This window comes from Eptatretus burgeri, chromosome 7, assembly GCF_056783735.1.
Source record: "Eptatretus burgeri isolate ZD-2024b chromosome 7, Ebu_testis_v1, whole genome shotgun sequence".
In the NCBI taxonomy this organism is placed as follows: domain Eukaryota; kingdom Metazoa; phylum Chordata; class Myxini; order Myxiniformes; family Myxinidae; genus Eptatretus; species Eptatretus burgeri.
Genome location: NC_140967.1, coordinates 36,025,362 through 36,097,450, shown reverse-complemented (window position 1 = coordinate 36,097,450; position 72,089 = coordinate 36,025,362). Strand labels below are relative to the sequence as shown.

Genomic DNA, 72,089 nt, shown 5'->3' with positions numbered 1-72,089 from the left:
AACACCTTGGAGTAGAAAGCCAGCAAATTTGTCACGGCCAAATGTGCAAAGAATACCTAATGAGGCTGATCCTGAAAATATACATCTCCCAGAGAAACAAAATCAAAGCCAGAAACCAACTTGCAGTCCAAGTATTCCAAAACAGCTGTGGAATAGTAAATTGGCCACAATCATAAATCGATAAACTAGATATCAAAAGAAGGAAACTCCTCACTATCCATAAAATGTTCTACAAAAAATCAAAACATCCTGAGAATGTACCTGCCAAGACAGGAAGGAGGGAGTGGCCTGATGGAACTCAACCAAGTGCACAGATAGAGTAACAAGTGCAGGATTAGCAGAGAAGTTATGAAAAAGACAACAAGCCAGAAAAGTTATCGCTAACCCACCCAGCAATTTTTTTTTTCCAAGGACAGGTGCAAATAGAAGCCATGAATACAATCGCACATAAAGCCGAAACAGCAATGAATACAGCCCCAATATTGCAACAACAACAAAAAAAGTAAAATATACAGCCAAATTTCAACAAATGTGCACTGAAAACGAGAATGCCAAAAGAGCAGGGAGATTTTTTTAAAAAAGAAGAAGAAGGAGTTGGACAGACTGGGCAAAGACAAGGAAGGCTCATTGGATGGCTAATTAGAAGGTAGCTCAACTTGGATGGAGAACAAATCATAATAAATGCCCATGATGGGGGATACGACATCAACGGCTTTAAGAAAACGGTGGGACAGTCAGACAGACAGATGTCGGTTTGCATTATCGAAATAGAAAGATGAGTCACCTTTCAGGATGGAAAAGAAACTCATGTTTTAACAACTGTACACACAAAGGCACAACAAAGTATGTGGAGTAATCCACTGGCACATCTGCAGAAATTTCAATATCCTAGTACCATAAAATTCATGGAAATGAACCAAAAGCGATCGTTGAAAACGAGGAAGTAATGCTCACGTACGACCTGACGATCCCATCGAGCATGAACATAGAAAACAAAGAATTTTAATCTCCCGCCGCAATGAGCTCAACGTTAATTGGGCCGTTGATGCTTGCAAACGTATGTTCTATCTCTTTATGTAGCTGCTATCAATGATGTATTACAATCGGCCCATTGCAGCGTTTCTTGGAAGGTTATGAAAGGGGAGTCAAAGTATGACTGCACCATTGATTGTTGCCTTGGGTAGCCTTTTTATGCCGAGAAAATATTTTCATGGGCATGAAGAGGACCTGTGTCAATGTCAACAGATTGGGAAATAACTTACAAAATTTCTTTGTAAACCATTTGTTTTGCTTTGTTCATGCATTAATCCATGACCCTTCTGTATTTTCACATGATTCAGCCTTTACAACTCAGGCTAAAACTGAAATACATACAAAAACATTCATATATTATCCAACTAGCAGAGTACCCTCCCTACGTGCAATCTTGTTCCAAGCATGCAACATGTGTCGCATACCTTTATTTGGGCAGTGTGTAGGCAACTGACAGCTCTGCATTGGCAAAAAATTCCCTGGGTTATGTGTATGAAGTGAAAACATACCTACTGCTGACAATTCAAAATGCCTCACTGCACTGGAAAATGTGGGGACAGGAATACTGTACTGTTAATGGTGGAGACTTGTAATACCTTCCCCCACCTGGAGGCAGCGCTACAAGATACACATTTACAAAGACAATTTTAATAGACACGAGACGACCCGTGAACCCGTTGTGACAGCGGTTGATAAAAAAAATCATTTCAAAACAAAAAAGATAGCTCCAGCGAACTATACCGCTGAGGTTGTTTGCATTGATCAAATACTCCCGAAGAATACTTGACTGAATCGGGAATTGATTTTTAAATTATTTTTTTGTTGCCCGATTTGAACGAAACTTGATACTGCACACCGCAGGAGAATGGTGAGTACGGTGGGCCGAAAATTTTTGCACTATCGTGTATCATTTTGGCTGTATTTCGGGAACATACATGCACACATACATACATACAAGATGAGAGTTTCAGTAATTACCATAAAAGTACATTACCATAAAACAGACTAAAAATAAAACCACAAAGCTTTTCGGTGTGCTCTCACGTGAAATTCGCACAAAGTGAATGAGGTAAGGAAGAAGAACAGTCTAATCGACGCCTCTCAACAATGTCAATTCCGATTGGACTTTCTCTCCTGATGCCTCATCACCTCCCAACAGTCTAGGTGGGAGGAGTGTGTTCAGTGTTCAGCTCTCCAATTGAAGGTTGTAAAGTCTGAGGCTGTTGCATTCATCCTGCCCTCAAGTTCACGATGGAATTGGAACGTTCTGGTTTGCTTAATCTTTCTGGACGATTACTCATCTCTTTATTTTGGCAGTTTATTGGTAACAGAGCATGGCTTCGATATATTATACTGTCCTGACTCATTAATTCATAATTTATTTGTCTTTATTATGTGAATATTCGTAATAGAGCAAACATGTGAACTCCAGTAGCCCATCACTTGCGTCCTTCCAGAAAGAGCCAATCGACGCAGGGGGATGTTGGAAGGTCAATACGAACGAGAGCTCGTCATCATGACACATTAGAAACTCGTGTGCTTTGATTTACAAGCCCTTTCTCATCCTTATTCACGAGTCACTCAATACGTCAATATTTAATTGTACCTTTCGTTCGACATTTCCAAGACTATTGAGCAAAGTGGATTTCGTTTGTTTGGCTAAACAACCATGACAACAACAAACGAGTCTCCTTAGCTGCTTGCCATCTTCGATGCCATTTTAAAGCCGCATTGACTCAACGCTGTTACATACTGAACGATCGCCTTCACGTTCGTATTTCAGTAAAGGAGTAGGCCCGAGTGAAGGACACAGACACGTGGGACACCACCTTAGCAGGACGCATTTATTATGCACATGCGCAGCCTCCCCCGCTACATCATGACGTCATTCAACACAATACTGCACTCCATCCTAGATAGGTAATTACAATTCTGATATAGCACTTGTATTACACCATGAACTATAAACCCACTACAATTCGAGTTGAAGAACGACAGATCTAACCTTGGTGGAGGTTGAGACACTCTTGTGGACCTTCTGACAGGTGTTGGTGTTACAGTTACCTCCTTACTGCCTACTGGTGAGGGTGAAACTGCTTTTTTTTTCATTTATAACAGTTTTTTTTTTAAATATCCTGGTTCTGGAATTGGATTTACCAACTCCTCTGGAGGTTCGAAACTAACAGGAAGACTAATCAAGGGGGTTTCTCATCTTAGTTCCACCTCAGGTAAGTAATCTCTCTCGCTAGTCGCAACATCGTCCACCATGACTACAGTATGTCTTTAAGCGAGTTATGCAATGGGCCACAAGTTATAACCTGCAGCAAAACTGCAGGAAATGCTAAATCCAGCAATCTTCGGCCTCTCACATAGGACATGTGTTCACAGCAGAAGGGGTTGCAGCCAGATCCACTCAAGACGAAAGGAGTTGAGAAAAGGCCATGTCCAAAAGAAAAACAAAGCATTAAGCATTTCCTTGGATTTGTGCAGTACTGTATTTAGGGAATTTTATCCCCAACATAAGTGAAATAAGCAAGCCTCTCCATAATCTCTGCAAGACTAATGCAGAGCTCACCTGGCAATTAGTTCAGGAGTTGTCCTTTGAAAAGCTGAAGCATGCTTGTATTTATGCCCAGTTATTCCAGCACTATGATGGACAGTAAGTTGGCCAGTCGGAATATAAGCCGATGCCAGCTAAAACACTGTGGATGCCTGATTGCTCCAGATGGCAACCCTATAGCATTCACATCACACAGCCAAACTGATACGATCGCATGACAATGCCATGATTGAGAAGGAAATGCTCCCAATAGTCCATACAACAGAGACATTTCACTACTACATCTTTGAGAAATTATCAGTGCTATACAATGGCCATAAGCCTCTTGAGGAAATCTTCAAGAAGCTTCTCCTTTCTTCTTCCATGCATTTGCAGTGCATTTTGCTCAAACTTCAGTGGTATGATTTGGCGGTCAAGTACCACCGTGGTTTTGAGCTGATGGGATCCTGCGCCTGATGAACTGCTCACGATAGTTCACTGTAAAATGTTCCCGGAGTCATTGTGAATTGAAGCGTTGCTCCTGCCGAGTAAACAATGCAGTTTGTACTCATCTTTACGAGTGCAGTGATTGTTCTAATCGTGAAAGTTCATCGAATACTCCAGTTGACGATGAGGAAAGAGATTCTGGCCCAGAGTAGATTTTGCTGTCACTGTATCATCATCATCATCATCACTGAGAACTCCAATCCACGCATAGCCCATCGTGCCTCATTTACCCTGCACTTGTCACCTCACTAATAGCTGTGTGTTCATTCGTTATTTCTGGTGCTGTTGGACCCCCCTATTTGCGGGGGATACGTTCCTGAAAAATGCCACGAATGTTTAATCCGCGAATATCGGGGCATTGTTACAATAAGAAAAGGGGGGATAGGTTCCCAGCTGTTTGTGATTCATCAGGGAAAATCAAAAATCCTGAAAAACTGCAAAAAAACCCTCGTGAAAACTTTTTTTTTAAACCCATGAATATGCAAAGCATGAGGCTGTGAATATCGAAGCAGGTCACATTTTATAGACCGTGAATACGTAGGGTCTGCGAATAGCGAATCCGCGAATAGCCGGGTCCGACACTACAGGATATAAATTTTATCATTAATAAGGAATAACTTTCCCATGCTGTAAGAATCTTCAAACCCAGCAAGTGTTCTCATCCAATTATGCCAAATTCTATGCACTAGGTCAGCAGCCCTATTCTCAGTTCGACTATGAGCACCGCGTCCATTTTTATCATTTTGGCAATCCTGCATCATAAACCAATGCAAAGTCATCCTATTCGATGATAAGCAACATATCTTGAATAAATCTGGAGTTTCTCGGTTTGTTACTCGTACATTTATCACAGACAAGAGTTTTGGATACCTATTTCGAGATTGAAGGGCTAATTACATTTTCCATATCCAGGTGTTTTTGTACCACTGAACAGGAAACTCTCTCTTCCTTCCAATGATACCACACATGTGGATTCTGGGTCAAAAACATGCAAACCCTCCACTTAGAATTTGGCTCGGACTGTTTTGAACTTTAGTCTGAAATTTGAGGGCCCTTTTAACCACTTTTCAATGGAATATCGAGCGTGAGACTGTACCATCATATTCAGTGTATCTTAGACATTAGGAAATGATCACTTCCACATATTCTCCGAGTGGGTGCTACTGAAGTCTGTTTTTAGCCATTTCTGAGATTGTAGCTCACGGCCTAAATCGGTTGGGCATCAATAAAACTCCCCATTACTTGCTGCAAAAGAACTCATAGTAATGTCCTCAAAGGAAGTTGGAAGCCCAGGATGTCTTGTGTGAGCCGCTGATGCATACAGCTGGCCAAGGTCAAAAGTAGACCGTCAAACAAAAGGAAATTCTTTCAAAGCGGGAGAAAATAAGGAGTTGATTCAAGGGTGAATGTAATGAAATGAGTGAACCAAGTATTTCTATAACAAGCATGTGATTACAAAAAAAATATTGATGTTAAACTGAAATGGTGGATCATCCTATTGAAATACATGACACCACAACTTACCAACCACAATGATTGAGATTTCTAATAATGATCTAATCATCTGAGTTTCCATTTGAGTCGAGGCATTATTCCCTCTTTCACACCGTAATTGGAACCATTCTCACGAACTGCCTTTGCACCTCAACTGCGCATCTTTCCCATAAATCATAGCGTTTTTTAAATAAAAAAATGCTTTTTTTTTCAATATAAAGTCATGGCTCATGGAAGAACACATTAAACCAAGACCAGCTGCACAAAATGCTCATCCACCCATACACGATAGCACGTCATCACGTTTTCTACTAAATCGCCAACCTCATTACATTACTCACCCACTAAAGAACTGATAAAAAGCCCTACAAATATGGAGACGCTCGATATGTTTGGAATCTTGAGAGAATCTTTAATGTTGATGAGTGGTCTTTTTTAATGAAGTTTTGTTTTTGTCATGTGTAAAATTTTTTTTTTTTTAAGGGATTACATAATCATATATACCATGGCCTATGCTGTGTGATGGAGGTGGGGATAGAAGAGTAAATCTGGCTGCTCAGCTCAGGCTGATACAGTTATACCCCTCATCGGATATGGCACTGCAGTGACGTGTGACCATTGAAGAATTTATTTAACAAAATTGTTCTTTAAAATCTGTTTCAAAAGTTTCTGTTTTTTATCTGCCATGCTTGCGAGTTTGCACTCCGTGTGATGTCACCCAAATTTTAAAGCCCTACTTTCTTTCATGCCTTTAATAAGCCATATTTTTGTCCAGGTCGCAGTTTCTGTCTTCATCTGACAGAACTGGTAATCCACAAGAGAAATCTGGCCTTGAGAGAATGCCAGCTTACAGGTGTTAGCTCCAGCTTGCCTGTACCACACAGGTGTCCTGCCAGCCCATCAAGATGCACAGCTGCACCCGCTGTCCCCGCCACCATGGCTGTGCAATCCACCACCTCAACCGTACATCCTGTCGCCTCAACCATGCGTTCCATATACCGTGTTGATTTTTCAGGGGTTTTTTTCCCCATAATACTCATCCCATTGTCACGTATTGAAGAATGAAAAACAATGGGAAACCATAGCAAGTTTATTCACATGACACAGAATAGAACTAGCCGACATGGCAGATCTGAGTTCTAGACTGCTGCTTATCTAGTGGCAGTAGAACTACAGATAAATTTTGGTAAACATGTCAATTCTCCTCTCACAGATCGAGATGTACCGGGGGATTACGAACTCTATTAGATCTCCTTTCAGGAACATTTGGTTAAGGAGCACCGTTGACAATGACAGTACCATCAGGTTGTGTTGGAACATTTTATTATTCTCCAGCAACCATCATGCTGGTAGGATGACCTAGGGGTACACGCACTTGCCTCGAAGCTGTCTAGCCTGGATTTGAATCTCGACCGAGCTATAAACTGTCATCCCGGGGTTTCACAGGCAGGGTGATTCTTCAATGTGTGCGCCGTCTCTCAGATGGACATTAAACTGAACGTCCTGTCTGCTGGCACTAGATGCTGGATGTTAAAGATGCAGGCGTATCTCAAACTTAGGCTGAGGTTCCCACAGATCCACCTTTTATTCCTTGGGGATTAGAGAGATTTTATTAGGAATTTGGCACCAACTGATGGGAATCCAAGAGACAGACATTCTAGTTCAGAGACATAAGGAAAATTCAAAGAGGGGTGCTAGAGTAGAGCAGGCACAGATAAGGACTGGGGGGCACGGACCATGACAAGGATAAGCCCATGAAATGAACGGGGGGGAATGGTTAGGTTCGGGTCGAGCCCATTTTCAGATCAGCCAGCACCGCCACCACCTCCCTCAGGTATGTGTGCACTGAGAGGCTGGCCAACGACACCTGTCGAACCTGGTTTGTCATTTGTGTTTGCCTATGCCTTTGCCATCCATGCCTGTGCCTGTCACCCTGCCTGTTGCCGATCACCCTTATTAGACCTCCCCAAGTTAATCTCCAAGGACCACTTGGTGTGTTACCTTGTTCTTCAACATTGACACCAAGGACCACTTGTTGTGGCACAGTTCATCAGCATTGTAGCAAGTGGGGCAGAATAATCTCCAGTGGCTGGAGGGTAGTCTACCCATATGATGGCCCCATTATTCAACTAATGCCCAAGAACCACTTTTGTGTGACTCCGTTCTTCAATGTTGGTGCCAAGGACCACTTGTTGTTGTGGCCCAGTTCTTCAGCATTGCGGAAAGTGGGGCAGAATAATCCCCAGGGGCTGGAGGGTACTCTACCCCTATGATGGCTCCGTGATAATGTCCTCCAGGCCAAAGAACATCTTTCAATATGCGCCACATGGGTCATGAAGACTGCCACCAACAAACGGCCACGTGGTCCCACCTGCGTCCCCCCCTCCCCATAACTTCCCCCTAAGCACTGTCTCCAACAGTGAAAGACCATTTAATGGCCACCTGTTTCCCAGGGCAAAGTGTGCAAATAATTGTAAAAATGGTTAAGCCCACCTGGCATGCATTTAGGTATAGAATTGCATTTAGAACTGTCTCGTGTGAATGTATTAGAGTTAAAAAAAAAAGAACCCAATGCATTCGTTTTCATTATTTTCAAAGGTGAGACATCTATGCACTGTCATACTCAGGGGATAGGTGAGGGAAACTGTATTGGAGGGAATTACACCCACTGTGTGCAGAAGAGTTTGCAGACTCAGGACGAGTCCAGTAAGAGGAGGGGGGTAATGTTACGGTTTTGGAAACTTACTCCAGGGGGAGAACATTCATGGACACGAAGGTGACCTGAGGATTAGTTATTTCATTAGTCTTTGTGCAGATAGTTCTTGGCCCCTTGTCTAAAGGTCGCTCAGGTGACATGCATTGGTTAGTTTGTGTTTCTCCGGTGTGATGTCTTCATTGCCCACCTTTGCATTTCTTCCTTGCAATCTTCCCTCTTTACCCCATCGGTCTGTTGTCCCCTCTGCTTTCTCAATCCACCAATAATCCCAAATATACAATGGTTTGTTTTTAATGATGCAATTTCTCCAACTCTCACAATTCCCAAGAAATAGCTACAGGCTTCCATGATTCCATGATCCTTCTGTACGATTACTGGTCAGAAATGAGGCTAAATGAATCATTAAACTTGCATTGACAGCAAGCACTGTACGAAGGGCAGTTTTGCTCTCAACGTCTCTCAACCATCACATTTTGATTGTTATTTCTAACAATATTCCTTCATTTCCCAGCCAATTTACCCAATTGGAAAATATGGAAAAACAAAAAACGCCAATAAAATGTATGACAGCCATGAAACACACGCAACACACAAGTTATTAAAATGTCAAAATGAAATTATCTGCCGTTCCTGAAAAAGGTAATAAAAAAATAACGATGCGAGTTCTGCTGTGCAGTACACGTGCCCCATCCTGCAACTTTGCTGCAAAATTCACATGCCATTGCTATATGAATCCCACACACCAGTGTTTGGCTTGATTCATGATCCCATGATCTGAGTCTACCATGTATTATCTCACGAGCTAAATCGTCCCCACCTCTGATACTACATGCTTAATTCCTCCCAGCAAGAGGAGTCTTGTGTCTACATCTGGTTATTCTTACTTGCAAACAATTTGGATTTGGTGGTGACCTAGTAGTGAGAACACTACCCTGACATCCCAGACATTGCAGGTTTAATTGAGTATCGGTATAAAAAAAACTCACTAAGCTGGCTCTATAATTACTTTCAGGGAATTAGGAGGGCCTGGTCTGCCTTAAATATGATACCACTTCACCCATTGTGGTTTACTCTTAATGTCCTGGCAAATTTCCACCAATCCATGATCGTGAGTGTCAGTCCACCCCCCCCCCCCCCACCCCTGTGGATTGATCAAATTTACTTGCGTTTTTGTGGGGTGGGGTTTATTGGAATAGATTAAGAAATTGAAAGTAAAATGTAAGAAGACATCAACTATATTACATTTACAAAAATTAGAGACCCCTCCTTCTTCCTCTCTCCTCCCACCATATGCCCCATACATGCCATTCTCTCCCTGTCCTTAACTCCTGTATCCTCCAAACTCATTTTCTTTCTCTTTCTACACCTCCTGCAACCTCACACCCAACCCCCTATCCTCACTTCTCATTCTCATCCACCCCTTCTCTTTTCCTCAATTTTTATTTCCCCATTTGAGAACTCCTCCCTGTGCACAGGTAAGAAATAGGCAGCAAGCAAGGACAACCTGAGCAGGGGAATTGGAGATGTACATACAAGGAATACAACAGGAAACCCAGAGACAGCAGGAGGCCACTCAGCCCATCGAACCCATTTCAACTCCATGTTCCCGACAAAGTACGAAACTAAATATATTAGGTGTGTCATTTGCTGCGTCATGAAAAGGGATGAAGGACAAGGGGAGAAAATGCAAAAATGGTGGAGGGTAGGTGTAAAGAGAGTGGGAAAAGGAAAGCAGAAGTGATGGGGTATGAAGAGTAATGTCAAAAATTCATCCAATTATCGAATGTAATATGTATATTTTTGCATATATTTGTATACTGTATATGTAAATGCCATTGCATGTGGGTGTGTGCGTCTGTCTCTGTCTCTGTCGCTGTTTTGTCGTTCCTTATGTACGGCCACTTATTTAAAGTTACAAATTCCAAACTCGGGGTACAAATACAACTTTGTGTGGGAGGCAACATCGGCGATGTGGCCACGGCCTCACACCGAGTGGGGACGTAAATTGTCGATGTAAATGTGTACCATGTAGCACCGCCGGATGGTGGTGGCAGAGGGTATTACGATTTCCTTTTTTTACCTGGGCAACGCAGAAGTTAAAGCGCTCCACGCACTGGGAAATTTGTCCCCCTTCTCTTCTCCACCAAAAAAATAAACCGAGGGGCCTGTCACAGCCTGTCATCGTGTGTGAGACATTTCTGTCGCGCGGAGGGACATGAGAATGAATGGGGGGAATAAGGAGGGTGGAGAAGGATGTGAGGACGAGGAAAGGGTTAAAGCACTGAATGCACTGGTAAGTTTGTTTTCCTTTCTTTTGGCAAACAGGACGACTAATTTAACCATCATCGAAGTGACAGGTAGCTACTGCTGGTGATATATAGACTTAGATTGAGTTCACTTTAAAGTGCATTACAATTCATGCAAAGTTACATGTTTGCGGCATCAACACACCCAACACGTTGCACTGCCAGGACATGGCCTGAGAATTCTTGTGCTGCGCAATACAATAGAACCTTGGATGGAACTACAAGTTTTTAATCAAAGCAACGACCCTGCAGTAATTGTTCGATGTCAGCCACCCAATCTGCCACCCAATCAGCCACCCAATCAGCCACCCAATCTGCCACCCAATCAGCCACCCAATCTGCCACCCAATCTGCCACCCAATCAGCCACCCAATCAGCCACCCAATCAGCCACCCAATCAGCTACCCAATCAGCCACCCAATCTGCCACACAATCAGCCACCCAATCTGCAGTGTTGTCAGTGCTGGTCAATGAGCATCACTGGCTGACCTACATCATAGCAAGTCGTTGTGACTGGACTCGAGAAACCTTTTCATAATTCCTCATCCACCATTCGTGCTCTGTGATGGCACTGAGATTCCCTTTTCTTCCCTTGACCTTCTTTCTCTTGTTATTTTTCGATTTCTCATTTCTTTATTTCTGATGGCTCGTTTCGCCTGCTTCCGATATTCCTTTCCTTTAATCTCAGTGGGACCAAGAAGATGACGACTGCTCATGTTATGAATTTATGAGCTTGTTCTGTTAATTATTTCTAAATGTCTGTTCCCCATGAACATTGCTTCAAAAGGAAAAAGTAATTCAAATACAGTGTGTGTGTGTGTGTTTTACGATATATACATATATATATATATATATATATATATATATATATATATATATATATATATATATATATATATATATATATTTCTTCTTCTTTCGGCTGCTCCCGTTAGGGGTCGCCACAGCGGATCATCCGTTATGATCCGCATACTGATTTGGCATCGGTTTTACGCCGGATGTCCTTCCTGACGCAACCCTAGTCGCCTCTTATGACACAGGGATAAGGATTGGGTTTCGCCATAATTCTAGGCTGCCCTACACTCTCTCATAGCACGGCCCTGTGCAAAGCACCCATCCTCAAGCGATCCTCCAACCCAAGCCCCAAAGTAGCCGAATTACAGGCGCACGCCACTACGCCCGGATTTTTATATATATATATATATATTGTTGCGGTTTTCGCGCCCGCCGGCGTGCGACGGCCACGTAACTCGAATCGCGGCACGTCGCCCACCGGACGGACAATCCAGTCGTGACCCTCTCGGACTAACGCCGGGAACCAGTCACGGGTGGACCTTTCGGTCTCACCGCGATCGAGCCAATCAGCCCCCGCGTGGGATAGGGTTGCTCGCCAAATTCGAACTACCTAAGTACCCACGCGGAGGGTAGACCGGGCGATCGCACCTCGCCGCAGGTCGACTTCGGACACGGGCCACTTAAGCGACCCGTTCCGTACTATCAGAATAACCGAGCGGTGTTATCGTCGACCTCGACGGTTCGATTAATTATCGGGCGTATTCAGCCCACTACCAACCCTTTACGTGAAGCAAGATGGGGATTCAATGGAGGAAAAGACGAAGCGAAGCGGGAAACAGTTCAACAATAAAGCACATTTATTCGCGGCACACGGGAAGCACACAAATACAATTCCACCAAATGCACACAAAAAAAGAAAACACAATTCCATTTACACAAAAAGCAAACATAAAAGTGAAAACACAGTGCAGAGCTAATACCGACTACCGAGCACACGGCAACACTTATACAATTCTACTTCACAGACGGCGCCGACAACACATATCCAAAACCAAGGAAAAGAAATACCCTCAAGAATGAGGCAGGCCTGAGGCCGAGACCGGGTCGGGCCTACCCGTCTGGTGATGAGACGCGGAGCGGCGATGGCCCCGCAACCCGCGGGCCTCGCGGACAGTGCCTGGCAGGGGGTGGGAACGGGGCCCCCTTGGTCGCACTATCTCAGCGCGGGGGGAAACAGGAGGGGGTTGCTGATGCTCGGGGTATAGAGGATCTTTATTATCCCTGGTGTGCGTCTCCACCTCGGCCAGGTCGCGCTGCCGGCCTCCCTCGGGCGTGCAGCTCCTGGCACCGACGCGAGCACCCCCTCGTCCGACTCTCTTCAGCTTCTCCAGCCACTGCAGGCTTCGGGCTCCAGACTTCCACACTCTTCTCTCTCTTCTCCGACTCCTTCTCGTTCTCGTTCTCCTTCTCCTTTTTCGTTCTCGTTCTCTTTTGCGACTCTCCTCCTTGGACTGACGAACACCGTCCTTTTATCCCCCCATAGCTTCGCCTTTGACCCCCTCCCTTTGACCTTTCACCTCGCTCCCCATTGGCCCGAGAAAAAGTGGGCGTGAAGGCTTTTTGATCCACAAATTTGCATATATCGATCGCCCTGGGGGCGGGCCAGTCGCCCCTCGCTCACCGATTGGACGGCAAAAAGTGGGCGTGTGTCGTTTTTGATCCGTTTTTGAAGCACAAAATCCGTGATTTTGTACACGCTGTTCGACGCGCGTTCTGCATGAGTCCAACACCGGTACCCACAGCGGGGCAAGAACGGTGGCGATGCTACGGTTGCGAGGTGTGACGTGAAGGTCGTGGCGGTTGTGGTGAAGCGGTGGTTGTTGTTGTGGTTGTGATGGTAATCATGGCGGTTGGTCCAAAATAAAGATAGTAAAAGAAAAACGGCTATCCTGAAGAGTCGCAGCACGTATAAATGACATGTATTCCCACTAGACAACGGGTTTGGGCCTAACTACACATGCACTTACCGAGATACCTCACCTAAGGGACCTGAATGGTGGTTTGCGAATCTGGTAACCACAACACTACCCCCTTCCCTTTTTACAGACTCGTCCCGAGTCGTCAAATTTTCGTGTGCCATCATGTGTAGTTTTCCCCAAGTACACTTTACCTACGGATCCCTGAGTGCGACATTCATGGTATTCATGTCCCCAAAATAAATAACCTGAGGGCTGCGTAACTATCTAAACAAACTCACTCATACGGACGACTTAAATAAAATTGCCGGCGCTAAGACATACATGCCGGGGGCGCACTCATATTTACAGTACATCTTACCTTAACTTACAAATTTTACACTAAACCATGGCCCAGGATCATTGACTCTGCAAAAAGAAAGCAGTTAGCAGGGAGCCAGGCTGCCCGCATGCAGTCTCTGGCTCAAACAATGCAGGTGACAGGGAACGTGGCTGGCTGCTCACACGCAGTCCAAGGCCTTCCCTTTTGAACTGAACTCAGTGAACCACAACGGTGCTTGGGCTGCACAAACGCAGTCTCCGTGCCAGCTCAAGTGGCACACGCAATGAGCACAACGAATGGATGGATGAACACAAACACGGTGCACGGGCCGCCACTGCAGGCCCGTGTTGTAGCTGCCAACAGGGCAGTTCTCGCAGCTTGCAAACTGTTGCCTTGATCCTGGCGCACATGGCAATGAACAGGGGGGGGGGGCAAAGCAAAAATTGAACGGGGCTGGTGAACATGGGCAGTGGGCATGGCATGGCAAAGGTAGCAGGCAAACACAGCCCGCAGAAGAAGGCCGCTGCAGGCAAACACAGCCGGCAGATGAACTTGCCGGCACAGGCCTCAAAGAAAAACAGCCAGCAGATGAACTGGCCGGCACAGGCCTTGCAGCACACAGCTGCCGATGAAGTTGGCCGGCCTCCGCCTTGCAGTAACACAGCCAGCAGATGAAGCTGGCCAGCTTTTGCCGTCAGTGGAGGTTGGTGGAGGGAGTGCGGTGGTGCTGGCCACTTGGAAGGCGGGCTCGGACCTACCTACCTGTCTCCCTCCCAACCTATCGCCTTTGCCTGTCACTGTACATACCCACTCCCTTAATTTGTCAAACCCCAATTTAGCCCCAACTTATTTTTTTGTTGTTTTTTATTTTTACTCCCCCACTATAAATCGTCCCCTAACCCCCTTTATCGTCCTTGTTCGGCTAACCTATCCTGTCACCTAGCCTACTCCCAACCCCTACGTTCCCTTCCCGGAGGGGAATAAGGGAGAGCTAACGTCCTGTGCCGAGGCCCAACGAAGCCTCAGAATGGCCTCCCCATAGTTCGGCGATCTTAACACCAAGTGGGTCCAGCGGCCCACAACGACAGCGAGGGGATGGATGGTGCGGAGGAGTACATCTCCTAATCTACCCTAACCATTTAACTGTTAAACTACCCCGGGGCTTTCAACAAGCGCCTCTCGCTTAAACTATTGGTTCTAACAACCCAGATTCCCGTCGCCTGTGTTGGTGTCCTTACAATTTCGGGCCTCGCCCCCCAATTTTCTCTCCGTGCCCTCACACGGTCTCCTGGCTGGGACACGTGGCTCCCTTTGGCAGGCACGACCCTCTGCCGAATCTCCCGCTATGGCACCCCCGGGCACTACACTGCCTCCGAGCCTACCAGCTCCCTAACACCGGGGAGTGCCCCCTATGGCACCTCCCCTGAAACGCACACGTGGCAGGCCGGCCTCCCGGGCCCCTTTCCGAGGGTCACCTGTGCCCACAACACTGCCCACGCGGCTAATGGCGCCCCGGGCCCCCGCACCAAGCAGGCGCACCCGTGCCCACTACGCTATCCCGGCCCCCCATGGGCCCTTGGCCTACCACGGCCGACTAGCCTGGTGCCCGGGGTACCCACTCAGCGATACTCACCTTTCGCAGCCACGCTCCCAAGCCGTCAACAGGGCTCCTGCACCCCTCCAAATGGGTTTCGAGCCTACATTCCCACCAACAACAAAACGACCTCCATTTTGTAAATTTGACTAACCCCCTAACTCACTTTATACTGACCCCGGGGTCCCTTGGGCAGGAGTCACTCCTCCCCCCAATCACTCATCGCACCATGCATTCCCCATTCGCTCCACTCACACAGACCCGCTGGCCTCACTCACTCATCATGGACTCACCTCACAACTCTTCAACACACACACCGCTGAACTCTGCCATCCTCCTAACTACATCCCCTAACTAACTCGTGCTCCCACGTCGTCCCTTACACTACAGCACGTTCCTTTTAACACTACGTAGCTAAGCTACGTCAACTCTACACATTCACAAGTCTGTCCATGTCCTCAAAATCAAAAAAATAATTTCCCATCCTAAATCTGGCTACAATCCCTCTAACTAATCCATTCCACGGACTCCATGAGGACTTACCCCTGCCCCATGAAGTCGGTCTAGCTAAGCTAACCCTTCCCCCTAACTAGTTTTCCTTCCTGTGCCCAGGGTAAGGGGGTCTTTCACCCCTTGCCCAGGAATCCTGTGCACCCGAAAGTGAGGCTTGCTTTTTTTTTTTTTTCCCCCATGCGCATCACCAGCGCGGCAACTCAGAGCTCGCGCACTTTGCACCTGTCCGTGACGTCATGCAGCTGCACGTGTTCCTCGTCCCTCCTTGGACGGTGCCATCCGGCAGAGATACCCCTCCTGCCGGATTCCAACCACACGTGCAGCCATGACGTCACCGTGCGCAAAAAAAAAAAAAAAACACAAGCCCCACGTCTCGAGGGGTTCCCCACGCGAACACATGTGCTTTGCCCGTTGGAGCTCAACACACACGATCGCGTGGAGAACCCGTCCGGTCCAAATCCGTTTACCTGCCTAAACTTTGTCCGTCCGCGGGATCGGCAAATCCACCGCGTGCGTTTCCGGACCGGGGTTTCACTCTCGCAAGCGAGCACGTGGTGGTCTCGTGCGTTGCACAGCACGAACCGCGTGCTCACTGCTGGGTGAACCCGGCACGGTCCTCGAAACAACTACAGCCGCTACTCGGCTTTCTTTCCTCTGTCGCCGTCTCCGTCTCCATTCCACACACGCACACCTGCGTGTCACGACGCACACAGTCCACTCCATCACATTCACACCGGGAGACGCGGCTGCGTGCTCCCGCATGCCAACCGACATCTCCCTCACATACCGCTCTCTCACACACACGGTCTCCCTTGCACACAGCGACCTTGCACACGGCCGTTCACTCACGCGTGCGGGGGCACTCACCCGCGGTGCTCACTCGCACTCCGTGCCTCATCCACACACGCGGGGGCACTCACCCGCGGTACCTCACTCATACTCACGGCGACACTCACACACGCGGTCTCTTCCACACACGGTGCCTCACCCACACACGCGGGGGCACTAACCCGCGGTTCCTCACTCACACTCCGTGCCTCACTCACACACGGCGTGCTGGGAAGCACGTACTCTGGCACCATCGCCACCACACCACTCACACACGGGGTCGCTTCCACACACGGGGACGCACTCACACCTTGCACCACACACACAGGGACAACCACACTGGGGATTCGTGTCCCCACAAGGGTCTCCGGGGCCTCTATACCCCCCAAGCTCTCCGTGCACCCGTCCACAGCACTCCTCCCCTCAACCTCGCGAAGCACGACCGAACTCACCTGGTCGTGATCCGCCTCAAGGGGGCAGACTCCCTCCCCTCGTTCCTGGAGGAGGCCATCCAGCTGCTCGCACTGGTCCTCCACCCAGTCCGCCAGCTCACCCCCATTATCCTCCACTACCTCCGTGTGTGTGTTTGTGCGTCACTTACCCCGTCTTCCTCGTGTAGTCTTTCCTCTATTTTTTCTATCTCCCGTGTCTCTCCCAACTCTTCACCCTTTACCTCCCTTGTCTCAACTATTATTTCCTTTGTCACGGCCTTCATGCCCGCCTGCAGGCATCGGCCCATGTTCTGCGTCTCACCCCGGAACTTTTTCATTTCTTCTTTCATGTTTGTTTCCATTCCGTTCATTTTTGTATCCATCTTTTCGTTTATTTGTTGTGTATTCGCATCCATCGTCGTTTTCACTTCATTCATTTGCTTGTTCATGTCTTTCATTTCGTTTTTTATTTCATTTGTCATTGCCGCCAGCATGGCGCATAGCTGGGCCACGTCGGGTGCGCTTGAGTGAACCGTTTCGGCAGGGGTTGGGGAAGGGTCTTGGTGGAGAGGGGGGGGGGGAGGTGTCATACACCGCGGCCGCTGCCGCACCCACCTCGGGCCCTGGGTTCAGTTGGGCGAGTCCGTCTTCCTGCACAATCAACATTTCCTGCACGGGGATTCCATCCTGGACCATGGACTCTACATTATTACACATATACATTTCTAATACCCCCGGCTCCCGCTCGCCTTGAGACGCCATCTTGCTTCTCGTGAAGGGTTAATTTAACTCGCTCGTAATTTGGAGGGAATCGGGGGTCGCTTCTCTCACCCCTGGACCGATTCCCGTGAATTTAGCCGGAGACAGGAGAGCCCGTTTTCCTGTTCTCCGATACCAGTGCCGCGAGGAGGGCGATGAATTTGTATCGCACGACCTGACACCAGTGTTGCGGTTTTCGCGCCCGCCGGCGTGCTGACGACCACGTAACTCGAATCGCGGCACGTCGCCCACCGGACGGACAATCCAGTCGTGACCCTCTCGGACTAACGCCGGGAACCAGTCACGGGTGGACCTTTCGGTCTCACCGCGATCGAGCCAATCAGCCCCCGCGTGGGATAGGGTTGCTCGCCAAATTCGAACTACCTAAGTACCCACGCGGAGGGTAGACCGGGCGATCGCACCTCGCCGCAGGTCGACTTCGGATACGGGCCACTTAAGCGACCCGTTCCGTACTATCAGAATAACCGAGCGGTGTTATCGTCGACCTCGACGGTTCGATTAATTATCGGGCGTATTCAGCCCACTACCAACCCTTTACGTGAAGCAAGATGGGGATTCAATGGAGGAAAAGACGAAGCGAAGCGGGAAACAGTTCAACAATAAAGCACATTTATTCGCAGCACACGGGAAGCACACAAATACAATTCCACCAAATGCACACAAAAAAAAGAAAACACAATTCCATTTACACAAAAAGCAAACATAAAAGTGAAAACACAGTGCAGAGCTAATACCGACTACCGAGCACACGGCAACACTTATACAATTCTACTTCACAGAGGGCGCCGACAACACATACCCAAAACCAAGGAAAAGAAATACCCTCAAGAATGAGGCAGGCCTGAGGCCGAGACCGGGTCGGGCCTACCCGTCTGGTGATGAGACGCGGAGCGGCGATGGCCCCGCAACCCGCGGGCCTCGCGGACAGTGCCTGGCAGGGGGTGGGAACGGGGCCCCCTTGGTCGCACTATCTCAGCGCGGGGGAAACAGGAGGGGGTTGCTGATGATCGGGGTATAGAGGATCTTTATTATCCCTGGTGTGCGTCTCCACCTCGGCCAGGTCGCGCTGCCGGCCTCCCTCGGGCGTGCAGCTCCTGGCACCGACGCGAGCACCCCCTCGTCCGACTCTCTTCAGCTTTTCCAGCCACTGCAGGCTTCGGGCTCCAGACTTCCACACTGTTCTCGTTCTCGTTCTCGTTCTCGTTCTCGTTCTCGTTCTCGTTCTCGTTCTCGTTCTCGTTCTCGTTCTCGTTCTCGTTCTCGTTCTCGTTCTCTTTCTCTTTCTCTTTCTCGTTCTCGTTCTCTTTCTCTTTCTCGTTCTCGTTCTCGTTCTCGTTCTCGTTCTCGTTCTCGTTCTCGTTCTCGTTCTCGTTCTCGTTCTCGTTCTCGTTCTCTTTCTCTTTCTCTTTCTCTTTCTCTTTTGCGACTCTCCTCCTTTGACTGACGAACACCGTCCTTTTATCCCCCCCATAGCTTCGCCTTTGACCCCCTCCCTTTGACCTTTCACCTCGCTCCCCATTGGCCCGAGAAAAAGTGGGCGTGAAGGCTTTTTGATCCACAAATTTGCATATATCGATCGCCCTGGGGGCGGGGCCAATTCGCCCCTCGCTCACCGATTGGACGGCAAAAAGTGGGCGTGTGTCGTTTTTGATCCGTTTTTGAAGCACAAAATCCGTGATTTTGTACACGCTGTTCGACGCGCGTTCTGCATGAGTCCAACACCGGTACCCACAGCGGGGCAAGAACGGTGGCGATGCTACGGTTGCGAGGTGTGACGTGAAGGTCGTGGCGGTTGTGGTGAAGCGGTGGTTGTTGTTGTGGTTGTGATGGTAATCATGGCGGTTGGTCCAAAATAAAGATAGTAAAAGAAAAACGGCTATCCTGAAGAGTCGCAGCACGTATAAATGACATGTATTCCCACTAGACAACGGGTTTGGGCCTAACTACACATGCACTTACCGAGATACCTCACCTAAGGGACCTGAATGGTGGTTTGCGAATCTGGTAACCACAACAATATATATATATATATATATATATATATATATATATATATATATATATATATATATATATATATATATATATACATCCTATATATTATTTATGTTAACGTCTGCACATAATTTGATGTATCTCTTCCGATTGTCGCCACTTTCAGCATGCGGGTGCTCTGTGGTCGAATGTACAGCATGGGCTATGTGAGATCGTGCCAGACGGACAGGTGTGGGAATTTTTGGCGATTTTCTAATTTTTACATTCGTTTGCATGGCGACGTGTGACGTCACTGCTGAGGCGTAATGACGTCATGACATCATCGGTCATTCGCTGACGTCATTACATCTGTCGTCGACAGACCGACACCGCTGAGAGGTGTAATGCAACTCCGAGAAAACAGCGTCTGCAATGCGAAACCCTCTTCTGCACATGCTGACTACCTCAGAAGGTGAATTTGACACAAAAAATGGAACGAGAAACATTGTATAGAAAGAAATTCGATAAATCACATTGTGAACACTGGATATATTGACTTCAGAATGAACCCTCACTTTGGAAAACCGCGCGCAGCGCGGGTTTGGCTAGTATATATATATATATATATATATATATATATATATATATATATATATATATATATATATATATATATATAATTTTTACGTTTATGAAAATGTATATATGTCGTTATATATGTATATACATACATATATATATATATATATATATATATATATATATGTATATATATGTACATGTATATGTATGTACAGTATATATGTATATGAGGTTTGTTCAAAAAGTATCCAACCTTAATTTTTGTGCGTCAACAAATGAAGCTAGGGAGGCGTGGTTTGGTGCACGTATGCAAGGCGATCCTCATCCGTATGCGTGAATATTTTCCCGCCTGCAGAAGCTGTCAGTCGCCGACAGACCGCCGATGAGTGAGGAAGTGTAAGTGAGCGCCGTTGGATTTTCGTTTTTGACAAAATGACGGATCACTGTGGTCTCATCGCCAGTGATCACTGTGTTGAAGAAGTTGGGATCGCTGTTCACAGTCTCCAGCATGTCCTGTGTGATCTCCAAACGGAGTTGCTTCTGCTCGGTCGTTAGCAGCTTTGGCACGAACTTCGCTGAGATTCTCCTTAAGCCCAAATCCTCATTCACAATGGAATGAACGGATCCAATGCTGACGCCCACCTCGTTTGCAAGTTCTCTGATCGTGATTTGACGATCCTGCATCAGCAGGGTCCTCACTTGGTCAATGACGATCTCATTTCGGGATGTTGAGGGCCTACCAGAACGTGCTTCACTTTCCACTGATGTGCGATCATCTTTGAAGCGGTTGTACCACTCTTTTATCTGTGTGGTGCCCATTGCTTCGTTCCCAAAGGCCTGTTGAATCTTGCGGATCGTTTCCACTTGGGAATCGCCAAGCTTTACACAAAATTTGATGCAGTAGCGTTGTTCAAGTTTTTCCGTCATTTTGTCAAAAACGAAAATCCAACGTGCTCACTTACACTTCCTCACTCATCGGCGGTCTGTCGGCGACTGACAGCTTCTGCAGGCGGGAAAATATTCACGCATACGGATTAGGATCGCCTACATATGTGCACCAAACCACGCCTCCCTAGCTTCATTGGTTTACGCACGAAAAATTAAGGTTGGATACTTTTTGAACACACCTTGCATGTATGTATGTATATATATATATATATATATATATATATATATATATATATATATATATATATATATATATATATATATATATTTATTTATGTATATATTTTTGGTTATGTATGTAAAAATATGTGTGTATGTATATATATATATATATATATATATATATATATATATATATATATATATATATATATATATATATATATATATATATATATATATATATGAATATATGTGTATATATACTGTATACATACATATGTGTGTAATTATGGCTCAATTTACTTCCATTGCTGCAGAACTGCTGCAGTTGCTAACCCTTTACTTGTTCCCTGAAAATGGCCTTTTTAACATCTCTGAAATATACATAATTTTTCAGTTTTTGGTAACTTAAACTTTTTTTCACCTCTGGCAGTTTACCACTTAGCTTTATACCATTTCAGGTTATTCACTGGACTTAAACTGCTTAAATTTCAGTAAAAACTGGAAAAATGGGGCTGTTCTAAAACTTCTGACCGGTAGTGTATATGTGTGTGTGTGTGTATATATATTGTTGCGGATTCGCGCCCGCCGGCGTGCGAACGGCCACGTAACTCGAATCGCGGCACGTCGCCCACCGGACGGACAATCCAGTCGTGACCCTCTCAGACTAACGCCAGGAACTAGTCACGGGTGGGCCTTTCGGCCTCACCACGATCGTGCCAATCGGCCCCCCCGCGTGGGATAGGGTTGCTTGCCAAATTCGACCTACCTAAGTACCCACACGGAGGGTAGACCGGGCGATCGCACCTCGCCGCAGGTCGACTTCGGACACGGGCCACTTTAAGCAACCCGTTCCGTACTATCGGGATAACCGAGCGGTGTTATCGTCAACCTGGACGGTTCGATTAATTATCGGGCGTTTTAGCCCACGACCAACCCTTTACGTGAAGTAAGATGGAGATTCAATAAAGGAAAAGACGAAGCGAAATGGGAAAACAGTTCAACATAAAGCACATTTATTTCGCGATGAACGGAAAGCACACATATACAATTACACCAAAAGCAAATGTAAAAGAAGAAGAAACACACAATAATACACAAAAAGCAAATGTAAAAGAAAAAGACAATGCAGATATACCACCGACTACCGAGCACACGGCAACACTTATACAGTTTTACTTCACAGACGGCGCCGACAACACATATACTCAAAGCAAAAGAAAAGGACCACCCTCAAGGATGATGGGGGCAGACAGGCCTGGGGCCGAGACCGCGTCGGGCCTACCCGTCTGATGATGAGCCGCAAAATGGCGGTGGCACCCCGACTCCGCGGGCCTCGCGGACAGTGTCTGGAATGGGGTGGGAACGGGGCCCCCTTCTCGCACTATCTCAGCGCGGGGGGGAAACAGGAGGGGGTTGTTGATGCTCGGGGGAAGGAGGATATCTCACTGGCTCGGGTCCCGCGACGAGCATCTCCACCACGACCTCGGTCGCGTTACCGGCCTCTCCTCTCCGCAGCTCCCCGACTCTGACACGAGCACCCCCTCGACTGCCTTCGCCGCCGCCACCTCTCCAACTCTCCACAGCTCCGTCCAACTGCTTTCTCCGACTCTTCTCTTGGCTGGCTCTTCCCAACTCAACTCCGAACTGAACTTGACTGACTCAACTACGAGCGAACGCGGCCCTTTATAGCCCCCCGTGGCTTTGCTCTTTCACCTTCGACCCTTTACCTCTGGCTGGCTCCCCATTGGACAGAGGAAAAGTGGGCGTGAATGCTTTTTGATTCATGAATCTGCATATAGCGACCACACTCCGACGCACCTGGAGGCGGGGCCAAATCGCCCCACGCTCGCCGATAGGATGGAACAGAAGTGGGCGTGAGTCGTTTTTGATCCAATTGCTTTGGAAAGGCTGGTGCCTCTGCACCCGCTGCTCGGTGCGCGCCCTGCACGAGTCCAGTATCGGTGCCCACAAGCGGCGCGGGAATGGTGGTGATGCGATGGTTGCGAGGGTGAGTTGTGACGGTAAAGGTCGTGGCTGTTGTTGTGAAGCGGCGTTGCGGTTGGTGGTTGTTGTGTGATAGCTGTTGAGACGTGGTTGGTGGTGGTAGTAATGGTAGTAATGGCGGCTGGTCCAAAATAAAGATAGTAAAAGAAAAACGGCTATCTAGAGGGGTCACAGCCCGAATGAATGACATTTATTCCCTCTAAACAACGGGTTTGGGCCTAACTACACATATACTTACAGAGATATCTCACCTAAGGGACCTGAATGGTGGTTTGCGAATTTCGTCAACCACAACAATATATATATATATATATATAACAATATATATATATATATATATATATATATATATATATATATATTGTATGTGTGTGTGCGTGCATGCGTGCATGTGTGTGTGTGTGTGTTGGAATTGATGGAAACAGAAAATGACCAAAAATAGATGTGTGTCCCAGTAAGTATGTTTTTACTTCATGCACGTATCCTGGGTTGTTTTTTGCCTGCACATCACTATTATTTGCATGTACCCTGAGCAAATAAAAGTGCATGTGTCGGAAGAATGTATTGCATGCTTGGAACGAGATCGCTCGTCGGGAAGGTACATTGCTTGTAAAAAATAATTCCTTGAAACTCTGCAAACTACATTAATGTCGAGATTACTGAGTGGAGGAGGTTTTTTATTTTATTTTATTTTTTTGTTTGGTCTTATAGCTTAAAGCACAAATACACCCAGCAATAAATACTGACTTAATCGTATATTTAAATACTTTCCATCCAAACACAAACAAAAGATTTTTGGCAATGTGCCGAACAGAAGAGAAATTTTGACAAAAACTGCCATTTCTGAGAGATACTGTGTAACAGCACTTAACATGTGGAAGTGCTTGTGGAAGTGATGTCACAGCACCAGTCACGTGACATTGAGCTGCCATACTGGAGCACACCTTGCCGTAGCAATGGATTTTTCTGCTGGAAGAGAACTATATTCTTTCTCACTGGAATAGAGCGAAGCAAAGCTGCAGAATGTTAAAACTGCCTCTATTTCGGAAAAAAAAATAGTGACCGTGATAGTGACAGTATGTAGGAGAACATGGGCAGGTGTTCATAAATATTCTGGAAAATTTGTGCCATACCGTTGACACTTTCGGGGTTTATGTGGTTCTCAAAATAGGTCCTTTTTCTTTTTCCTTATTTTCTTCATTTTATTTGATTCTTCTGCTGCAAGACCTTCCTTCCCTTTCTACCTCTATTCCCCCTTCGAGACCTCCACATTATTTGATGCAGCAGAACTGTGTGGGTTTTAGGAGAGGGGAAAAAAAGAAAGAGCGTGTTTGGCCGGCGTGAAGGCTTGCTGGGCAAGATGGAGATAGAGATAGAGATAGATAGAGATAGAGAGATAGAGATAGAGATAGATAGAGATAGATAGAGATAGAGATAGAGATAGAGAGAGATAGAGATAGAGATAGAGATAGATAGAGATAGATAGAGATAGATACAGATAGAGATAGAAAGATAGAGATAGATAGAGATAGAGAGAGAGAGAGAGAGAGAGAGAGAGACAGAGAGAGAGAGAGAAGGAGAGAGAGAGACAGAGAGAGAGAGAGAGAGAGAGAGAGAGAGAGAGATATAGAGATAGAGATAGAGATAGAGATAGAGATAGAGATAGAGATAGAGATAGAGATAGAGATAGAGATAGAGATAGAGATAGAGATAGAGATATAGATAGAGATAGAGATAGAGATAGAAAGATAGAGATAGATAGAGATAGATAGATATAGAGATAGAGAGAGAGAGGTAGAGATAGATAGAGATAGATAGAGATATAGAAAGATAGAGATAGATAGAGATAGAGAGATAGATAGAGATAGAGATAGATAGAGATATAGAGAGATAGAGATAGATAGAGATAGATAGAGATAGATAGAGATAGAGATAGATATAGAAAGATAGAGATAGATAGAGATAGAAAGATAGAGATAGAGAGATAGAGATAGAGATAGAGATAGAGATAGAGATAGAGATAGAGATAGATAGAGATGACCGTTTTGTTTCCTACGGGGAATGAGGCCGGGTAGAGCCCGTGAAGGAGCTCCGTGGATTCTTTCCAAGGAGAGTCAGTTGGATGCCCTGTGTTCGTGTTAGGGACAGGTGTGGAGCTGGTGGGGAACAACGCCTGCCGTGGCCTGGTGCACGTGGCATTGGAAGACAACAAGAGATGAGACTGAGGCGTGTATGGCTGGCGTGAATCGTCTTGGTGAACCAGAGGCAAGGTGCTGCGGCCTGGTGTTGGAGGAGTTGCGCGGATCGATTGGGGTCGTGGAAGTTAGGGACGTGTCCTGCGGAGGGAGGAAGGTGATGAGGCGCCATCCTTGGGGGGTCGGTGATTGAGCCTAAGATGAGACTGCATTGAGTAATCCAAAAACAGGCTCAAATTGTGTTCTCCTCTCCCTCTCTCTCTTCACACTATCTTTCTTTTTCCCTTTTGTTTTAATGCCCTGGCAAATATTATTTTGTTATTTTGCTTGACCCGCCCCCTCCCTTGGGATTAGATAGTGGCATTTGTCGGGGGGGGGGGGGGCTGTCTGTCTTGCCTTGGCACCTGTCTGTCATTATTTAATTAATTATTTATTTACCTCCACATGTCCATTGAATTTTCCTTTTGTGTTTTTTATTTATTGCTTGATTTTATATCCTCAAGGTTGGTTTATCCTGAGTGAAGGATTTATACTCATTTTGTTTGGCTTGCATTGCATTGCATTGCCTTGCAGGATCGGCGTACCTGTACATATGGTGTATCGTTGAGCAAGGCTGATCTGCAGTCTGGTTTATCCTGAGTAAAGGATCTGCATTCATTTCTGAACTGGAATTGAATTGGTGGATCGGTATACATTCGCATTCTGTGTACCTCTGGGGTTGCGCAAGCACGCGGACAATCTCGCTCGGTATTGACGTCCCGAGTATGTCAATTAGGACCTCCAGACAAATAGGCTGTACCCCGAGCCCTCTACCCAAGGGCTAGGTTGTAACCCAGGGAAGGCTTTGACTGGTGGGAATGTGGACATTGTGAAGGCTTCAAGACAGCTGTTCACCATCATCTCAGTTCATTCTCCATCCACAACCATGATCTTTTCTACCCTCATTAACCCTCCCCAAGCCCACCTCTTTCCAGATGACCAGTTTCCTCCCCCTCACTCGCGTCTTCCTTTTCCTTTTTAATTCCATTTTTATTATTTTTATATTGTATTAAAAAAAAAATTGTCCCATTTCTGCTTCTTTCTCAGTTTTCCATTCCACGTCTGTGATCGAGCTTTCCCAGCTCTGTACATATTTTGTCCTTCCATTCTACTCTTGGTGTGTTCCTCCAACCTCGTTATTGTTCTTTTCCTTCTGTTACATCCTAGTCCATTCCGCGTTCTCGCTCCTCCACAAGCCGAGACAAAATATAAAATTACTAATAATAACAACATATACAAGTGGGCTAAATCGATACTGCTCTCCAAGTAGTCGACATGCACAATGCTCTGATATCGATTCATTGAATGTCAATGTCTTTTTGATAGATAGTCTCCCGTTAATGTTTTGTCCAGCTTAAGCATAGATATATATATATATATATATATATATATTCGGAGTCATCAAAAGAGAGATAGCCAAAGTGTGCAAGCAACAAATTAATAGAATGATGAAAAACAAAGCTGAGTTGCAATTTGAGACAAAAATATTCAAAAAATCTTTTAATTTTAGTGACAATAACATGAGCACATAGTGTTTGAATTAAAAGGGTTTAAATGTTTTAAGGTTCCAGTTTTTTTTTAATGTCTTTAGGGTAACATCCAACAGCATGTTAAATCCTCCTGAGTTCGTCTCTGTTTTAAGGCACCTATGTCAGTGAGAAATGGTCTGGAAAGGCAAATTTAAATTAGGACATGCATATAGACGAGCCTTTTAAAATTGACCTGTGGAGTGTGGGACAAGAAGCTCACGTTTTCCTTCAATGTCGTTTTGAGGTTTACATTAAAATAAAATGCAAGGAAAAAAAACATCAAGGCAGACGTAATTACCGATCACACTGTTTTTGTCTTTTGAACAATAGACACCTTCATCTGTCTGTTCTTTTTACATCCTTTTGTCTTGGAAGGAATAAGTAAAGTGGAAATAAAAAATAAGCAGTACCCTGCAGACATAGATGTTACAAGCTACATGATTTGAGGTATGCAATTAAAATGAACAAAGACGTTTTCAAATTCAAACCAAACGTCAAGCTCGAGTATTATGGCACTTATGATGTACATAATTACAATGATTATAGAATGCGACAACGATCTTAGTGTTGGCAAGTGCAATAACGATCATGATGAAGGAACCCTCCCCCCCCCCCAAACCCTCATCCCCCCTCTCACACAACCTTTAATATAAAGTCTTGCCCTCGACGATTTTGCCATTTCCAGCTGTTTTGTAACTGCAATGGAAGCAGAAAGGAATTCCTGGATAGCAATCCGAAGGTACCTTTTATGGTGTATCAATGCTATTCGTAACAGAGTGGTTATTACCTCTGCCACCGAAGGTGGGCGGACATTGGTTTTCACCCTTGCCTGTCAGTTTTTTGCCTGTGTAAAGGATATCTCAAAAACTTGTGGACGGATTCGGACGAAATTTGGTGGACAGGTTGGGTGTGTGTATCGAGGCCAAAATGATTAGACGTTGGTGAAGATCCGGAGCCAGATCTGAAGATGAGAATTTATCTTCTTTTTGTTTTTTCATGAGGCCAAAAATGATATATAGCATAATATTTCAAAAAGTTGTGGACAGATTATGACAAAACTTGGTGGATTAGTTGGTTTGGGATAAGAACAGACTGATTCGATTTTGGAGGTCCGGATCCAGATCTGACCTATTGATGGGATACTAAACGTAAACTGTTCAGTCTGGCAGAGGGAGGTATGTTCTAGTTTCTCTTTTATTTGCTTCATTGCAATGTTAAAGGAAGTGGCACTTACCTCCAGATTTCAGATCACTTGGAATGCGTCGCCATCTTGTGGCATTGTGTGTTTTTGTTCCCTTCATCGAAACTATCGTCATCGTCATTATCATCATCAGTTACCTGCCGGTTGCCTCACTGCAGTTCCACATCCTTACCTCCCCAAATGAAGTTTCATTGCCTGAGGAAGAAAGTCCTGCCATTCCTAAGCAATGTCACAACAAGTAGTTTATTGGGCAATGTGTGGTTTACCATTGCTGAAGCAGCAGAGTCGGGATTGTGAACCTGTAATCACCAGATTACAATGCAGAGACTCAGCTATTTGGGCAAAACCCCCAAATCACAAGAGGGTAGTTACGAGAGCCATTTTAAACAGTTATTGGAACACGAAACTCATAATAGAACAAGTGCCCAACTTGAGCCTGGTGTTGGCTCAGTGGTTGGGGTGGTGGCTTGAGATCCTAGGGTCCTGAGTTCAAGCCCGTCAGCTGCTGAATTAACACACCAGGGGGTTGACTCAGCCTGTAATCCTTCTGAGGTTGGCAAAATGAGTACCAGTTCCAGTGTGTGTACTGGTAGAGGGGCACTGCATCAGCGACACAGTCGCACTTCAAGAAATGATAGCTACCCCGGTAGCTAAACTGCCATACGACTACCCACCAAGTGACCAACTTTTTCTTTTTCATGTAATTCTCTTTCTTTTTAACGGCCACAATTATTGTCACACTTTTGTGAGGTTGGCCTGAGGAAGTTTTGGTACAAGGCTTTCACTAACTGACTGGCCAGGCCTAATCTACGACTAAGTTAGGGTAGCAATTTGATTATGTTGCCGACAATAGCTCACATACTCTTCGCGAAGGACACCGTGGGATCTTTAAAGTCCAAGAACTAACACGGGCAGACTTGACATCCAGTTTAAAGTACATCTGAGGGATGGCACACACCTTGATTAATCAACCTGCATGTGAAACACCAGGATGACAGTTTATGGGTTGGGATTCAAACCCAGGCTGGACAGCTTGGAAGTGAGTTGTGCATAACTCTAGGTCATCCACTAAAGTGTAAACCATAAATTTTCATGTAATTATGAATGAATAACTAGAACAGCACTCGGTAGAGTGCATACTTCTGCCAGGCTGAACAGTTTCCTTTTTGTATCCCACTGATAAGCCGGATCTGCATCCGGACCTGAAACAAAAATCGAATCAGCTTGGTATTGTCACCTACCCAACTCATCCACCAAGTTTCCCTCGTCCAAAACTTTTTTAGATGTTGTGTTTTATATCACTTTCAATTTAATCACTCTCACTTAATGGTAAAGACTCACTTTAAAAAATTCTCGGATCCGGATCCAGATCTTCACCAAAACTGAATCGCTTCTTATTTGTTACGCACCCAACCTGTCCACCAAGTTTCGTCCAAATCCGTCAATAACTTTTGGAGATATTGTGCTATATATATACATATAGTGGATAAAAAACATGGAAACACGAATGTAAAGTCACTCAATAGGGCGTGGGCCACCACCTACTGCCAGTAATGCCTGTATGCGCTGTGGCATAGAGTCCACCAGCATCTGGAGTTTTGCAGTAGGGATGTGGCATCATTCTTCCACTAGAAAATCAATTACCCCACACCTGTTTGATGGAGGTGGAAAATGCTGTCTCGGGCATCATTCTCGAATATCCCATAAATGCTTGATTGGATTCAGATCTGGTGACTGAGAAGACCACGATGTATGGATAACATCAGTGTAATGCTCATTAAACCATTGGAGGACCACATGTGCTCTGTGGGTGGGGGTATTGAGGGGTCTCCTCTTGAAGCCATGCTAGCCATCGTTTTAGACAACCACTCCTGTGCAGCATTTTTATACATGACCTAAAGCAGGCTGGGATGTTATTTGCTTAATTAACACAAGAGCTACGCTTGTGTGGAAGCTGGTTCTTGGTATCCCTCATTTACCCTGGTGTTTCCATTTTTTGTCCACTACCTGTAGGATCTTCCTGTAGGATTATTGGATCAGGATCTTCACCAAAATCTAATAATTTCGTCCTTGTCACACACCCAACCTGTCCACCAAATTTCGTCTAAATCCATCCACAACTTTTTGAGACATCCTGTTCACAGATAGAGGTGAAAACATAACCTCCGCTTACCTTCAGTGGTGGAGGTAATCAGGAAATCTTTTTATTTAAAACTAATTAAAGATTGAAAAACGTCTCAGTGTTTCTTGGACTATATTGGATCTTGTTCCTTTAACATTTTGAATGTTCCATGGATTCTGGGCAAAACATAAATGGCAAAAGAGATTGTACATCTTGTACCTTTCATAAAACGATATAATAAAATATATGAAGCACATTTGTGGCAGGTGAACTTTTCTCCAATATCAAAGATACAGAATTTGAAGTCTTGCAACATAAAAGGTACAGTATCTGATGCTGGCCATGTTGCTGCAATAGCATCCTACCAATTGGATGCTCCCAGAGGAAAGATTCATCTTTTCTCAAACGGGAATGCTCCCTTTGCAAAACATCGAGCTTTGCATAAATTGAATGGCACATTTGTGCAATTGTTTCATCCAGCGAAATTGAAACAAAAGAAAGAACAAAACAATTAGCTGGAGAACAAGTGCATCTTTAATTGGTTTTACCAGTCTGTACATTGGGCTGTTAGTTCACGAGAATAATTAATTCACCTTAATCACTATACCTTCCAAAAGAATGTGTTTGAGGCCTTTTGATGTCTTCAGTGTGTAAAATGGTGGCCTTTTTTTTAATACTAGACATTTAAACCTAATGTCCTGCACTTGCAGTTTTAGCCTTCTTGTAAGTGGGCTCTTCAATTTTCTCGAAAGTAAAGTCCCAACTGATGAAGGACAAACTACAAAATCGGAAAGGAAGATAATGGAGGCAGCTGAAATAGGAATCAACCCGAGCAACACACAACCTCCCAAAACTTGCCCTCGTAAAGGAAGGAAGAACAAAATCTTGTGCCAAGTATTGAGAATAAGAGGCTCATGGCTTGACTGTGTTAGGAAGTATTTTCGGGGAATTGGAGGGGTGGGTGCAGTCACCTTAATTTTGTGAACCGTACATTCCCAAAAAATATAGGGATCGGAACAAAAAAAAATAAAAATCGAAGTAGACAAGAAAGGAATAGGAACACCAGTCGAATGACCTAAAATCCAATTTTGTGAGCAAGTGGTGGTACCAGCATCTGTATGTCACAAATGACACTCTAAACTGCTAATGTTTTTCCAAGATGAAAAAAGCAAATGAAACATTGGAATTCATCCAATTTTTTTACAGTCGAGCCAAAGCAACATATAATAATAGACTGAAAATAAGGTCTGAAAATGTCAAATTAAAGCGAAAATGATTGAGACAGGAAGTCTGTCGTACGCTCTCCCAATGGGAGCAGCGCTACACAGGACACGTTTACATCGAGAATTTGTGTCGAATCCCCCCCCCCTCCCCAATCCCCTTTGGAACTCCCAGGGAGGTGGAAAAACAAGTAGCTACAACCTTTGTCTTATGAGATATTAGACACCCTTAGTCCCCCTGGTAAGTTTAGTTGAGATTGGATAACTAACGACCAAGTGCATCGGCAAAAGACAAACACAAAATTGCATATTTTTGCACGATGATGATAATGATGGAATGAGACAAGCTCTAAAGTGTTGTCAACTGCGCTCTCAAGTGCCGATCCATGGATTCGGATCTTCACAAAAATCGAATCAATTAGTCCTTGTCACACACCCAATGTGTCCACCAAGTTTAAATCGAATCCGTCCACAACTTTTTGAGATATCGTTTTTTTGGCCCTATCTCTTAAAAGTGAAAAATCACTTTAAGAATTCTCAGATCCAGATCCGGATTTGGATCTTCAACAAAATTAAGTGTTGCTGTCCTTGACCGGTCACCGACAGACACAACAATTTTCAGAACGATTGCTTGAAAACTGTGTCCAAAAATCGTGTGACAAACATAGAGACAGACAGACAAACACCACAGACCAAGATACTTGGCGAAATTTTTTTTCTGCCAAGTAATAATGTTCTTGAGTAGCCCAGTCAAATTCCTGACCTGAACCTAATTGAACATTTATGGCGAGACTTGAAGATTGCAGTCCATCGACGATACCCATAAAACTTGGCAAAACTAGAGCAATTTTCACGTGAAGAATGGGCAACGATTTCACCATCTCACTGTACAAAGCTGCTGGAGACCTACCCCAAAATACTCACAGCAGTCATTGCTACAAAAGGTGCTTCCACCAAATACTGATCCCCGAAGGGCTGAATACTTTTTGCAACCAGTGAATTTTGATTTGTACATGCTTTTTACAGGATTCCTGATGGTGTTCCTTCAACTTCAACCTCCTTCAACTACAACAGTTTATTTAGTTTGACCTCTCGTTCTGAATAAAAAAAGTTCATTTTGGAAAAATAGTTTCGACATCATTCGTAATTCATCTGAACGCGGCATTATTGGTAGGGGGTGAATACTTTTGCAGGCCACTGTACTTCCCTTTCAACAGCTCCGATTGATCCTGTGCAGATTTAATAGAGGAATGCAGGTCAACATGGAAAAATAATTCCTCGTCACCACCCATGCTTACTGTACATGATGTTTAAATAATGCTACACTAATTGTTAACAGCGTCTCTGAACAAACAAAATAATAAATGGATGGAGCGCCTCTTCAAAAGGAGCACACTCGATTAGCTCATATCACCTCTAGGGATTTTAGCACAATTTCAAAAGAACCATCTCACCAAAGGCAGAATACATTACACTTATGATGAAAGACATGGAAAGGCTGGAACAGAGCTGAATGACATGGTTTCATCTTAGCCTTATCTGCCTTGTGGCACGGGGCGATATCGATAGACTACATGTGCCACAGTTTGATGAGACTACAATGCTATAGACCAAAAAAAAAAGCATGCAGATATTACATTCAAAATGTTCTCAGCTTTGGCTGCACCTCCTATTTGCTCATCTGAACAAGATGAAAATGTCGTTGACCTGGATTATGACTTTGAGACTACTGGTACCCTGGGGAAAAAACTTTTTGATCATCTGGTAAATGCTTTGATTAATATGTGAAAACAAGGTCTGTCAAAAATAGCGTAGAATTCCTTAGCCTGATGAGATCTTCAAAATGGCCTTCACGAGCAGGCATCAAATTTATAATAAACACAGCAATCTTTTATTTGGATGCTCTCAGTTCCAAATGATTTAAAAAGCACTCATTTGTAGTGTCGGAGAATATGGCTGTTTGCTGTCGGTTGTTGATGCTGCATCCAATCTCGCTTCTCATGGAGGCAGTGCAATTCCAAGTTCTACAGACTCCAATGGCACCGTAACTTATGGCAAGAAGCCGAGGCTCATTCAGGGCCTGCTTCTCTCCCACCACATACAATTTGTTTGCCTAACAGTCCACCTCTGTCACTTATCAAGTCCATGACACCAAATACCAGCAGCCCCAGTACCTATAGAAAGTCTACACCCTCTTTCAAATTTTTCATCTTTTGTTGCCTTATAGCCTGGAATTAAATTTCATTAAATCAGACTTTTTCCACCTTTATTTACACATCGTAACCCACAACGCCCAAGTGAAAAACGAATTCGACAAATTTCAGAAAATTAATTAAAAATACAAAACTAGAATATCTTGGTTGGATAAGTGTCCACCTCCCCTGAGTTAATACGAGCTGGAAGCACCTTTGCCAGCAATTACTGCTGTGAGTCTGTTGGGATAGGTCTCCACCAACTTTGTACACCTTGAGTGGGCAATATTTGCCCATTCTTCAGTGCAAAACTGTTCAAGCTCAGTCAAGTTGCGTGGGAAGCGTTGATAGACAGCAATCTTCAAGTCATGCCACAGATTTTTGATTGGATTAAAGTCGGGGCTGTGACTGGGCCACTCAACGACATTCATCTTTTTTGTTCCTTAGCCACTCCAGTGTAGCTTTGGCTGTGTGCTTCGGGTTGTTGTCATGCTGAAAGGTGAACTTTCCGTCCTAATTTCAGCTTTTTTGCAGAGGGCAGCAGGTTTTCCTCTGGGATGTTTCTGTAGTTTGCTTCATCCACTTTTTTTTGCTTCAAACATGGGTGCTGACGAGGAATTATTTTTCCATGTTGACCTGCATTCCTCTATTAAATCTGCACAGGATCAATCGGAGCTGTTGAAAGGGAAGTACAGTGGCCTTCTATCCTGGCAAGTGTCCCAGTCCCTGTTAATGAGAAACATCCCCATAACATGATGCTGCCAGCATTTAGGCCAAAAAGTTTCATCTTGGTTTTGTCAGATCACAAAACTTTTTGCCACACGGCTTCAGAATCTCCAGAGTGGTTTTTTGCATACCTTAAACGGGACTCAAGGTGGGCTTTTTTTTTTTTAGTAATGGCTTCCTTCTTGCCACCCTACTGTACAGGCCAGACTTGTACGGTGCTTGGGATATTGTTGTCACATGCATACAGTGACCAGACTTTGCCATAAGGGCATGTAGCTTTTTCAAAATTTCCAGTGGCCTCTCCTTGCTTGGTCATCCAGTTTGGAGGGACGGCCTGATCTAGGCAGAGTCATGGCGGTACCATTTGCCTTCCACTTCTTAATGATTGTCTTGACCGTGCTCTAAGGGATATTCAAGGCCTTTGAAATATTTTTATACCCATTCCCTGATCTGTACCTTTCCACAAGTTTATCCTGGAGGTCTTTTGAAAGCTCCTTGGTGCTCATGGTTGAGTCTTTGCTGTGAAATGCACTACCCAGCAGTGAAAACCTCCAGGAACAGCTGATTTTATTCTGAAATAATCACAATCACTACAATTTAACACACGTGGTGGCCAGTTAACTTGGTGTGTGGTTTTGAAGGTGATTGGTTAACCCTGAATTAATTTACAATTGCTATTATAAGGGGGGTGGACACTTATCCAACCAAGATATTCTAGTTTTGTATTTTTAATTAATATTCTGAAATTTGTAGAATTTGTTGTTAGGTCCTCGTGGAGGATCTCTAAGTCTTACTCACATTGTCCTTCATCTTCGTCTTGTGGACTTTTTTGTTTCACAGCCTACAGTTTTCATCGAAACTTCCTGAAACTTGGCATACATATGTAAAAACACCCTGCGCAGACAGTAACCATCTCCGATTTTGAAAATTCCTCCTCGAAAAAAGTTATGACGTCAAAATATCTCCGCTAATGGAAATCGCCTAAAAAATTATCTCCGAAACTAGGCAAGCTTTTTGAATTCTGTTTGCGGGAATCGAACAGCGCATTGGCAGAGATGAATTACCGCACATACGATACATCACTATGACGTCATATCAATTTTTATGACGTCATTCCTATTTTTTGACATTTTTTGTTTCACAACCCAGAGTTTTCATCGGATCTTCGTGAAACTTGCCACGTATATGCAGAAAGCCCATGTGCAGGCAGTAACCATCTCCAATTTTGTAAATTCTTCCTAGAAAAAGTGTTGACGTCATAATATCGCCACTAATGGAAATCGCCGATACGATTATCTCCGAAACTAGGCAAGCTGTTTGAATTTTGTTTGCGTGAATCAAGCCGGGCATTAGCACAGATAATTTATCGCAAACCTGATGCATCACAATGACGTCATATTCGTTTTTATGACGTCATCATTAAGAGGATGAGGATCTTAGCTCATTTGAGCTTGTTATGCTTGGAAGTTGTGGCTTACAATGTGTAAATATAGGTGGAAAAAGTGTGATTTAATACAATTTAATTCCAGGCTATAAGGTAACAAAAGGTGAAAATTTTGAAAGGGGGTGAAACTCTATAGGCACTGTACTGGATAACGCTAAAAGTACAAAATCTTGAAAGCACACATTTTACTCCTGTATATCCAAAATATCTTACTTTTTTTACATCGTACAAAGCCTAAAATATTCAACAACCCAAATAATGTACCTCAAAACCTTGAAAGATTATGTAGTGACCTATTTGCAGACAGGAGCATCTGCTGAACCAGCTTCTTCCCTCCTCAGATTGACTTTGTCAAGCTTTAGCATCCAGCAGCCAGCTCATGAAAGCGGTCAATGCAAAATGGAAGAAAGGGTTATACACAGTGACAGAGATAGAGAAAGGTTAGCAAAGTATCTGGGTTGTTATCCAGAGGAAAACAGCTCTTTATGTTGGGAATAAAAACAATGGGAGAGTTTGTTTATCTCAGAGATTTTGAAGAAGTAATAGCGAGCAATCATCTTTAGCACTTAAACAATAGAGCAGGAGTGTTTCAAAAAGCACAAAAGCCAATAGGAGAAAAAAGAAAGAGTAACAGTGAGCAGGTACACAACACAGCTGGACCTAAGCTGTGTGCCTGCTCACTGTTACTCTTTCTCCCCCCCATCCCCCCATTTGCTTTTGTGCTTTTGAATTGAACTTGGCCCAATAAATCATACAACTCGGTAGATCAAGTTGGCAGGGAGTCGATCATGGTCTACCATTTTGTCTTCTTGAGCATTGACGAACATTTCAAGAACAATGTAGGTTCACAACAAAAAAATTTATTTCTGACTTAAAGACCAAACCTACCTTGAGTGCAACTTTTTTTTTGTTTTTTTGCAACATATCCTGGGAAATTTCTATTGTAGCTCAATGGAGTACTGTCCTCCATTCTGGGCTGGTGCCCCAGCATTAAATCTGTCTTTCCTGGAGTCAACTGTGGAAGTAAAATCATTAATTCCATCCTGTGAAATATGAGCATGGAAATTTTGATAATAGGAAGCTCTATGGATCACATGACTATTGCAAAGCACTGGTGTTTCTGTGTTAATCATGCTGAAACAAATATTTTTTCATATTGAGATGTGTTATTTGTCCACAAATGATGTACTCATTCCTCTTGATGCCTTTAAATAATATGGAAGTGTGAAGTCTGTTTAAAGCATTGGCTGAGGTCACTTTATCACCATATAAGGAATGTTTTGCCAGGAAATATCATCTGCAAAGGCACTGAGATAGAGTTGAGATGGACTTCAACTGTCTGCAGGATAATTATTTATCAGGTCTCTCACAATACAAGGTTAGGGCTCATTACATTTGCAGTTGAGTGAGTCAATACTGACAGGCCACGAGTGAATGGAATAGAATCTTTGTTCACTATACTGTGGTCTTGTTAATTCCCTATAAACTGTGACGTATCTTTGAAAACCTTAGGATCACTGATTAATTGCATTTCTCGATGTTGAGAAACGTGCTCTCCTGAGTGCACCAGTAAAATGCTCAACACCATCACTACATTCAAAGCAAATATTTCAAACCAGATGGCTTTCAAGCCATATGATTATAATAATAATGAACATATATATATAATCCCCATACTGGCCCAAGTACATATGGGCCTGGTAAGGGATCTTGTTGTTTGTCCATGCTTAGTTAAAGGAAATATGTACCCATCTGTTATGTTTGTTACTCTCAAATATACTTGATAATGGATCATTGCATACTGAAGGTTGTTTTATAAATGAAGAGATATTGTATGTAAGTTAACTATGTAACAATATAATCTTCTATCTTTCACTTGGTTGGCAAATTGGGGAGAACTACTTTGGCAGGCACCAGAAAGTCTGGCCCTGAAGACATTGCAGTCTCATTAACTCTGATTTCCCATTCAATTGGGAAGTTGTATACAAACATGACCTCTGTCTTCGCATTGTCCTCTTATCAAACAGGAGTCACATCGAACTACTTAGGTGATGGATCTCTCATTATTCTGCAAAGCTGAGCAAACCAGATGCTCCATCTGCATGCTGAGATAAATGCTTATCATTGCCTAATGTAAATGAAAGTTTTCTGTGCATGGATGCCCCTGAAGGAGGACATGCATTTTTTCACATCACTATGTGCTTTAATGATGCACAAGATTGTTTTTGCTTTGCTTAAAGGACCTCGTGTGAAAACAAAGCTTTCTTGTAGTCTAGTATTGATGAACCAAGTACCCTGTGATATTCTGACCCCTCCTAATTTTCCAATTGCATAAAAGGCCATGCATTCTAACTCAGAGGCAGAGATCTGCTTGGACTCTTGAGACAAGCAATTCTTTCCACATATATGTGTTTTTGTATAATAAACGATCTGCTAGATTATAAAGGGTTTTCTCTTTTGTGGAAATCTCCACTACACATCTAAATCTCTCAACGTTACAGGCATCTCCCGCACTGAAACCGAAGAGTAATACCTGTTGCTCTAACATCACAGACAGGTTAGTGTCCTCTGTTTTTTACTGCCACTCCTTTACATTCTGGTTTCCTATGTTCTCTCAGACATACAACCCTCCAAAGCTCATACATGATGCACACATTTTTCCAGTTTCTCCCTTATTCTTAAACTCTCAAAATGCAGACTGACAGCAATTCTCCACTCCCTTGTTACCCTCACCAGAGGAGAGCAAGCTGATGCTCACGAACTATACAGGTAATAAATCTCATCTGAGTCTCTCAGCAACTGCTTGTTGCACAAAAAGTCTTGCACACTAAGTAGAATGGAAAAGAAGAGGCCACAAGAGAGGATTAATGGTTCTGGTGTGAGAGTATAATTGGATGCTCCTCAATGATTCTCTTCAGTTAGCAGGACGTAATAGAGCAGATCTCACAACCTAAGTTTTAGACTTCTGGCTGTGCTGTGTGATGTACTTGGCTGGCGGAGGTCGGGTCTGGGGCATTGTCCTTGAGGCTTAACAGCCGAGGTTTTCTTTGATGTTGCAACTGGAAATAAAGGTAAATGGACTGCACTTCTACCATGTGCTGAGGTATTTTTCTCTGTGTTACACTAATGGAACACACCCCTGGCATGAGATGTTGATGAGAAGCGCAGATGGAGAGCCACGATTTGGCTTTCTGTCTCCAGTGGTTCGTCACATATAGTACTTATCCTGCCTCACAGTGATGTCAAAGAAGATCGTATCATCTCACAAGGTCACAAGAACAAGACGATTTCCAAGGGTACTTGTCAAATGAGGTCACCCTACCTGCTCTTCTCACATGCAACACCAACTTCTTCTGCAAACCCCGATGTTTGATCCAGTGAGACATCTCATCAGAAAGGGCAAAAAGGCCTGCAAGGAATACAATGCTGAGCAGTCACATGAAGTCAATCAGGCCCTGGCCATGTCAGGTTGACTGATCTCTGCTCGTTTGGTGCTTTTCGATCATTGAGATGATTCTATATGTATCTCCGCTGCTGAAGGTGGATGGAGGTTATGGTTTCACCTCTGTATGTCTGTTTGTCTGTCTGTGAGCAGGAGAATATATCTCAATAAGTTGTGGAGTAATTTGGATGAAATTTTGTGGACAGGTTTGGTAAGTGACAAGAAATAATTGATTAGATTTTGGTGAAGATCCAGATCCGTATACTAATATTGTTAAAGTGATTCTTCACCATTGAGAGACAGGGCCAAAAACGATAAATAGCATGATATCTCAAAAACTTGGTGCCAGTCATCGCGGTCTTCGTGTCCGAGAGACAGCTAATGGAGGAGGAACAGCACAGACATGACAGAGGACAGCACCAAATCGTCTCAAATCTACGGGGGGGGGAGGGGGTCGTTCTTACAAACCTCATGGCTGTCTTGTGGTGGGTGCCCGATGAACTGAGTGTCCTAATAAAGACCTGAACAGGCTTTTGGCACCTCCATGCTATGTTAGTGGTATCAGCCAAAGTTGCATCCATCCATGGGTGCACACAACATTGGGTTACTTTCGGTTCGCGATGGCCACCGCCATTTTAGTATGATGAAAAGAACACCTTTGCAATGATTGGAATGCCACTGGTGGCTGTTTGGAATATTTGTTGCGTCGTTTGGCACTATGTTGTGAGAAACTCTTGTAGCCCTATTTATACACAGCACTTACTCTCTTCAGCAGGGAACATATCCTGAGAGTTATATGAAAATAGGATGGTACTGATATTCTATTACACAGAAGGAATTCATTTCAGGAACTCTGATATCACCAACATAACACATCGTGGCTTTTTTTTTTTTTACCAACCGGCAATACATGTTAGGGAGCATACTCAAAGTATGGCAATAACTAATGGGATCGTCAATCCAAATAGATGCTAGATGGGTATAAAGACACTTTTCTAGGCCAATTGCATTCAATTTCACCTCATCACCAATGCTCAGCATTGTTACGAAGATTTTTCAGGTATTTGAACGACATTTGGATGAACTGCTGGCGGTGGCCATTAAAAATGGTGACAACTGTTACTAACAGGAAGTAAGCCAAAGTTGCGTCCCTCCGTAGCGGCTGCTAACGCAATCAGTTTGTTTGGGGGGGAAGTTGTCACTGGAGAATCGAGTAAAACTGAAAACGACGGCCCAGACAACATTTGTTTTCAGAACCATGATAGAACTGTTTCTATTGCAGACCGCCATGTTGTTAAGCAGTGCCGAGCGCTCTGTAAAGCAGGTAAACCGCTTGCTCATGGGACACGTCCTTTGGACTGGTGCCCTCTCATGTCCTCAAACACTTCTTCGCTACATCGGGCTCATAAAAAAAAAATCACCTGTGGGGGACTGACAGGTTTCTCCCCAAGCAGGTGGGGTGACCTTACTGTCGTCATAATGCAAACTAAACACAGTGGGTCAGAGAGTTTCTTCTTCTTCATTTTTTCCTTAATCAATTAATTAATTAATAAAAAGTCCAGTCCAGTAATAACAATTAAAACGTTTGTTTAAATATATTAATTGTACTTGCATATACAGCATACCATAACATCTTCCACCTCCTCACAGTGAAATTATGACCATATAACCAACAGATGTATTTAATGTGATCTTGGTGTCGTACAAGCTCGATGGGCCGAATGGCCTTCTCCTCCTGCGTCAAAGTTCCTCCTGAATCCTTGTTATATTTATTACGATACATTTTCAAGGTGTATAATCGCTTTGTTGTTTAGCTCGGATGGTACAGTACCTTCTGTTATATTTTAATATAAATTCCATTCTCCGTTGAAGTTGTTTTTGGTTCAAGACTTCAAGATTCCTATGAAGCATGAGATCCGCATGTATCGAACGCTTCCAAGAAATCGGTGAACGAACAAAATGGATTAATATGAAGAAGAAGAAGAAGTTCATGGAGGAAGACGTGGAATGAACTACCGTATATACTGCAGTGTGCGCAGTGCCATCGATGTCTTTTGAGGACGAGTTTCCAATGACGTCACTTCCGTGTGAGTCTTTGCTCCGCAAGTCCTCAGGTGTGACGACACGGACAACTCGTCAATAGGGAACAAAGGTTAACTCGGTGTCCTGTTTCTTCTGATTTTAACTGCCTTCCCATGTCGCCCCATCATCTTTCTGCCCGCTTCTTGGGGTAAGTACATAGTAAAGCAAGTGCGTGCCTTGGGGTTGCGTTAAAGTGCCCCCCCCTCCTACTAGGCCTTTCTTTAGGCTCGGCTAGGCCAAAGCGTTTTCGATTTGATTGTCATGAACTCTTATCCTTAGTTACCATGAATTTCTGATAAGTCTTTGAACACGAATCGTTGAGTTTTGCAATGGGTATTCAACACCGTTTTTACACTGTACACGTTTGCGCACTGTACTAATTTCGGCATCGGCATTCCTCGACGAGTCTTACGTCATTCGTTTGATTGATTGTTTTACTTTTGTGATATAATTTTTAAAAAACTTTTTAAACCACTGAAATTAGTGGGGGAGCAGATAACAGCAATTTTTTGAGAGGGATCGTGCAAATGATGATACAAGCATCAAATTTAGCACATTTGTTCTCCAGGGGATTCTAATCAAATCTGCATGATTGGCCATTTGGAAATCCAAATTTTGAAAAATTTGAAAAAAATAAATAAATAAAACTTCAAAAAAGTCAAGATCACGAATCAATGTTGGATGATGGCTGAGATTGATGAATGTTTCAGAAACATCATCAAAGACGTTCCAATCTGCCATGCAGTTTTTCTTCCCTTTACCGCAGAAGGCAGACATGACGTCACATCCAGTGAACGTATGGAAGTCTGGGATCCCTCCAGCTTTCTGAGGCCCTATTGCAGAAACTACCTCATGGACTGGAATCCATCACGCCTTGGTTCTTTGGCCAAAGGCAATCCACATGTTCTCAAGACCTAGTTCCTGTAAGGATGGCAGTACAGATATTGCTATGACTTGTACGTCCGTGTCATTAGCCTTAATGATAATGGACTTGCCACCATCCATCGTTGCATCCCTGGCGTGTACAAATATTCGAGTGTCAGCTTCTTCATGACAACATAGAGACACAGCATCCAGTGACTTCCTTGTGTTGCTAATGGCATCTTCTCCTTTTGTGACAATGACTGTGCTTCACACATCTTTTCCGCAAGGAAGTGAAACAGCTCAGTCTTGTTGCTGTCATCTCGAAGAAAACTTCTCCAGTTACTTGGGGTCTTGCTGGTTCCTGTCACTCTTCTTCTGATTCCTTGCCCCCTTTTCGACCTTGCCTTCAGACTTCAGACTTGACTACTTGTACACATCAAACACTACGTCCACCCTCTCGTACCTGGCACCAGAGGATTCCACCTTTGGGATGATGTCTTCATTCGCACAGTCATCAAATATCTTTTGAAGTGCCTGGAGGTAGGGCATTGATAAGTGCTGAGCCATCAATGATGACTGCGTCTCCCCTTGGTTCTCTGTTTGGGATGTTCACTTGCGCTTCAAGAATTTCAGCCAGCTGTGACTTCAAATTTTTTTTGAAGTTATTTTATTTTATTTTCAAAATTTGGATTTTCAAATGGCCAATCGGGCAGATTTGATCAGAAAGCCCTGCAGAACAGAAATGCCAAATTTGATGCTTGTATCATAATTTGCACGATTTTTCTACTATCTACTACACTAAATATGAAGTTCAGTGATGTGTTTACGTCTCAAGCAGCTAGCTAGCGCTTGCCAAGCCAGCCAGTTGATGATTTCAAATGGTGATTGCTTGAGTGCTTAAGCCGCTTGTCGAAGCGCTCGACAAACTTGGAAACTGAACACCCTTGGAGACGTCTGAAAATGTTGATCAAACCGATCTCTGACTACATCATCTGATATTGGTGAATTGTTATTTATGGTAATAGGAAGAATAAAACAAGCCGGTCGGCGACATGGCTGGTCGCTATATAATTGCATACTAGTCGTACAGTTTTTGACGGATCGGGCTGAATTTTTTTTGACAAAGAGGTTGATTATAGTGCGCATAAAAGCGCGGAAGCCGATTTTTGATTTTGAAAATATTTTTCGAATTTTTTTCCAAAATTTCAAAGTCCCATTGCTAGGCAACAGTGACGTCCATAGCAACGGTGCTCAAAAGCATACAACTAGATCCTGGTATGAACCTACCAGTCAAGTTTCATCAAAATCGGTTGACTCCTCTGGCCTCCAGAGGTGTCCATTACATACAGACAGACGGAAAACCTGAGAATAACGGTAGTCTAGCGACCACCCAATAATAAATGTTTCAACACTAATTTAATTTAATATCTCATTGAGAATGTTTCCTGCTTTTGGTGTTTGGCTCGATGAATTGCAGATTGGTTCTTTTGTGTGATTTTTTTTTCTCAAAGTGTGGAGTAATTTCGATTTACGACTATTAAATACCACTCGGTGCTTCACTCACGGGTATACCAAGTATCAAAGGGAGAGGGACAGGCAAGAGAGGGAGGTATGTCTGTGTCTGTGTCTGTCTGTCAATATCAGAATCCTTAGTATAATTCACGGACCTTTGTTTCTTGCCAAATCGAAGATTTGCAAGTATATTGGTCGTTTGACTATTAGTCTGTCTGTCTCTATCGTCTGCAGGTCACAATTCTAAACTGATTCTTATGAAACTTTACCAAGTTGTAGAGGTAGTCACAACTACCTATTTATTTTGAGGTCAAATTTCAAACTATCATCGTTTTTCATCCGATTGATGACTTGAAAGTCAAAAATTATTTGCATTCTTGGGGTTAGGCTTATTGAATTGGGAAACCAGCTAATTTTGAGGTCAAAAGGTCAAACTTCTAAAATCATCAAATTTTATCTGAAGAATCGTCAATTTTTATCTCATTGACCTAAGCTTTGATGAAAGGTAAAATTTGATGTTACCATGGCAACTTATTTGGGGGGGGAGGGGTGATGAATTTTGAAAGTATCATGCAAAGCATGTGTATCTTGTTACTTGGCAAAAATTTGGTCTGTCGCGTCTGTCTCTCTGTCTCTCTGCCTGTCTCTCTGCCTGTCTCTCTGCCTGTCTCTCTGCCTGTCTCTCTGCCTGTCTCTCTGCCTGTCTCTCTGCCTGTCTCTCTGCCTGTCTCTCTGCCTGTCTCTCTGCCTGTCTCTCTGCCTGTCTCTCTGCCTGTCTCTCTGCCTGTCTCTCTGCCTGTCTCTCTGCCTGTCTCTCTGCCTGTCTCTCTGCCTGTCTCTCTGCCTGTCTCTGCCTGTCTCTGCCTGTCTCTGCCTGTCTCTGCCTGTCTCTGCCTGTCTCTGCCTGTCTCTGCCTGTCTCTGCCTGTCTCTCTGCCTGTCTCTCTGTCTGTCTGTCACAGGATTTTTGGCCACAGTTTTCAAGCAATCGTTCTGAAATTATTTGTTTATGTAGTTGACCGGCCAAAGACAGCAGCTCATTATTTTGGTGAAGATCCGAATCTGAATCCGGACACTAGAATTTCTTCCTTGATTCTTCACCATTGAGAGATAGCGCCAATAACGATATACAGTATAGTAAAATATCTCGAAAGGTTATGTGTGGATTATGAATTGGACATAAGAAAAAAAAAAAGATTTGGTCATAAGGAAGAAGCCTATTGTTTTTGAGGTCAAAAGGTCAACATAGGCCAAAAGTCAACAACTTCGGTGAGATTTCTAAAATCCTTGAGTCATCCTTGAATGGGTGAGTCATCCCATTGACTTGAAATTTGAGGAGGATTTGCATATCAGGTCACTGAATTCAACTTCCAATTATTGCTGAGGTCAACATCGACCAAGTTTCTGAAATCCTCAATTTTCATCCGATTGACTTGAAATTTGAACAGGATTTTCATTAAAATGACCATGTGTCACATGGTCTGGCAGGCATATTGGATTTAAGAGAAAAATCTTTGAAAATCTTCCTAGGAGAAACCGCTTAACCGATGAATGCAAAATTTAACTAATTGATCAACTACCCATGGGAAATATTGTTTGATAAAGATGATGCCGTTGCTCATGTGGTCTGGCAGCTATATTGAATCAAAGAAAAAAAAAAAAACCTTATAAAACAAAAGAGTTGGCTCACACCAAGTACTTCTCAAGACTGCGTGGGGTGTGTATTCTGTGAATACCATCTTGTTCTTTTTTTTTCTTTTTCAATTTTCGGAAGTGATTAAGGCAGCTGTCGGTTGCCTATACACCACCCAAATATAAAAGGTATGTGCAATGTGCTGCTGCATGCTTGGAACACAATCGCCAACTGGAAGTAGCATTGGTATCCCAGGTGACTGAACTGCAAATGTAATACCTCGTCGTTCAGTCGGCACTGCCGCGTGGTAAAAAGATTTGTGAACACCGTTGGGCCGCACCTCAGGTCTCTCTTCCTTCATGTGCAGCACAAGGCTGAGAATAGCATCATTGGTTGAGGGCGTGGCTGTGCCACTGATGCAATGCCTCTTACCAGTACACTGGTATTCGTTTTGTCGACCTCAGAAGGATGATGGGCTGAGTCAACCCCACCTGGTGTTAATTCGATGGAACGACAGGGGCTTCATCTAAAGACTCTAGGATCTTGAGCCAGCCAATACCAGGCCTCACAGGTCTCTCTCAAAATACCACCCGTCACTTTGCTGATGGGAATACGGCGGGGTGAATGAGGAGGATGGGGGAGTGAGGTCGGGAGGGGGAATTGTGAAGGGGACGTTCTCGACTTGCATTTGGAAGGTGGGACTTGGAGAAGGGGGGCGGGGTGCGAGAATTCTCAACTTGAGCTTAGTAGGGTGACGAGAGGGGAGGGTTGCCGATGGTTACCTTACTCGCTTGTACCTCAAAGATACTAAGGAGGCTTAAGCGAGAAGAGGATTGAGAGAGGGGTGGGGGAGGGTTAACCTCCTACAGTTTCATAGGCAGGTCGTTTCATAAATATGCTTGCTGTCCCTCCCTGTGTACTGTGTACTGGAAATCATGGAATTGAAAGTCTTTGAGGCTGTAATTATTTTTGCTATTAAAGTGACTTGTCTTATCTTTCATTTTTAACTTTTGTCAGAATTCGCCACGGCTTGTAAACCAACAAACATCGTAGAATACCACTCAAAGTTGATCAACAAAGTCCATACAAATATGTAATCAAAAAGATAAATAAAGCAAATGGAAAGGTCGCTTGGCTAAGTGGCTCAAGCACTCAAGCCAGCACTCCAAGAAAACGGTTGATAAAGCCGCTGTCACACCTTGACGTTTTAGCCAGCGTATGGCAACGTATCAAAATGTATGTAAAACGCTGCAGTACGCTGAACGATTGATGTTTTTGGCATATTCATAACGTATTAGTAATGTACACAGAACTTTTCGATAACATAGATAAATTGTACCAACGAATGCTTTTTGCATGTTGTTGGCGTTCACAACCTATGCCCAACGATAGTCTAACGTATGCATTGCGCGCGGCAGCGTATCACCGACGATCACGTGGCGTAGCCTATTATAAGGCTGCCGTTCGACGATTCAAATCATAACCGTACGAGACATCGAAGTGTCAAGGCCCTGTCACCCCTTGACGTTTTAGCCAGTGTATGCCGACGTATGAAAAATTTGCCGAATACTCTGGCACACGTTGAATACGTTATGGGTAAGTTTTGTATACGTTAAGAGCACGCTGGCATATGTCGTAGTACGCCAAGCACATCGACAAATTTTAAGCATGCTCAATTTTAGACGTATGCCAGTGTATGACGCACACGTTCCTCATACGCTGGCCATAAGTTGTAGGCACGTTACGCGGTCGTTGACACACGTCGACACACGTTACTTGTAAGTTATTCGTAAGTCGAAATACGTCGGTAATGTTAAGCGTACCCGAAACTTATTTCTAACCTATGAGTAGCGTGCTTTGAACCTATCTGTAACGTATGTAGACGTATTTGACGTCTTCCGGACGACCACAGAACTTGCTGAACGTGTTACTAACTTACAGCTACCGTATAATGGCGTATTAGCAGTGTTTAGGGGAATTGGTATATAAAAATGGGGTTCACACAGGAGGAACCCGTCAGTGTTCCAGACTCCATGGTTTTTTTTTTTATTTTTAATTTTTTTTCTTCGGCATGACGGTGACATCGAAGTGTCAATATCACCATCATGCCGAAGAAAGAAAGAAAAAAAAAACCCATGGAGTCTGGAACACTGACGCTAAACATTACCTCGACATAACGTATTCGACGTGTGCCAATGTTTTAGACAAATTTTTCATACATCGGCATACGCTGGCTAAATCGTCAAGGGGTGACAGTGGCTTAAGGAATGGCTCGCTTATCAAGCGATAGAAAGCTGATTGGTAATGGGACCCCCCCCCCCCCCAGCACCTTCCTCAATGCAAAAACAACCAGACAGTTGGTGTCAAAGCCACCCAATGCTTGCCTGTTGATACATTTATCGTTTTTAAAAGACGTCTAATAATATTTTTTATAAAGCATTGCAGTGAAGTCTGATCCAAATAATTTTAAAACAATATACGTATTTGTATATTGTAATCAGTAAAAAATAGTGTGGTGGATAAAAAATTAGAAAGGAAAAAACTTGCACCAAAAACTTCAACATTTTCATGCTCATGCTCATGCTCACGCCGGGGGTATCGCTATAGCTCTCTGTTCTTCGAACAGGCGAGCTAAAAACTGGTGTAAAATGAGGAGGAGGAGGATGAGGATCATAGACTTGCTTAAAGTAAATACGCTGAGTTTCAAGAATCACTGATTTTGTTAAATTTTCAGATTTCACTCCACATTTCGCCAATTAATTATTCCATGAGCTCTGATCCTCAAATCCGAAGACAGATTTTGATTATATATTTGAATTAGTCCGTGAGCGGTCAAGGGCCGGCGAGGTGACAGCAGGTTGACCAAGATGGCATGCTGCCATCTTGGTAAGGCTTATTGTGTTTTTGCTTTTTAGGTCATCTCTTCGAGCATGACCTAATAATATGGGTGTCGATGTCCGTCCGTCCGTCCACAATGAAGTTGAAGCAGGAGATCTGGTCATTAGTGATCCTGATAGAGGTCGATGAGACGTACGATGGTACGACTTTCAAGGTCACTGAAGGTCAAGGAAGGTCACGAGGCCTTTGAAGTTGCGAAAATGACGATTTTCAAATTCTATCTCCTCCGCCATTTCTCAAGCGATCTTGAATTTGATTGTGGCATATGAATCTATGGGACAATATCTGGATTTGGTCGGGCCGGATTTTCGATATTCGCTTTCGTTTTCGCGTCACGTGACTTCAAAGTTGGCCAAAAATCCCTCCTGACCCGAGAACACTACACCTTGTAACAGGAACTCATGCTTGTAAAGGTCGTTCTCGTGCTTGGTATTCGTTAACTCTGGGTTTGTGACTCCTATTATATAATCTGCCCGCCTGCCTGCCCATAGCATAGCCTTTTAGGTACCCCCACTCATAGCCGAATGTCCCCACCAAATCGGCAAATCACCATAGGCCTCGGTCATAGAAGCTATCAGAATCTAAAAATATTGGATGGCATATCGTTATGTGTTTAATATACGTCAAAGTGCTGGAAAGCAATAGAGAGATCTCCATTGTTTTCCAGCACTTTGATATACGCCATCCTTCTTTTGACACGAATATTGATCGGCAGCCGACAGGACGGGACAGGTGTCCAGTCATATGAAGTTTTTACGGTGTTGTGGTTTTGATATTTCCGGTGTTTAGCACTGCTTCGTCAAATAATCGCCATGTGCGATTGCGATATTTCCGGTTTCCTTCCGCGTTTATCTTATGTCGTACACATACTGTATAAACATTATTCCTGCATATAGTGCACAGTCATCGGTTGTCTTAGTCATCGGTTGGTCCAGTGGAGTCCACTAGAATATACTGAACTGAACGAACAGAACTGTGGATAGTAAGAATGAGTAGTGTGGTGTCGTCGGTGTTTTTGTTGCACTTTTTATAAGAGATTGGAAAACAAAAAGGTGAGGCCTACGTATCTACCCATCAAATCCACTGACTGACTGGTTTGTGTCGTAGTTGTCTGTCTGCCATTTGCTACTGTACCTACCTACTCTATTACATAGAGTGATAGTGATTATACCACCTACTTGTACGGACTCTTGGCCATCTACCTACTGGACATTATTTGACGGACTCGTTGGCATTAGTGCAGAGGAGAGTATAGTATATAAATTTGGTGATGGGTGTCCAGTAGACAGCTTCAACTGTGTAGTAAGTCAGGAATTGGACCCTATTCGGCTCTCGTTCAGAACACCGCAACACTTTTTTATTTTAACAGCTAGAAGGCTTGTTTTGGTTTTACCTTGTAGATAATTATTTTTTAGTACAGATCGCCGAGTTTCAGCAACTTTGAGCTAGTGATAGATGAGAAATTGACCAAAATTTAAGGCTGAAAATGTACTGCGCATGTTCAGATGTTCTGAACTCAGATGAGGGAATAAGGTCTATTGGAGAGATTTTCTTGCATTTGCTATTTCACTATTAATAAGGGTGTGTGGTTTGGTTATTTCTCGCAGAGATGACCGTCACTCCCGCACGGGTGTAATTTTTTTTTTATTATGATGAACATTCTGTTAATTATATCTTCAAAAGGGCTGTTTAAATTAACCCAAAAACCCAGTTTTCATTCACGCACTCCGTTGGAGTTCCCCGAGTATACCTGCAAAATTTCTGGCCACTCTGTTTCATGGTTTTGGAGTTATGGAGGAGCCGAACACAAGCACGTCCACGTGCACACGGAGGCCGACACGCACGCAGACACGCACACACGGACTTTAGCCAATGCCTTACAACATATTTTATACCTCCATATTATTTAATAGCACTTGAAAGCATTTTAAGAGGAATGAGTATGTAATTTGTGGACAAAGGGCACATCCCAATGTGAAAAAACTTGCTTCAGCATGATCAATACAGAAACACAAATGCTTTGCGATAGCTCTGTGGATCACATGACTTTCTGTCACCTTACATGTCCATAAATTGTTGGTGTTGCATATTATTCACATTTCACAAGATAGGATTAATTATATTTTATTTCCACACTGTAACACAACAAAATATGAAAAAGTTAAACGGTATGAATACTTTTATGCAAACTTATGAAGGTTTAATAATCCATAAATCCCTTTGTAACTTTTTCTCAAACTTAATCCATGGCATGCTGGTCTGGAGAGGAGATTCAACTTATTTTTTTTTATACATACCTTTTGAGGTATTCTTGTCCACTGTACACCCTCAACTATTTGTTTCACCTGCCTGTCGGATATTGCACTTCACTTGTTATCTTTGTGCCGATGTTGTCGCCGCTCCCTGTGGCATTGTCGTTGGAGCGGGCAGTGTGTGATGCCATCGTCATCAGAACGGGCGGCGTGTGATGCCATCGTCATCAGAACGGGCGGTGTGTGGTGCCATCGTCATCAGAACGGGCGGTGTGTGATGCCATCGTCATCAGAACGGGCGGTGTGTGATGCCATCGTCATCAGAACGGGCGGTGTGTGATGCCATCGTCATCAGAACGGGCGGTGTGTGATGCCATCGTCATCAGAACGGGCGGTGTGTGATGCCATCGTCATCAGAACGGGCGGTGTGTGATGCCATCGTCATCAGAACGGGCGGTGTGTGATGCCATCGTCATCAGAACGGGCGGTGTGTGATGCCATCGTCATCAGAACGGGCGGTGTGTGATGCCATCGTCATCAGAACGGGCGGTGTGTGATGCCATCGTCATTAGAACGAGTGGTGTGGGATGGCATTGTCATTAGAACGGGTGGTGTGGGATGGCATCGTCAGAACGGGTGGCGTGGGATGGCATTGTCGTCAGAACGGGTGGTGTGGGATGGCATTTAATTGTCGTTGGAGTGGGTGTTGTTCGGTACCTGGCATAACTAATCACAGTTATAAGTGGTGGTTCTAGTTGATATTGTTATGCTTATGTGAGACATTATGGGGTTATTAAATGTTCATTATCAAATTACCCTTCTTCGTCCTGGTGTTTGTTTTCAGCCTTAAAACAACACCAAGGGCACATCCTTGTCTTTATTTATCTTCTGCCGTGATGCCCTCCGGATACCGGTGCACTCGCTGCAGTGCCCTGAGGTTGACTCGTAACACTCTGAACAACAATTAAATACAGGAGGAATTACAAAAACAATAAAATAAATAAGAAATCGGAATTATACAAACCAAGACACTTGTTTAGTTGCACCTTCCTAAATGTACAAAGCCATTTGTAGTTTATCTTGAGCATTAAAAGCTCAAATGTTGGCAACATCGTGAGTTTCCTCTTTCCTGTAGATTCCAACTTCGTTTTGCTCATTTCTTGTTGCATGACGTTTCAGGTCCTTTGCCTATCTCACTGTAAAAGATCGCCTCCCAGCTATTCTCACTCAGATAATTGACCGAGTCCACAGGCATCATGCTCACTTTGTGAAGACGCACGGAGAGGTGAGCACTATTGTGGGGGAACATTGTGAACAGGACCTAATTTGTTTCCATTTTTCCAAATGATGTTTGATGGTAATTGGGAGTAGTAATGATTTCTCCCATTGACATTGGAACAATCCATTAATTGCTTGCTAATAAACCTTTTAAATCAAATATATCTCATGGACTTCTTGATTTTGATTCTACAGCTTCCATAACGCTATGATGTTGTCTGTGGATAACTTGTTTAGCCACTAAAACAAAGTAAACATTTGAAGTAAGTGAATATTTTGAGAAATTTTGTACATTGAAAAGTCATGTATCAAAATGTCTTCCCTACTTTTTTGTAAATAAAAGAGGAAACTGCCATGCCGGGGCTTTCATAGAGTGCATGCCTTTCAACGGAGGAGATATTGTTACGGATTTGGAAGCCTCTTGCACACAGACAGTCAGCAGTCCCAAAGTTTAGTTATTTCGTTAAGTATATGTGTATAGTTAGAATCCATCCCCTGTGTCTAACCGGAATTTCATATGTGCGCTGCGAGTTAGTTTGTAGTTAGTTTTTTTTTTTTTATATTCCCCAACAACAACATCTTGCTTCGTTCCACCACCCAACCAAACCTTCGCGCACCGACTCCATTATCCACGTGTTTTTGGCTGAAGGCGTGGGCAGACCCTCCATCGCCTCAGATCAAGGCTCCGCTCCGAAGACGGGCAGCGAGTGTTTCCTCCAGCCAATGGACGAAGAGCGAGCAAAGCCGAGGCGCTCTAGTCAATGGGAAGCCAGAAGGCCCGAAACTACAGAGCCTCTTCTGCGGGGTGGGGCCACCGACACGCCACCCGTCCAATGCGAGGCAGAGTTACCTCAGGACGAATCCCTCCCACCTCGCAGGAGGGGTTGAATAATTGTCGGTGCGATCCGTCTGGGTCGTCTCGTCTGGTCTGCTGGCCATCTTCCGTCTTGGTGCTGGCTGGCGTCTGCTGCTTCATTTTGGTTCCTGGCACTTGGTGCGAGGTTGTCCGTGTGGGTTTGAGTCCCACCGTGGTGGTTGGAGCATCCGATCTTCCCGAGCCCTTCCACAAGAATCCCGAGCTCCACAAGGGCAAGTCGGCAAGCCGTGCAAACGCGGCCAGGTACCAGCAGAACTCTGACCTCCAGCCTGTCTATCCCCTTGGCTGCGAGGGTCGAAATAATGACAGTCAGAGTCCATTTTCTTTTGGTGTGTGTGTGTGTGTGTGTGTGTGTGTGTGTGTGTGTGTGTGTGTGTGTGTGTGTGTGTGTGTGTGTGTGTGTGTGTGTGTGTGTGTGTGTGTGTGTGTGTGTGTGTGTGTGGTGCCGTCCTATAAGTATAAATTGTATAAGTGTTGATTGCTCATTGTACATTTGCCTGCATATTCGTGATAACTGCTCTGTCTCCCTTCCTGATTATTGCAAATAAACCCATGTTAAATGTACCAGCTTGTTGCCTGTGCTTTCTTTCATCGCCCAGCATGGTTCAGGCTTGAGAATTGGTGAGGCCGTTTGTGCCATAAATTGTTCATTTGGTCCGGCGTGGCTTTGGTAACTTCTGCTCGGTTACGCCGGATCTGAGTCAGTAACAGCGACTCGGTTCAGACAAAGTCGGCCAAGGGTGTGGCTTCCCCGGTAGTTAGATGGCGTGGGTACTTAGGTAAATTGGAGTTAGACAAGTGGACCCTACTTCATGCCGTCGAAATATTGGCGACCACGGTCCTTTAAGCGACCCGTCGACTCCGGAGTTATCCGGGGTGACGACCTTTCAATTCCGGTGTTCGGTGGGAGACGGCCCGACTGCTCCATCTCGCGGTCGTCCTCGCCACCAAACCCCCCCCCCGGCCCACAACAATATTACATTTTCTTTCCCACCTGCTCGCATACAACTAACTTCTGAAATGGCCGATTGTGTGCTGGTATTTTATTGAAAGTCTTAAATTTCTTCTCTAATCTGTTGGTGCACTGCACCATTGCTGTTGTCTTTATAGTAATAGTGATATTGTTACGGATTTGGAAACCTTGTGCACACAAGCAGCCAGATTCCCCGTAGTTCAGTTATTTCAATAAGTATGTGTTAATAGTTAGAATCCTTCCTTCTGTCGAATGGGAATTTCGTGTATGCGCTATGAGTTATTTTCCAGTTAGTTTTTTTTACATCTTCAACAACTACATCCACAACGTATATAACAACTACATCCTCTACATCACCAACTACAACAACGCCATCGCCCACGTGCATTGTGTCACGTACAGGGGTGAGGTTCCCTCCACCCACTGTGAGCTCATCCAATCAACGGCAGCCACGAGCCGTCCGATACCCCCTGGCCAATCTGGAGGCGAGTGGCGTGGAGAAGAGGCCCCTCCCATCTAAAGAGGAGTAGAATGGTTGTGAGGAGCAGTTTTTGGGAGACTGGGTGATCGTGGCGCCGGCAGAGTAGTTGTGAGAGACGAGAGGACGGCAGACAGGAGGATCGTGGCGATTCTGAGCAGTCTGTCGTCGTGGCAGACGGTCGTGTGTGGTGGTTGGAGCGGTCTGAGACAGTGGTGGTCCTGGTTGAGAGGTCTTGTTCGTGGGTCGTGGGTTCGAGTCCCACCAGTGGTTCAGGTCGGTGTGACCGCACGAGGCGGGACAGGTACCTGGCTCGGCTCTGGTCCCCCAGCTCGCCTTTATCTCCTGGGCTGAGGACCGACTAAAGACCCACGGGTCCATTTATTTTGTGTGCGTGTGTGTGTGTCCGTGGGCCCCGTCTTTAAGTAGGATTGTTCAGTGCTTTTCCTTTCATTGTACATTGCCTGCCTTTTATTCGTGATAACTCTGCTCTTTGTGTGCTCCCCTACCCCATTATAAATAAATCCCTGTGTTAAATGTTCCAGTTCGTTGTTCGTGTTTTCTTTCATTGACTCATCATGGTGTGGGTTCGAGGAATAGTAAGGCCGTTTGGGCCAGCAAATTGTTCATTTGGTCCGGCGCGGATTTGGTAACTTCCGCTCGGTTATGCCGGATCCTAGTTGGTGATAGCTACTCGATTCGGACAAAGTCGGCCGAGGGTGTGGTTTCCCTGGTAGTTGGACGGCGTGAGTACTTCGGTAAATTGTTATTCAACAAGTGGACCCCACCTCACGCCATCGAAATATTGGCGACCACGGTCCTCTGAGTAACCCGTGACCTTTCGGAGTTGTCCGAGAGTCATGACCTAAATTCCGAGTGTTCAGTGGGAGACGACTCCACTGCTCCACCTAGTGGTCGTTTATCACCGCCGAACCCCGGCCCACAACAATCTAACCACTCACTCAGTCGTGATGTAACCGCAAGAACGAATTTGTATTGAATTTGAACGTTGTACGCATTGGTTCGACAGTAATGGAAAAGCCCTAAAAAGTAGGTTTTTTTTTCCTTTAAAAGTAGCTCAAATATCAGGAATAGACAGAGCATGTTTGTGTGCTTCTTCTGTGTATGAGACAGAGAAAACCACAAGTAGAGCGAAGTCGATGGCACACCATCGCAATTCCCCACACTCTCCACTCAAAGCAAAATTGAAAGATGGCAAAAAGTTCTACCAGGAATGACCCAATGTCAAATTTTGAGTTGAATGGTTTTTTGTTTTGTTTTGATCCATGTGACCCCAAGTCCCCACCCCCTGGGGCATGAACCAGGGGTCAAATCCCAAAAATCGTTACATATTTCACGTGTCCTCCAATGTTGATTGCAAATGCAAAGTTTCACTAAAAAATGTTTGAAAATGTGGCAGCAATTGCATTTTTATCTTGCCAAAACGAAGTTTTTGCAAGATATGTTAGTCAGCTTGTATGTTTTTTTTTATTTTATTTTATTTTATTTTTGTCTAATCGTGTATAAAAAATTCTGCAGAGCACAGTTATCATTGGAAATTTTTGTAACTTCGCATATCAGAGGCCTATAGAGGTCCCTTTCAGCGCATAAAATTTTGAAGGTCAAGGTCAAAGGTCAAGGTCACTTTGTCGCAAATCAGGGGAGTCGACAAAACCCTTATTTTTTGAGTAATTTTAATCGAATCGTCTCCAAACTTTATGGGAATGTAGTATATGGTCTGGCGCTCAGCTGATTAGTTTTTGGTGGCGATTGGCCTTGACCTTCATGGTTAGCGCCTGAGGTCAAACATATTTGACCCCAAGGTCAAATTTTCAAGTTTTAGGAACCATATCGTGTAGTACCTCAATGAGTGCTTTCTAGATATGTCAAGCTTGAGACATTATGACGTCATTTGGTGATGTTGTGAGGCAAACACATATTTTTCATGGTTACTCTGTAGAACGATTCTCATCGGAATCTCTCGTAGGCAGATATTCCTCAAGGAGTCGCTCCTGGTGGATAGCAGCTCTGTTCACCTCAGTGTGACCTTAAAGAAGTCACACATGGTCACCTTTTGGCAAGATACCAGTCACCTTACGGGTGACATTGGTTTTATTTTGATATTTGACCGTCAACGAGGGGGGATAGGGTTAAAAAAAAAAAAACCGGGATATTGTGATTCTGTCTGTCTGTCTGTCCATCTGTCATGCTATCTCCTCCTAAGTAGTTGTGCAGAAATTCTCCAAACTTGGTAGTTCTGATTCCCGCATGGCAAGAAGGTGCGGGAACAGTATCATTTTGGCCCTGCAGCGTGGGCCCTGGGGCAGGGTTAAAAGGTCAAATTCCAAGAAATGCAATTACGGGCACCTTTTAAAACATTTTTTATGAGACTTTGTATCTGCAATCAACATTAGGGGATACATGAAATATGGAATGAATTTTGGGATTTGAGCTTTTTGGGGGATTTTGATTCATGCCTCGGGCTGTTCTTAGGGCCATAGGAGTCAAAACAAGCTTCTTTTTTAAACTCACAATTTGATATTGGGTCATTCCTGGTGGAACTTCGTGCCATCTTTCACCTTGGCTTTCAGTGGGAAGTGTGGGGATTTGCAATGGAATACCGTTGATTGCTCGAGTATCAGTATTTGCAAACGCATCACATTTGCTTTCTTTCCTTTTGCTGTCTTGGTAGGAAGGAGGTGAGGCCGGGAAGAAAGTGGTGTCGCTATTATCCAAACTCCGCAGTGAACTGCTGACAGACAAGCCACTCCAGCAACTTGAGGATGGTCATTCTGATTGTGAGATTTGGAATGAGTATTTGGGATGGCAAAGAACAAAGCTGCAGCCGGGGGAAGAACCCAGCTGGTTCAAATCTCCATGGCTCTATGTGGAATGCTATATGTATAGGAAAGTGCAGGAAATTGTTTTACGTTGGTGAGTTATGTTGCTGACTTCACTGTGAACCTGCTGCACTCTATACATTGCCAATTTATGTGGATTGTTGGAAGAAAAACAAAATTAAACATTTTGTCCATTTTAGAAAATGTCAATGCTTTTCTTCCTATAGGCCTTATTCAAAAAAAAAAACCATTTGCCACACTATACTGTTAGCCAGTGACCTGTCTTGGCATCTTTTTGACATGAGTGGTAAGTCTGCTTTTTAGAAGCTTCATATTATTGACCTGCTAAAGTTAAATCCCCCACCCCCTTTTCTATGTTGAGATATTGTTTCTGTGTTAAATATGTGGAGAGTAGGTGGGAGGGAGAGCATTTGGAGGGGGGGGGCAAGTGACCATAACATGGTGTGCAAAATGATACTGTTGAGATTTGGAGTTCTGGATAGTTGAGTAAGGCTGTTTGATTTCAGGAAGGCAAACAGTGAAACTATGAGAAGAGACTTAAGTGCTCTAGATTGGGAAAAGCTAACGTGTTGGTGGTATATCTATATATCAGAAAAAAGGGAAACCTTCAAGGAGCAAACATGTAGAAACAAGAAACATAATAGTTTTTACCGTAAGAGATGCTTCTCATCTATATCTTTGTAACACCAATCAAGGTTGTAATGCCATTCGTCTTCACACAGGAATTTGATGGTTTGGTTTAGTTTTTCCCGAGTGCTGAGTTGCTTTTTGTAGAAGTTGTAGATTGAACCTGTTGATCTTGATTATGCATGATGTGGAGGAGCCGTCCTTTGGCTTCATGCAAATGAGATGGTGAGGAGTAAATGGCCAAAAACCTCAACATAATGATCCTCATGTTATTCATTTACTTGATGGCATTACTGATCTGATGCATTCCGTCATGAACTTGAATAGTTTTTTTCTTAAATATATTAAAACATTTCCTTTGTGTTCATGTACCTTTTTATGCAAGTTAGATGATACTGAATTTTGAATTTCCTGACCTGAGTTTTCGGTTTCTCGTTTTCGTGGAATGTTTGAAGCCGTCGGTGTTTCTGTGCCTTTACAGTGAACCCTTGTGTGAATTTGATGTGTTTGCTGATCTAAAGCTGAAAAGTTTCATGGACTCGCAGAGAGCAATCATGACTTTGGCAGATCATGCTGGGAACATCCTTGATAACATTGGCAATTTAAAAGAGGATGACCTGAAGGACACCTTCATGAAACTGCTGCAGGTAATATTGCCATTTATTATTAATGACCACTTTGATGATCGAATCAGTCGTACGCTGGTGGTTCATGATGAAACCAGATGCAAACTATCAAGACAATACCAGGTGCCCTATGGGGCCTGAAAATTCTTGAATAGCATTGAATTTTGTTACCTCAAATTCAAGACATTGAAAGCATGGGTTTTTGCCAGTTTTTTTTTCTCTCAAAAGAACCTGGGAAAGGCATGGGAAATAAAAAAGGGAAATTGTCGTTACTTTTTCATGGCTTAGATTCTAGAGGATATGATGTTACGTAATCACAAACCAAGACAGAATTCATGAAATCTGACTTGAAACAGAAAAATTATTCTAATATGTGATGGATAGTTAAATACACTGCCCAGTGGTGCTACTGAGGATGAGGGGAGGAAAAACTTAGCTGAGTGAGGAGTGCTTGGGCCTGCTCCTTTTGAAAAGAGTCTGCGGAAGAAGCTCAGATGACACGAAACCGAATTTATTTTGTAAAATGGAATTTGTCTTTTTTGAAAACTGAAAAGGCAGGTTTTGAAACGGGAAATCACTGGCTCTCACATTAACGATTGTCTTCATTCTTGATAAAGTTAGCATGCTCCTGCAGTGTGAACACCAAAAATATAACGGTTTTTATTGAGATCCTTGTGAAGAATAAAGGGACGTAATCCCACAGGAGAATTATGTAGTTGTAGATTTTCCTACAATAATTGTCCCCTTGCCTTTCTCTTAAAAAAATCAATGAAAGGAAGGTAAAACTTTCTGGAATTGCATGCATGCAAGGTAGTGGGTGCAGCCATTTGACAATAAATGTTCCTGGTGGTACACTCACAAAAATAGTTTGTCTGATCATCATTAAATTAGGAAAAACAAGGCTATTTTCATAACAATGTGGAAATCAAATTTCCAGGATCATTGGCTGGATAGAGGTGATTCCAAACTATGGTTGGCTGCTGATAAGAAAGACTCATTGAGCATTCTGCTGAGTGTGCGAATATGGCTTTGATTTGTGAAGTCTGTGAAGATCCACATGGAAAACAAAATTTATGGAAAACTTGCAGAAAGTTAGTTCCATGAGATCCCATGACAGCTATTTTTGTCACCCGTTCAGAGCAAAGTGAGCCACTGGGTGATAAAACTTCAGTTTTTTGTTGTTGTTGTTGTTGTTAGCTTTACATTAGCCGTTACTACTTGTAAGAGCACATAGACTGCAACATCGTTTTGTGAGGAACATTTGAATTTCTTCAGTGTTTTGTTAATACTCAGGAGTGTAATATATTATATTTGATTCGGTGTCCATATTATTATGCCTCCGCTGGTGAAGTTGCCTAGGCATTATGTTTTCGGGTTGTCCTTGCGTCGACCCATGCTAATTTTCTTTGTTTTCTCTGCAACCGCTTATCAGATTGACACAATTTTCACAATACCATTCATTAAAGACGACTCGTGTAGAATGTTTTCATGATAATTATTATGTCATTGTGTGCCGTTCTAGTTTTTTTTTTTTTTACCTTGACTTTTTATGCTGTGGACTGTCAGTGTTCCAAATATGTCATATTGAGGTTCCAATAATGTCAACTGATGGTGAAAACAAAAGTAACTTTCTACCCATGCCGTTCACCCACAGCACATCGATACGTTTATTTTTATTTTTATTTTTTTCCTGAAATGCCCATCGGGGAACAGCTCGCAGACAGAACAGACCAGAACATAACAGAACATGAAGAATATAGTGGAAAGGAGGGAAACTCACTAACAGCATGGTGGAGAGACACAGCGGAGGGATGCTATTTTTTTTATAGACAAGAGCGAGGCTTATGGAAGAGCAAAGTAGAACTAACAGTGGGACAAAAATCAAGGTAATGAATGAATGCACAGGAAAAGGGAGGAATGAGGTGAGGAAACACTAAAAAAAAGCAAATTAAATGGTTGGGTTAGGAAAGGTTAATGTGGGAAATAAAGATCATAGGTCAGAATACGTGACTTTTAAAATTACTTATGAATGCTCACGAATGCACTGTATGCATTTCCAGTGACTCAGTTCAGCTCGTGGGGCACTTTTAACCTGCCGTTGCTAGCGTGAAATCTGTAATTCAAATAGTCTTTTTTGCATAATTTTCAGCATTTAGATGAAAAAGGGGAAATTTCAAAATGGTTAACCATAGTTCTGTTCCTAAATGCAAATCGGACTCGTGGAAATATAGGAAATATGAGAAATATCCATGGATGAGGTGTCGAGTTGCATCTTTTTCCTGTTAATACAATTACTGAGTGACAGTGGATATTACATACATACATGGATGGACGCTTCTTCTTTTACCAATAAATGCAAAAATCTAGCATAACTTATCGTCGCACCGGAACCTTCCTAAAACATGTATAGAACGACCTTTACAACCCATACAGCTCAAGCCCCAGACGTGACCTTCCCATCTGTGTAAAGAAGCAACCAAACCAGATCTGGTGTCTCCCTCTGGGAAGTCTGCCTGAATGTTGGGAATGACAGCATCGTCTTTCCAATTGCTGCAGACTCCTTTAAATATATCACCAAGCCTGCCATGTCAACACGAGGTAATCCCGAAAGGTTTAAAGTCCACTCATTAGCAGTAATGTTCGAAGGTTTGGGTACAACGCACATGTCTATAAACCTTTGGGCCTTGCACTAGTTCATGTCCTTGGGATTTTGCAATACGGGATGCAAGCCATCAGCTTTTTGGATTATTTCATAAAGTTTAACCACTCTTTTGTTGCGCTGAGGAACACCCCTTTCTCACAGGTACGTTTCCTGGTATATTTTGTCTTCTTTTCAAAGCTTTGTGAGCCATTTTGGGTAACAATCCTTATCTCGCACACCCAATATAGTTTATGTAACCCAGAATATCATAGTTTCTTGGGGTTTCTGCACCTGTGTGCTGTGCATTCTGGGGCAGGATATGTCGTTTCAAAAGTCCTGCATTGGGAATGATAAGAGTGGATGGTGATGCTCTGCCTGCTTGAAGTCCAGGATGATAGAGTGATATGGAACAGCCTGTGGAAGGTTGTGACATAGATTGGAGAAGTGAGGAATAAAAGAGTTGAGGTGAAGTTAAACTGGCCTGGAAAATGCTAGACATATCCTGGACTGTGGAATATTTGAGAAGCCAAGGTGCACGAACCCTGTAATGCAGTGCCAGCATTAAGCCAGACATTATTTTTTTTCCTGGATCCCCATAATATTCTACTGTAGGTGTTGAGATTTAATGGTTTTAATAGCAACAAGTCTGGAGACGACGATGGTTCACGAGCAATGTACACGGTTCGCCTTTTTATTTTTTGACCTTCGAGGGGACGCCACGGGCAAACTGGTGGGAATCGGGAAAAACGTAAATGATGAAACTTGAAGTACTCGAAGAGCACTACTTGCATACCAACTTTCATTCGATACAGTTGAAAACCCTAGAAGCTCGATGCCCGATTTATTGTTTTTTTTTTGACATTTTCTAAGTTCGTGACCTTGACCTTGGGACGAAAATGAAAAATCGAGCTCCGTGGGGCTATGCAGGTGCCATTGGGCTTACCAAATACCGAAACCTCTGCCAGATTCGACAAACCCCCTCGGAGAAGATGTAACTTGAAACCGGCTACCCCCTAAAAAAACATGTTTTTTGGGCGTGGCTCCCCATAATGGACGCAGCACGCCCATTCTCCGGAAAACACAACTAGATCATGATACAAACCTCACACCCTAATTTTATCAAGATCTGATCAAAACCCACGGAGCTATGCTCGGGACAGACAGACAGACAGACAGACAGACACACACCCATAACAAATATAGTGGTCACTTACTGACTCGTGAACCAATAACAGGTACTCCAAAAATTACAAATTGAATGCCCTTTTCAATTCTGATTGCTTCCTCAGAGAGTTTTTAGATGTGCCAAAAGTAAATTGAGCTTGATTTGTAACATGGTCCCTTGCTGCTTTTTCCTACTTGTCAGAATTTATTGCTGAGCACTTATTTTGTGTAATCTGCATATTAAACTACTCCATCAACATGGATTATTTATTTTAAACAAAACCTTTTAACATCTCTCCCTCAAGACTTCTGTTTAAATTCCAATGAATGCACAAGCCCAGCAAATTAGATTTTAGGTATTGGTAGTTTGTGACATTCTAAACACGAGTTTTGCATTGTTTAGTGAACTTTACATGTGGTCCTCGACCCCAATTGCATAGTTATCACTTTTCCAAATTATTTTTTTCACTTTGACTTGTATATAACTACACAAACGACATCGATTTATACCGTGGCTCATGGTGTTGATATGTTCGTGTTGGTGTACTTTCAGGTTTCTTTGTGGGGAAACAAATGTGACCTGTCCATTTCAGGTGGGTTGGACAATGCACAAAAAGCTGATCCTCTTGCAGCCCTGTGGAATCTGAGATCGCATATTCTTGTTGATGATTCGGAGAGTGTTTGGTCAGTTCTTAATAAAAGGAAAAGGTCTCCAGAGAGTGCTTCCAGTTTTAGGCTGGACATAGCACTAGATAATGCAGGTTTTGAGCTTTTCACTGACCTAGTTCTGGTCGAGTTCCTCCAGTCTGCTAATCTTGTAGATCAGGTCCACTTCCACGGTAAATCTATGCCATGGTTCTTATCCGATATTACCAAAGAGGATTTTGTCAAAACGATCAAGACACTTTGTTCCACCAACCACCGCTGGACATCTCGTCTGGGAGTTAGATGGCACAAGCGTGTTCAGGATGGCTTGTGGACCTACCACGATCATGACTTCTGGACACTGCCACATGACTATGCAGATATGGTTACCAGAAGCCCTGAACTCTATGCTGAGCTGCAATGTGCACAGCTAATCCTATTCAAGGGTGACTTGCATTACCGAAAGCTCTTGGGTGATTTGCAGTGGGAGCACACGACCTCTTTTGCTGAGGCTTTACGCGGGTTTGAGCCATCACCGTTGTGCAGCCTGCGAGCCTTGAAAGCCGACATACAAGTTGGGCTCAAACCTGGACAGGCTGAGCAGCTCTCAGGCACCGATGCGAAATGGATGGTATCGGGAGAATACGCCATTGTTCAATTCCATTCACCTGTACATTGAGCATCAGCTCAATCATGTCATAAGATCAATGTGTGCAATTAGCATACAATGTGATAGTGTAATATATGTTCAAGTGCACCACATCCACATGGCAAAGGATGGAATTTTTACATTTCTACATGCCTGCAAATAACATGACCATGAATGTTTGTTTATTTTTAGTCTTTGCTGCCAATCATTGATATAATTTGGGTGGTGGATTGTTTAGGTTTCACTTTATGCTGTCTTTGGTGCATTTTTAAGCATGCAGATACCATTACCTAAGAGATAAATTTAATGTAAAAGATGTATAGTCGTGATACCATTCTGGATTATGAAGATGAGGAATTTAACTATCGGTGGATGTTTCTGCAGTTGACTGAAATAGGCTGGTTTAACAATGATAAAGCAGAAAATAATAGCATGGATCTGTCAGAGCTTCTTTGAAAGGGTTTTTTTATTGGAGAAAAAGAATGATAATTAAAACTGAGCAAAGACTTTTGTTGAGTAATGTATATGTAGCATCACATGCATTTACACTTTATGTATGAATATGAAGTTAACTGAACACAAGGACTGTAAAGAGCTATTTATCAACTACATACATAATGGAGCAAGTGTTGGTATGTCGGTCTGCTCAATACCCTTTGGTTCAACAGCTGGCCTGACCCTACCCACACTTGTAACCTCAAAAATAAACAAGGCCAAATGTGTCTAAGAGCAGCGTCCTAAAGGTTTTGTCAGCTAAAATAAAAATAAAAATAACAACTTCCGGTATTTCGTCACATGCCTTGATTAAACCAATAGCGAGACCCGTCGTATTGTATTTACGAAATATCGTGTATTTACGAAATTACAATGTATTAAATGGAATAATCTTAAAATAGTAACGTGAACTTTTCGAAACTTTAAAGCAAATGTCCGAATATATTTAAAAGTTCATGATAGACGCTCTCAAAAGGCACCCTCAATGCGAGGATGTGTACAAGTGCTTAGTATTTAGGGAGATCCGGATAGTGTATATAAAGGTTTTGTCTTCACAAGAAGAAGAAGAACGCCGGGAGTGTTCGCGACGTGAGATGCTGCTAAAAATATCATGTCTCCACCATTTTGGTAAGCCTGAGACATCTTGGGAAGAGTCATATTCACAATCGCCATTCCCTCCCTACAAGTTTGCCGTTGAGTGTAAAACAACCTATGCAACTTAAAAGGATCATGAAATGGACAGGTTGGAGCCAATGGGCAGCATGGGCCTTGTGAAGATGATAGCACGTATGGGCTTTTGGCTTCAGGCTTCTAGTGTCAGCTTATGGGCCAGTGCAGAGCTGTATGACCACAATGTATAATATGTATACATGTCAGCAGGAGGTATGTTTTTGCTTTAAGTATGTAAGCTGGGTTTTTTTTATTTATTTTCGGGAGCGATCGAGGCAGGCTGATACACCCCCCCCCCTCCCCCAAATAAGAGGATGTGTCAGAAGAACGTGTTGCATGTTTGGAACAAGTTCTCCCACAGGGCTGGTACTCTACTAGTATTAACAGCAATACCCTTTCTCCCACAACCATTTATCCATTTTTACACAAGATCATGTATCCACTTTTTCCATTTTCCTTTATCCACCTGTGGTACCTAACAGCAGGTACCACAGGTGGATAAAGGAAAATGGAATGAACGAACAGGAAAAGGGATGAAACGCAGTAACTGCTACGTGAGTGGGTTAAGTTCATTATGGTTAATGGGTGTTTAAAAAAAACATCACAGGTAGGGATTTGGGGATGATATGACATGGTGGTTTAAGTGCTGAAGGGAAGGGTATGGTTGAACTTACTCCAGAAAGCAGTTACACAAACAGGAACTAGAAAGGGCAATCAGAGATTGCAGATCACTGACACCCATGACTTATGTGTGGTGTGTTGACAATGCATTGATGTCGTTGGTTTCTGTTCATTCAGCGAACAAACAGACCTTTTTGGTTTTATTGTATAGATTAATGTTCCAATCAGATCGATTTTGTCAATGTACTTAAGTATTTTATAGATACAGGTATTTACCTCCCCCACTGAAGGTGGACGTAGGTTATGTTTTCATCCCTGTTTGTTACTTACAAAATCGAAAGATTTCGTAAGTGTATTGATGACTTCCGTCATCTGTTTGTGTGCGTATTTGTTTGTTTGTTTGTAGGCACGATAACTCGAGAACGGAAGAAGCTACCAATGTCAAATTACACCACGTGATTCAGGAGGGTGATGGCTCGTGCTGATTAGATTTTGGTGACAGTGAGGTCAAACATTCGATTATTGATGGTTTGGTACAGAATCATCGTAGAAACTTCTGGTTTACGTCGCAACCTTCTCTAGAGACAGCTTTTATTAGACAAGGTCAGAGGTCAAGTTGACAATTCCGTAAGTACCAGTCTATGACTGCTTGTTTATCTGTTAGCATGATATCTCAAAAAGTTATGGACAGATTCGGATGAAACTTGGTGGACAGGTTTGGGGTGTAACAAGGACAAAGTGATTCGATTTTAGTGAAGATTCAGACCCAGACATGAGCGTTACAGTTTAAAGAACAGTTTAACACAATTCATTAATCGTTCTACACGTAGTTGGCAACTCTACACAAGTCATGTAGTACTACATCCATGTCATTCCGAATGACCGTTTGGTAGATGCAATCTGCCCTCAATGTCAGCCATGGGAACCAGCCAGTCTTTGGAAATCCTGGCCATGACGCCAAATGTAACAGAGAAAAGGACCTCAGCACACGGAGGAAATGCAGTCCATTCGTCTTTGTTTCCAGTTGCAACATCAAAGGAAACCCAGGCTGTTAAGCCTCGAAGACAAGACCCCAGACCCGACCTCCCCTGGCCAAGTACATCACACAGCACAGCCACAAGTGTAAAAGTTAGGTTGACATCTGCTCTGTTACGTCCTGCTCATTGAAGATGAAGAGAATCATGTAGGTGTGTCAAATCCACTCTCACACCGGAACCCTTAATCTTCTGTCGTGGATTCTTCAATTCCACTTATAATGATTTTTTTTTTATTTCCCCTCCAGGCCGCAGCATTTGGAACTCCTGCTTAAATTTCAATTCCTCTGTTAAAGCATCCTGCAGTCGGTGCTGTGATTCTGAGATATCAAATTGTGTGGACTTGCAATGCTCTCAAGACGTTTCATCTGATTGTCCGACAGTTTTTCACATATTTGGTGAACCCGCTGGTCACATGATTCACACAAGACTGAGGATCTTCGACAGTCGGTACTGCAGAGACACTGGTGGAGCCATTACAACATAATGGGTGAAAATTGATCAAACTCGAGAAAAGGAGAACCCCCTCTTACAAGTCTCCGGACTTCCCCGGGCGGTGTTTAGTGTGACTGCTGCAGGGTACGTGCAACCTGCCAAAAATCCACTTCTGGTAAAACTCCCAAGATCGAGACTCACTGCTTAGCTTCAGCATGGTTCGTTATTTTGTTTTGTTTTCTTTTTCTTTTCGACCCCCCCCCCCTTCCCCACCATTTTTAATTAAATTCGTTATTATGACATACCTCTGCCAGGCTGAACATTTTACGTTTTGTATCCCACCAAAAGGCCAGATCTGCATCTTGACATTAACCAAAATCAAATCGGCTTGTTTTTTGTCTCCTACCCAACTTGTAAACCTAGTTTTGTCATAACCTGGCCCCAACTTTTTGAGATCGTGCTAGAAATGCTCTTTGACCCGTCTCTCCACGGTGAAGAATTTCTTTCGCAAAACAAAAAAATTCTCGATCTGGATCTTCAGTAAAATCTCATCAATTTGGCCTTGTCACACACCCAACCTGTTCAAGTTTTGTCCGACTCTGGCCGTAACTTTTTGACATATCCTGCTCACAGACAAATTGATGGGTGAAAACCTAATCTCCATCCACCTTTGGTGGCAAAAATTCTAACATTGATGTGCACTATTGCAAAACGAAACAATAGCAGTCCCAGAAACTTGCGAATATTTATACAGGGTAAAATTCCTATGCAGTTCAACATAATCTCTCAACTTGTGCCAAACTTTCCTCCACTGCATGAATTCGCCCAGATACAAGGGAAACTGGAAGGGCACTCGGGAGAGTGCATACCTTCGCCATGCAATACCTGATCCTCGGTTCCAATACATTTTTGAGATATCGTGCTATATATCGTTTTTGGCCCAATATCTCAATGGTGAAGAATCACTTTCAAAATTCTAGTGTCTGGATCCAGATCTTCACCAAAATCTAATCAGTTCGTCTTTGTCACACCCCAACCTGTCCACAAAATTTCATCTGAATCTGTCCACAACTTTTTGAGACATCCTGTACACAGACAAATAAACAGACAGTAAGGTGTGAAAACAACAACCTTCACCTTCGCTGGCGGAGGTAATAATAAAGGCCGGCAGTATATATACACCTGCTTGAAACAGTACAGCCGGCTATTTTTGTAGATGAACCAGGAAAAAATCATTTTTACCGTTTTGCAACTGTAATTTAATTAACCACTACAAAGTAGCGTGTTGTACCACTTCTCCTGATTTATTGTAATATGAGGTTGCATATTTATTTTTATTTATCAAAATGTGATCTCAAACTGGAGAGTTTGCTCCGTTCACAGGTCATCGGTATATTATGCTGCTTCTGATTGGCTCATTTGACTGATTGACTGGACCGGGGTTGTGGATCTGCTGTTTGGAGAGGTTGTGGGCTGAAAGGATCGAAAGCTCGATGAAAAACGGTCCCCAGCTTATGATCCGGGCATGTGACAAATCGGTGAATTGCTTAAAGTTATGGTAATAACTTAAGATGAAATAGCTTTTTTAAGTACTTCCCAGTAGTGTGTGTGTGTGTGTGTGTGTGTGTGTGTGTGTGTGTGTGTGTGTGTGTGTGTGTGTGTGTGTGTGTGTGCGCGCGTGTGTGTGTGTGTGTGTGCGTGTGTGTGTGTGATATCTGGCTTTCTTATTGGGACTACGGTGCAGTAATTGGGCTTTTTTTGATTTGGTGGGGGGTGGGGTGGGGAGGGGATGGACTGGTCCAAGTTGAGGGAAAACAAACTGGAACTACCATTGACCTAATGTAATGGTAAAACTGCTCTGTCGCTTTCGCAAATAGCTTGCTAACACTTTCCAAGCCAGTTGTTCTGTACCAACCACTTTGCAAGCCACTTGGCAAGCGGAGCAAGCGATTAAGAGAGGTGATTCGTAAAATTATTCGTTACGTCGGCAAAAATGACCGCCGTAATTGGATTGAAAACGATACTACAGTACTACCAATGAAATGTTCAGAAGTCTATTCACGCCTCTCCCCCTGTTTATGTATACAGTACTCATTATTATTGAAACATCCCTGTAATCTACTTCTACAATAATAAATAGAGCTTATGTGGCTGTACCGATGTCTGCAATATTCACTTGTTGATTGGTCGTGACACTTGTCAATCGGGTGTAACCATTTTCCCCTTCACATGTCTATTGATCTCGGCACTGACTAATTGGGTGTGACCATTTTTTCTAGCGTCGCGTCTGTTATTGTATCTATCCATGTCGGCAAACAGCGGTCCATCGTGGTGGTGTGACAAATCATGTGCCAAATCGCACGCTTTCCTCACCTCTTACAGTGGCAATTCCAAACTTGGTGATTACTGTGCGACATTTTTATCACACGCTTTCCTCACCTCATGACTCAACCTGGTGATTACGATATTGACCGTGGTGCTGTTCTTGACAATTTTATGTTCATTTGACATCGCGGACGCTAAGCGGCCGTCCGTGTTCGGAGAGCCGACACGGGTACTCCCGCTTGGAGGGTGAGAGTGCTCGCTCGTGCATTTACTGAGACGAAGACTCTAAAGTGGGAACAACAGATTTATTCTACTCGGTCTCAGCACATGTCTGGAACAGAAACCGGTCACATGACTCTCCGGTCTGGCCCCACAGCGCCTTCTATAGGTGTTAGTATAAACTACTCTACATCTCGTTGCATTTCATACTTTTATTGTTACTTCTACTTTTCATCTTAATTCTTCAATATCTACAAACATGCAAAACCCCTCCCCAAAATGCTCGGTGGTAGGATCCGTAGATAAGCTGGGCAAGAGGCTGCTGCTCCTTCCAACTCCCCATTTATTTATCTTTCTTTCCCTCTTCCTCCTCATACTCTGTAGCCACTGCTCAAACAATGAAATTTGTTTGGGGAGGTTATCACGAGAGGATCGAGTAAAACTGAAAACGACAGCCCGGATAGCATTTGCTGAAGTACCACGATTCTCGAGATTGGCATGACGTCACTGTCACATGATTACGCCTTGGACCGAGATCGCCATTTTGACAAAGGAGAAAACAAACGCTCTGCAAAGGGGAAGGCACACACCACTGCCCATAGTGAATGCTTTCAGTGTAGCAAGTCTCTCGATTCGCCGCATAAACTGAAGTTCTTTATCTACCTCTCATCATTGAATTGTGTGGGGTTTCTTTTGGAATTTCTACCATTTTGGCATTGTCATGTCTTATCGGCTGTTGAATTAATACGAGGTAGGGTTGACTCTGCCTGTCATCATTCTGAGGTTGGCAAAATGAGTGCCAGCTTGCTGGTATCCTGTGTTGGAGTGGCGACCCGTCCAGGATTGTGCCCAATAGCCAAGGAGACTGCTTTGGCAGCACCAACGCTCTGCACAGAGTAAGGTCCCAATGGATGGATGGATCTCTTGTCAATAGATGGAAAACTTGCCAGGCTCAGCTTTGGCAAAGTATCGCATGAAATTGGGGTTAATTGGACTTGATTCTTGTCCATATCGGCTCCCCACAGATGCCTGGAGTGACAATAGTATCCCAACGTGTTCAGCTTACGAGTCAGAAGGACAGGTTCGATCCGTAATTCTATTTTGATTGGGACAGATATTTATTTGATGAATTTACTTTAATTTCTACGGTCTAGATTTAAATTTCTAGACCACTAGATTTCAGTCAGATCTCAGCCTAAAATAACTTTTTTTTTTTTTAGTTGCAAACTAACCTAATTATTGATGGTGATATGCTGTTCAAGTTTATTACCATCGAAAAATCTGAGTCTGTACTCCCAATGAGCACAAATACATAAAACGTATTCCCCTTAATTCAAGCGGGGTTGTTTGCCTCTTCACACTGGTTACTAGCTGGAAGTGCGGGCACCCGCGTACAAGTGCCTGGATGTCCGATCCCAAGAATGGCATTGTTTACATGGAGGCTGCCATGTTGTTAAGCGGGGCCGAGCACCCTGTTCGATTGGAGTGCTTGACTGAGCTCTTTGAACCAAGTAAGCTGCTTGGCGAGCAACAGCAAACCCCTCGCTAACGGAACACACCACAGGTCTTGCCCACCATTTGGTTTGGATCCGAAAGAGCCATGTCCAGCAATATTCTGAACGCCATGCACCCATCGTATAGATCATCTTCATTGCTCGACAGCTTGCATTTCAATACGGAAAACCTTTCAAGGAAATATCTGACATTGTCAAATTCAGTTTCTCTTCACATGGAAAAGTCATCGAGTTTGGCACGGCAGATCACATCGTCCTGAAATAGGAAATGGGAGAGCGCATATTATATTTGAATACCTATTGATCGAACTTCTGACAATAGTCCTGGATTTTCATGATCTCAGGTGCAAAGAGTCCAGCATTTCGCATCAGATTGGTTGTTTGAAAACCCCAAAATCACGTATTGGAGGCTATGTGGAGGTTAAAGAGCACTGAACAGAGGTACGATGACTGACTGCTTACATTCTACAACTGCAAGACTTCCTCGTCTTGTCTGGAAAGAAAACTTTTTTTTTTCTCTAAGTTTGACCTCAGTAGATCGAGCCTATCACCAGATTTCTGTGGGCCTGGCAAATGTGCATAAAACAATTACCACCATTCGCTTTGGACATTTTTATTGATACTACATTTTTGGTAAGCAATGCCACAGAAACTTTTCAATGCTTCATTGACGAAGTGACCCGTAGCCTACCTTTCCTCGACATTTACATTGATGACCTTATTGCTAGGGCAACTTGAGAAGAACATGGGTCCCATCGAAGGTTGCTGTTGGATCGTCTCTCCCAGTAATGAGTGGTCATTAATCCCACTAATTGTGAGCTTGAATGGAGTACCCTTGCTGATATTCCTGAGTCGTATTGTGAATGTCAACAGTATGCGACTACGACCCGACGAGCCGACGTTCTTTTCTGAACAGCGGTAAATGTAATTATTTTATCAAGTTCAACATCATTATTTCATTGGCTGCCAGAGCTAATGCTGCAGCCTATGTATAATAACAAACATTTGAACAGTTGAAACAAGAAAGGGGGGAAGAAGAACAAATACATTCGGGTAATTGAAACAAAACCATGGTGAATGTAAGTTTACTGTCATTGCCCAC

General features: G+C 43.6%; 1 protein-coding gene and 1 long non-coding RNA gene across 2 annotated transcripts; both read left to right on the top strand.

The window, feature by feature from the left end:
- The first annotated feature begins 9,719 nt into the window (after window positions 1–9,719).
- LOC147023045 (uncharacterized) lies at window positions 9,720–20,281 on the top strand. Its single transcript, XR_015059724.1, has 3 exons — window positions 9,720–9,902; window positions 19,995–20,057; window positions 20,190–20,281. It is a non-coding gene; the product is annotated as an uncharacterized LOC147023045 (long non-coding RNA).
- A 21,317-nt stretch (window positions 20,282–41,598) lies between these two features.
- Window positions 41,599–64,182, top strand: DCPH1 (damage control phosphatase 1). The gene is made up of 5 exons (XM_085888043.1): window positions 41,599–41,846; window positions 52,036–52,141; window positions 57,155–57,396; window positions 58,432–58,597; window positions 62,935–64,182. Exons 1-5 carry the CDS (start codon window positions 41,812–41,814, stop codon window positions 63,703–63,705), a joined length of 1,320 nt encoding a protein of 439 aa, XP_085744169.1. The 5' UTR covers window positions 41,599–41,811; the 3' UTR covers window positions 63,706–64,182.
- Window positions 64,183–72,089: the final 7,907 nt, after the last annotated feature.

Excerpts from the sequence above, each read along its gene's own strand:
- DCPH1 (XM_085888043.1), top strand. The coding sequence starts at position 41,812 with ATGTCGCCCCATCATCTTTCTGCCCGCTTCTTGGG. Across the intron at positions 41,847-52,035 it reads CTTTCTGCCCGCTTCTTGGG|GTCCTTTGCCTATCTCACTG; the intron begins GTAAGTACATAG and ends ATGACGTTTCAG. Across the intron at positions 58,598-62,934 it reads CCTTCATGAAACTGCTGCAG|GTTTCTTTGTGGGGAAACAA; the intron begins GTAATATTGCCA and ends GTGTACTTTCAG.